Below are 72,089 nucleotides of genomic sequence, written 5' to 3' on the forward strand. Positions count from 1 at the left end.
TTTAGGGCATTCATAAGTGAGGAGAGTGGAAAAGTGGCACATTCTGCCACTCAGGGACATTGGTACATGCAGCCCAAGGAGAATCTAATGCTCCTCTATGTGTATACATATTTTATTCCTTGGTTCCTCTAAAGTAACCACAACTTCATAAAATTTTCAGTGCGAACAACCCGTAAACACCTGTATCAAATTAACTCTGGCAAAGCCGGGTATATCAGCTAATATATGTATATCTCTATATAACGCATAGACGAACATATATAAAACACATATCCTTCATGTAAACCTTAACTGACTACTGATTGCTAAAACAACGCCAATTACAAGTTGGAAATTTTATATATATATATATATATATATATATATATATATATATATATATATACACACACACACACACACACACAACTAATTAATGTTTTCAATGCCTTTGTCTAAAATCTAGACATATTACTATCTTTTCATAAATAGAGGAGAAAGTTGTGTTTGACCAGGCAATGATCCTGCGAGCAGCTCAGATTTTTACCCCTATTTTGAAACACAAGAATATGTAGCACTACACTACAGTAACAACATTAAAGGGATCTAATTGTTGAAAGGGATCAGTCAGGAGAAGGGGATCAAAAAATGTCCAAGTCATTACATTTACCATGGAAAACACTGAGGACAGTCAGAAGTAAATTAAATTTGGCACAGCAGTGACATTACCAAGAAATGGAAGTCACTCAAAAAATGATGAGAAGATCAGAGGTAAATTAGCCCGAAAGGCTGTCAAGAGGCCTATAGCAACATTAAAAGAGCTGCAGGAGTTTGTGGCAAGTACTGGTTATGTAGTGCATGTGACAACCATCTTCTGTGTTCTTCATATGTCTGGGCTGTGGGGTAAGACAAAAGCTCTTTTAACAAAGAAAAACATCCAAGGCCAGCTATGTTTTGCCAAAACCCACGCCAAGTCCACTAAAAGTATGTGGAAGAACGTGTTGTTGTCTGATGAGACTAAGGTTGAACATTTTGTTCATAACTTCATAAGGTATGTTTAGCACAAGGCCAACACTGCGCATCACCTAAAGAACACCATACCCATAGTAAAGATGGTGGAGGCAGCATTATACTTTGGGGCGATTTTTCTGCTGCTGGAATTGGGTCTTTAATCAAGGTGGAGGGAATTATGAACAGTTCCAAATATCAGTCCATTTTGGCACAAAACCTTCAGGTAAATGCTAAAATGCTGAATATGAAGAGGAATTTCACCTTTCAACATACCAAAGCATACCATTATTCCCAAAAAGTAAGACCCTGTCTTATATTAATTGTTGCCCCAAAAGAGGCACAAGGTGTTATGTCTTATACCTACCTAGCAGGCGCCATACATGTCCGTCCCACTGCTGTCTGGCGTTCTGGCAGGCCTGCTTGCATTTCTCAGCACTGAAAACCGCTTGCTGGTAACAGGGTTTGTAAACCCCACCTCCAGCAAGCGATTGCCCTGATTGGTTCTTGAGCACCGCGGCCCAGCCAATCACTGTGACACTCTTTAAACCAATTACAGCCATTCACTGAATGGCTGTGATTGGCTCATCGAGCGCTGGCTCTGATTGGCTGAAACACCGTACCTCTAAATCAACAAAAGAATGGCTTCTCCAGAAGAAGATCAAAGTTTTGGAATGTTCCAGCCAGAGCTCATACCTGATTCCCATTGAAGACCTCTGTGTTAACCTGAAGAGGGCAGTACACATAAGAAACACTCCCAGTCTGACAGATTTGGAACGCTTTTGCAAGGAAGAGTGGGCAAGGACTGCCAAGTCAAGATGTGCCATGGTGATACTCCTACCCAAAGAGACTGAATGCTGTCATAAAATCAAAGGTATATCAAAAAATATTCATTTTCGGGTGTGTATATTTGTGCAACCACATTATTATTATTTTTTTTTTTCTACCCTAAAGGGTTTCAGTTTGATTTTCAATGTAATTGTACAGATTATGGGACACATTGAAGGTGGAAATAAATCTGAAATCATTTGTCCTGGTCAAATTTGTTTAACATGACAAACATGGCATTTTAACAGGGGTGTGTAGACTTTTTATATCCACCGTACTTGCAGCTGCCTGTGAGTGTCTTTGTCACAGACGGGAGAGGGGGGCCATGGCCGATCCCACCTCAATCACCGATTTGTCACAGAACGACTATTCCAGAGCTCTCGCTGCTATGACTGCTTGTCACGGCAGAGCCTCGATCGATCACTCTAGCAGGATTGCAAGAGTGGAGTCGTTACAACATAGGTAAATCTGTACCCAGCTTTCCCAGGCTTCTGCACACAGGCAGACTGAAAACTCAGATCACCCCCTGCTCCATTCTAACAGCCCAGCGCCCTGCAATACCCTCACACGCACACACTGCCACCACCAGCTGTTAAAGGAAGCTGGGGCCCAATCTATGAATTATGGACACAATCTTCGGAGTTATAGTTAATTTTAAAACTGTCAAGGCTTGACTAATAAATTGCAGATTTATTCTAAAAAGGCTAGCAGTGCAATTATAGATAGAAATACAAAGGATATACAAAATGGTTGTTACACGGGAGTATAAGGGTATACACAAGACAAGGAGAAAAATAAACAAAAGATACCAGATTTGGCATATACAGCCCAAGGTTCTGATTGGTAGAGTTCTTGGAAACAAAACGGGTCTGTCCATATGCTGCAGCGTACCTTCGTGGTCTAGCAACTAGGGTCTGTTGAGCCCTGAATTATAAAGGATCCCACAGAATACTCCTTTCCCTGCCCCTCTGATCTCATTCAGGAGGTTGGGGTGGGGCCATGCATCCCTTGTAGAAAAATCATAATTCCCCATATCTTGGCGGGAGGCCCTCCAATCAGGAATGCAGGCCCGGCATATTTCTGGTCATGAGTCTATCTATTCAGCGACATCGAGCATGATATGTAAATTATAACCAGGTATGTGGATACGCTGTTCGGGGTGTTCAGGGTTTTGGACCTCAATGTATGCGTTTCATTCAGCTGGCCCACCCGATTCCAAAAGTATAACTCATATCCCGATAAGACCTTCACATGACTAATAACCCTTATTAAAAGATTCTCCATTAATCTGGCTTCCAGTGACATGGAGTCTGCAGGAACTATCCGATGTGTTAAGCCTCACTGGCAGGGGGGTCAATTAACATCTACCTGTCACTGCCTTAACTTTATTGCCATAACGATTAAAAGACTTCAGGAGGAAGAATGCATATCAGAGATATGAGGGAGGAAGGGGAGATTAAAACATTGAATTCATGTTTCCCAGTATCCTGAGCGGCAAGCTGCCATGGGTAGTTGGGGGACACTTTATCAATACCTCTATATCACAGTCTTTCCTTCCCCTCCTCTCTGCATGCAGTTCAGTGAACACTAGTGACTCATTTCCTGCTAGAGTGTCCCCTTGTCAGTCAAGAGCTAGCTAGCAGGACATAAGGCCCGATAATTGATTCGCCTATAATCCATTGTTCATTTTATTCAGGCTTAAAAATCATCATTTGTAAGTTGTTAGGTGAATGCAGCGAATGCTCAGTCGTTCACATTCGCTGGTACATTGTCCTCAACGACAGAACGATTGGGTGAACTAAAAATGTAAACGATTTATCTGCCTGTATAAAATGGCTGTAAGAGCAAACAAGCGAACTCTGTCACTGTTTGCTCATGCTCTTGTTCTATATTAAAGGATCCTTGGGGTTGTATTCATATGGGCGAGATTTAAATATGAGTTCAGCCCTTGTCCAAGACGGACAGAACTCACATGGAGCAGCAGCACATGTGAAAAAGACTTGGGTATACTAATAGATCATAGACTGAACATGAGTCAATAATGTGATGCAGCAGCCAAAAAGGCAAACACAATTCTGGGATGTATTAAGAGAAGTATAGAGTCTAGATCACGTGAGGTCATTATTCAACTCTACTCTTCCTTAGTCAGACCTCATCTGGAATACTGTGTCCAGTTCTGGGTACCCCACTTTAAAGAAGACATTGACAAACTGGAGCAAGTTCAGAGAAGAGTTACCAGTATGGTGAGCGGTCTGCAAACCTTGTTCTATGAGGAACAGTTAAAGGATCTGGGAGTGTTTAGCTTACAAAAAAGGCGGCTGAGAGGAGACTTAATAGCTGTCTACAAATATCTAAAGGGCTGTCACAGTGCAAAGGGATCAGCCCTATTCTCATTTGCACAAGAAAAGACTAGAAGCAATGGGATGAAACTGAAAAGGAGGAGACACAAATAAGATATTAGAAAAAAACTTTCTGACTGTGAGGGTGATCAATGAGTGGAGCAGGTTACCACGGGAGGTGGTGAGTTCTCCTTCAATGGAAGTCTTCAAACAAAGGCTGGACAAATATCTGTATGGGATGATTTAGTGAATCCTGCACTGAGCAGGGGATTGGACCCGATGACCCTGGAGGTCCCTTCCAACTCTACCAGTCTATGATTTGAAAGAATTCTTTCACTCGGATCGATTGATGAGTTCAAAAAATCGCATGTCCTAATTTTGGATCATTCTTGTTCAAGAATCGTCTATTAATTGCTATGGTGGCGGGGAAAAAAACAACACATCGTACTTGTAGGATATGCAGTTTGTGCACTTTTTACCATTTTAAGTATTGGAACCTTATATGATTTTTTTCACGTGTGAAAAAACGTAAGTATATGAATGCGAATCAGATGTTTTAATGCCAAAATGCATCGTACATACCTGAAAAACATAGAAAAGAAGCTGGTGAACAAGTGTGATGTAGGCCGAATGCAGACGGCCGGGTCGGATTCCGACTGCGAGAGTCTCACAGTGCGATGTGACCCTGTAGTGACCCTGCGGCTTACCTATCCGGCGTCTTCACTCTGTGCTGTGGATGTGCTGGCTGCCGCACGTGTGCAGAGCAGGCGCGTCAGCAAGGCTCGCACTGAAACAGGACAGGCCGCAATTTCCACCCCGTGAGCGGAATATCGCAGTTGATTTCCGCTTGTGGGCACAGAACCGCATTTTCAATGCATGTAATATGGGCTGTATTTGCTGCGGGATCCGGAGTGCCAATACACCCATGTGCACCTCTGTATGTCCACCAGATTCTCACTGACGTACATTGCAGTCAGCCAGAGGGGGCGATCACACGTCGCTGATCTGCAGCAGATTTAACCCTTCCAGTCGTATTCAAATTGCAGGGGTGAAATCTGCTGTAGATCTGCCCCAAATCAGCGACACATGAACATACCCTGATTTCACATGGGCGAGCGCGATCCCACGATTTTTTGTGTGCAATGTGTAAAAACATTGCTCATGTACACGACCCTATTAAAAAGAATGGGGTTCATAGTTGTGTGACACTTGTACGTCTCACACCACACAAACCTCCCGCACTTTTCTCATCCGTATAAAAGCGGCCTAAGGCCACATTCACACGTGCAAGCGGGATATCGGGCCGAGAAACCCGTTTTACCAGCGGGTAAACACCTGTTTCATGCAAAAACGCCTCGCATCACTTCCGTAAAATTCCGATCTTCTGGCGCTTGTTTTGCGCACGTTGGAGGATCACTAAGTATTTCCCATTGATTTCAATTGGGAAACATCAGATCGCACTTGCGAGCGCACCACATGGTGTACGGTATGTTTGACTGCCATATTGAAATCAATGGGTGATGTGTTCTGAGAGACGCGGGGAAAAGGGACGTGCGGCAAATTTTTTTTTTTTTTTTTGCCGCGTCACTAAGAGGGAACACATTGCCTATGTGTACAACCCCATACAAAGGAACGGAATTCGTATTTGGGCACGTATTGTGCATCTCGGAACGCACAAAACTGGTGCAAGATTTCCGCTCGAGTGCAAGTAGCCTTAGGCCTCATGTCCACGGGCAAAAGAAGAATTAAAATCCGCAGCGGATTTTAACTCTTCTCCTGCCCGCGGACCCGCACCCCATAGGGATGCATTGACCACCCGCGGGGTAGATAAATACCCGCTGATGGTCAATAAAAGGGATTTTTTTAAAAATGGAGCATGAAAAAATCTGGACCATGCTCCATTTTCGCGAATTTACTCACCTGCTCCGGGTCTTCCCTTCGCCGCGGCGTCATCTTCTCTCCGTCGCGGCCGGATCTTTTTTCTCCGGGCCGGCGCATGTGCGGGGCATGCAACCGACGTGCCCTGCGCATCCGCCGAGCCGAAGAAAGAAGATCCGGCCGCGACGGAGAGAAGATGAAGCCGCGGCGAAGGGAAGATCCGGAGCGTGCGAGAGGTAAGTTTATTCTTATCTTTATGCCTCATGTCCGCAGAGCAGGAGGGACCCGCTACGGATTCTGCAACGGTGATTCTTTTGTTGGATTCTACATGGAGAATCCGTAGCAGCCCTGATTTTCCCCGTGGACATGAGGCCTTAGAGGGAGTTTTCATTTGAAGGAAATAAAGTCCACAGCAGCTGTGATGATCCCCCCTCTGCTCTCATACATCTGCTCTGCTATGAACACGCAGCGGAGGTTGGTTTCTGGTAAGAACCCCCAGACGCTCCAGGCCGCCCTGTCTTTGTTTACTAGTAACTGGCCATCCTGTGATTTTCCATCCGCCGCCTGTGAGTAAATCATTCCGCCTCTCCTCGGCCAATAGCATCACTAGTCTGCTGGCCATCCGCTATTGGCAGCATCAGGCCAACACACGTGCGTCATCCCTCCAACCAATCACAGCACGAGCCAGAGAACATGCCACAGACAGCATCGCCGCGGAGCCTGTCACCATGCAGTATCCGAGCACTAGAGCGAGCCTCAGCCGTCGAGCTGTCCTCCGTACAGTCCGCACTGTGCGTCTAGGTGGAGACATTTTCCCGGAGCTTAAAACCCATTAGAAATGATAGGACGCCTCCAGGAAAATGATTCCCATGAGCGACGACAGTCAGTAAAGGAACATTCCGGCCTCTCTCTCGTAGCTTCTCCGCCCACATCCTCCAATCAGAGCAGCTGACCAGGGGCGCGCCAGCTGCGTCACTCGTTGCCGTGCGGCTCCAGCTGCCTGATGTGCGAGGTCGTTGGCGCCATAACTATCTGTCTACGGACCAGGCCGCGTTACGATGAAGAGTAGCTGACTTTGTACGGTGTTGCTGTCCGCGGCTCTGGCCGGAGGTGGGTACCTTGTGGGGGTGACTGCCGCCGGGTTGCGCTAGTGGCACTATAGGTATGGCGGCGGCTGCTGTGGGTCACTTGTCAGGCAGCTCACAGCCGGACTGCTGCCATCTTCCTCGTCGTGTTAACCCTTCCTTCCCCAGTACTTTCAGCTTAATTTTTAACTTCTTACTTAAGAAAAAACAAACCTCTGAATTGATCATTTTTTTTCTCTCTCTGCCCTTAAAAAATGTATTACAGTTATAGGTGGCATTCTACGTCCCCTCATGGGGCCAAGAAAAACAAAACCTGCTGTAACCATAGTGACAGAAAACTTATGACCCCCCCCCCCCAAATTGGTTGCATCCTCGGGACCAAAATAGGCAGTGTCATACAAGGGGTTAAACACACACAAAAAAACAAAACAAAACATGAGAAATTGAAAAAAAAAAAAAAGCAATTTAGCCATTTTGGGAATGGGAGTGTTTTGAGGGTGTTCATTGGTTGGCAAAAATGGCGTTCCGTCTGCATCGGTCGGTGCGATCGTGGAGGAGCCACATTGTTTGTAATGCTGGAGTACTAAAATTAGGGGGGGGGGGGGGAATGTAAAGTTTTGTCATGATCATGTGACCCACCACTGTTTGTCATTCAGGGGGCTGTGTGTGCAATAAACATATATTATATAGCGAGGTGAATGTTCTCTATTTGTAACCTTTTTGGTTGCAGACAACTTGTTGATGAATGTGTTCAGTTTGTTCTTGGCGTTGAGGTGACCGGTAAACTTTGGGACTGATGGTGGTCCTGTTCAGGATAATGTGGTGGTTTAATTGGTCCTTGTAAAGCCGGCTGGACTGTGGTGTGTGTGTGTGTGTGTGTGTGTGTGTGTGTGTGTGTGTGTGTGTGTGATGTGGTTTTGTTTTTTTGTTGTACAAAAAATGTTTAAAAAACTTACTATTTCCCCCCCCCCCCCCACCCCCCACCCCCCTTTCTTTCTCTAAAGTTTTTCAGCTGGTAATCATGTGAGCTCATGTCCAATACACTGCAATACTTCATTATTGCAGTCATCCTATTAAGTTCTGCTGCAGGCAGGGCTTTATGGGGAGACCTCTATCCCAAGCCTGGGGGGCCTTCAGGAAGCCCGAAGCCGTGGTAGCTAAACGGTATCCCGTTGTTCAGGTGACGCAGCGAGCCTCTGGTAGGCCACTTAAAGGGGTTGTCCCGCGGCAGCAAGTGGGTCTATACACTTCTGCATGGCCATAATAATGCACTTTGTAATGTACATTGTGCATTGATTATGAGCCATACAGAAGTTATAAAAAGTTTTATACTTACCTGCTCCGTTGCTGGCGTCCTCGTCTCCATGGTGCCGACTAATTTTCGCCCTCCGATGGCCAAATTAGCCGCGCTTGCGCAGTCCGGGTCTTCTCCTCTTCTCTATGGGGCTCCGTGTAGCTCCGCCCCGTCACGTGCCGATTCCAGCCAATCAGGAGGCTGGAATCGGCAATGGACCGCACAGAAGCCCTGCGGTCCATGGAGACAGAGGATCCCGGCGGCCATCTTCAGCAGGTGAGTATGAAGACGCCGGACCGCCGGGATTCAGGTAAGCGCTGTGGGGGTTGTTTTTTTAACCCCTGCATCGGGGTTGTCTCGCGCCGAACGGGGGGGGGGGGGGGGGGGTTTAAAAAAAAAAACCCCGTTTCGGAGCGGGACAACCCCTTTAACTACTGCCGATTAATTTTTTTTAACGCAACAGAGTTGCACACGCCAAACTCCTGCGTGTATACGAAAACATTGCATTCAATAGCTTCTGTTTTCTGCATATTTGTGCACACGCACTCTGACGGTGTCAGCGTGGCTGTAAGGTGCGTTCACACGGCTGAATTCACTGCAGAAGTTTCTGTGGCAGATTCTGTTTCACACTTTTTGGCGTGTACACGCCCGCAGGATTTGCCCTGTGACAATTCTTGATATGAAAAGGTGATTATTTTTTTTCCCCCATGTCAAAATTCCACAGTGGATTTTGCCCATTACCCGGTAAATTTTACGCGTGGCACCATGTTAAAAGGCCATGGATTGGGACACTGTTTTTGGGGTGGAATTTGTCGCTGAAAATTCCACCGTGTGACCCTCTCCCTAGAGGGCGCTGTTTGTACACAAACCCCTGTTAAGCTACACAGCTGGGTGAAGACGGGGCTGATAAATCAGTCTTCAGCTGACTGCTGTAACTGCATACCTGAAGAGAAGGCGCTTCAGCTGCGCCTGCCCGGTTCTCTATAGTGCAGCTGCAGGCACTGCTGTTTCTGCATACGGTTTCCCTGAAAATAAGACCTGCCCTGATTTTTGGCTATTTTCGAGGAGGCTTGAAAATTAAGCCCTACCCTGAAAGTAAGCCCTAGCTAGATTACATAATTAAAAAAACAAAACATTATCTAGTAGGCGCAGTCCGGGTCCCTCCCGCTGGTCTGCGACGTTCTATAGCTCTGCCGCGCTTCCTACACTTCTCAGCCACTGACAGAACATCACTGCCTAGTTGTTGCGTTCTTAAATCTTGACTCCAGGAAGCGATGGCTCTGGTTGGCCAGCGGGCGCTGAACCAACATGACGGCTGAGAGCAGCGCTCGTTGGCCGATCAGAGCCATCGCTTCCTGGAGATGGGATTTATGAACGCTGCAACCTGGAAGTGATGTTCTGTCGGTGGTAGAGGAGTGCAGGAAGCCGGTGGAGCTATGGAAATGTGTACACCAGCGAGAGGGACCTGGACCATGGCTGCTAGGTAAGTATTAATAACACCCCCCCCCCCTGCCTGAAGAGAAGACCCTGTACCTATTTTGGGGCAAAAATTAATTTACGGCATCGTCCTATTTTTGGGGAAACATGGTAACGGTTTGTGTTTAGATTTTAATTCTAACCCTACTTTGTGAGTCTCGGCGGCTCTGTCCTCAGCGCTGTGACGGATAAGGCGTTCTGTGCTGCAGACAGCTTCTCCACTTCATAGCACCGGCTTCCTGCGGGACCTGATACATTGTTAGGCTCAGTGCATCAGGTCCACTGAAGCGGAGAAGCTGTCTGCAGCACAGGACGGCTTATCCTTCACAGCGCTGGGGAGAAACGCCGACTACTGTATGAGCAGAAGCTGTCTGAAAAGTTAGGTACAACTTTGACAACGCACACAGCTTCATGTAAGGTTCTGTGGCTGAGGACTCGGCATCATGCTTCTCAAGGCGGCACCTGGAAAGTTGAATACAGAGCATATATTGTGTATAAGGAGTCTTGTAGGCGGCTCCCTGACATCTCGCAGCGGATGACGCCATTATCACAACACCTGGAAAGAAATACAGGCCAAAGCTGGTCAGCCGCCTCCACTGCCTATGATTCATACAGTGGAAGTCTGACACTTGAGTTGAGGCTGGTTATCGACATGGCAGGGCCTCCTTCACTTGCATGATTACTGTATTGGGATTTACCTCAGTGCCATACTGCGCTTTAACCCTTTCCAATCCATTGTCAGACCTCGTCTGACATTGAGATTTTCCTGCATAGGTCTGATGTTGGGCGAGAGCTGACATGTTTCTAACACCATGCAGGGCAGCTCTCCAATGTTGGAGCTAAGCTAATCTGCATATGTATGTTACAGTATGTAGGACAGCACTCCGACATTGGAGAGCTGTTCTGCATAGTGTTGGAAACATATTCTATATACCTTGTATGGCACCATATTCGTTATCTGTCATTTCAGAAATGAAGTCGTCTTATATAAATGTATGTTCTATCCATATGCATGTACAGGATTATGACAAGTGATCTTCCTGATGTGAAACACTCATAACTCACATCATAACTTTCAACAATTTGCTAATAAAACCATCATGACGGCTCATATTTATGTGGTTTTGCTGATTAATGCCAATGAATCTGCAACGTGCTTTTCCACCCAAAACAAGTAAGAGCTTGAGTGTGCGGGCGGCGGGCAGACGGGCCTGGGAAGGGGGAATAAGCCTTTCACAGTTGATGTTAGAGGCCAGATTTTCCTTTGGTGTTGGGAGGTGTTGTTCCTCCTCTGTGCCATGTGTCTTGGGCGTTCCTCCCCTCTGTCATGTAAACCTGTACTATGACTCCTGCAGAGTTCTCAAGGTCATAAGCAGCCAAGATCTGATTGTTTAGCGGGACTACTTTGACTGCCCTCAGAGATATTATCTTGAGGTGTCACCGCTAGTTTGCTGTCGGCCATATTCATAGCTGGAAGTCTGCTTGGAACAAGGTTCAGCCGGAGCCGGCCGCATCCTCTGTGCTCACAATATGTCACCTCTCTTGTATTGTGATATTCTAGCAAACCGGCTGATGTCAGTTCTGCTTCTTGTGCGGGTGAAATAGGATCTTCCCAGGTTTCCTGTGGCTGATGTCATGTCCAGAAGACTAATGTTATCCTGGCTGAAAATCCTAATTTTGGAACTGCTGCTACCAGCACTATTAAAAGGGTTTTCCAGGGAAATACTATTGATAACCTTATTTGATGATAGGTTATCGATAGTTGATCCGGTGGGGTCTGTCACTTGGGACCCGACATCAGCTGAGTGGGCGCATGCTGTCAGCGCAGCAATAACACAAATATTGGAGCAGAAGCCTCTGTGCCGACCTCTGTGTAGTGGCCGGTGCTTGTAACTGCAGGCAAGGCTCTTAATGAAATCAATTGGAGGCGTGCCTGCAGTTACAAGTGCTGTCCACTACATGGCAGGTCAGCGCAGAGGCTTCCGCTCGAAATACGTAAAGGCTGTAGCAGAAGCCTCCGCGCCGACTTCCATATAGTGGCCGGCACTTGTAGCTGCAGGCACAGCTCCCATTGACGTCAGTGAGAGCCGTGCTTGCAGTAACAAGCGCCGGCCACTACTTGGAGGCCCGTGCGGAGGCTTCCCCTCCGACCTCTGTGCATTTGCCCTGCTGACATCATGCTCCCGTTCAGCTGATCGGTTGGATCCTGGCTGATCAACTATTGATGACCTATCCTGATGATGGCTCATCGATAGTATGTCCACAGAAAAGCCCTTTACCTTTACTATTATAACAGGACTGTATTGAGCTGCGATGTATGATGAGCGTGGCAAGTGTCCAACTTCTCCTGGAGAGATTAGTATTCCCATCTTCACAGGAAGGTTAAAGGGACACTTACACGAAGCCAGGCTCACACGGGCATATTTGACTTGCATAACACGTGTCCGATGTATGTCCATTTAATAAATACATTGATTTTCACTGTTGCGTTGACACGTGTGTTTTCATTGCGTGTATATAAAAAACAAACCAAAAACCCAGCATGTTCTATTTTACCGTGTACTATGTGCAATAGAGCCCTGTTTTTTATGGGTTCAGATAAAACGCTGTAGATATGCAATTACATTGCTTATGTGCAGAGTTTATAAGCAATGTTGCTAAGTGACGGGGGGGGGGGGGGGGGGGAATGATACCAAGAAGCCGTGCATGACTGTGTGCGCTGTGCCGTCAGAAAACCCTTCCAAACATGGCGATACACCAGCTCATACTGCGGTTATACACGCAGCGTTTTACCACACACTTGTGTAAATGAACCCTAAAGCATACCTAACCTAACTTTTAGACAAGTAAGGCCCCCTGTCCACGGGCCTGATTTAGCCGGCGGTAAATTGCCAGCAAATCGCGCCGTCTGAAGCTTTCCATAGTATTTCTATAGAAAGAGCCGACCCCCCCCCCCCCCCCCCCTGTCCTCGAACGGAGAATCATTGCGATTCTCCGTGGCCGGCAATTCGCAGCATGCTGAAAATTGCCGTGGTTGTTCACGGTCAGCCTATCTGTCAGATAGGCTGACAGTGGACATCTGTCTGCCGGCTCCTGCTCCCGCAGAACAGTGCAACGCCTGTGGAAAGGGGGCCTTATGCTCATCCAATAGCCTGCTGTGCCTCATCAAACTTGTAATATACACTCATTGCCCAAAAAATCACCCCCTTACCTAGAAGCAGTTGTCAGCATTTTTACGATTGTAACATTGATATAAGGCTGAATTTACACAGGTGGTAATTTCGCACATAATTTTCGCCGTTGCCCGCTGCCATAGGATTGCGTTAGTTTATTCAATTCTATGCAAACAGCCGCGATTTGACCGCGTCAAAACTCGCACAGTAACAGTTGCAGCATGTCTTATTTCAGTGCCAGGCTCGCACTGCCGTGCTGGCTCTGCGCTGTGTGCCAGACGGCGCGTCGCAAGGAGAGAAGACTCTGGACAGGTAAGTGAGAGAGAGCAAAGCAGGGGCATGGTTCGCATCCCGCTGCGAGAATCTCGCAATCAGAATCTGACCTGGCCCTCTGCATTCACCCTAAGGGCTCCTTCCCACGGACGGATTTCCGGCGCGTTGCCCTCAGCTACTAGGTTCTGTTGACCCTAATAGCTCAATGTTCACAGTGTGGAATTCCATCGCGGAATTCCGCACCGTGTAATCACCCGTCTTCACCCGCGGCATGCTCTATTTGCCGCGGGTGTACGCGCGGATGGCTTCCATTGCAGTCAATGGAAGCCCGTCCGTCTTGCTATCTTCCGCTGTAGCACAGCAGAAGATAGCGTGAAACCGCTCTCCGCTCACCGCCAGCCGCGCCGAAGCGTCATGCGGGACGGAAGACGCTGGATCCGCAAGTAAGTATGGGGTCTCTAGGGGGCGCCGTGACGGGCTCCGCCACGGAATTCCGCGGCGGAGCCCGTCATGGCCGTGTGCAGCCGGCCTAAGTGATTACAAAATCAGAGCAAATGATTATTTATTTTGGAAAACTGAAGGGATGCTCTAGTACCCTGTTGTACCGCTTCTAGCTTGGATACTAGATGTGATACAGGCAGGCATGGAGGCTCTAGTATCCTGTTGTACTGCCACTAGCTTGGATACAAGATATGACACGGGTGGGCATGGAGGCTCCAGTACCTTGTTGTACCACCTCTAGCTTGGATACAAGATGTGATACAGGCAGGCATGGAGGCTCTAGTATCCTGTTGTACTGCCACTAGCTTGGATACAAGATATGACACGGGTGGGCATGGAGGCTCCAGTACCTTGTTGTACCGCCTCTGGCTTGGATACAAGATGTGATACAGGCAGGCATGGAGGCATACAGGTTGTGTGTGGTATCCTGGAGCATATAGGTCCATATTTGCGGTAACTGACATGTATACTTGTAGGCTGTCGGAGTTGGCGTTCCATACATGTTCTGCCGGTGATTAATCTGGTGACCGGGCAGCTGTGGTAACATTGTGGAGACATTCCTGTGACCCCCTTGTGTGTGCGGCCGAGCATTATCCTGCTGGAAGCTGCCATGAGAGGAACACGTGGTTGTAGTATGTCCTGAACATATTGCTGAGCTGTCATTATCCTCATACCACTACTGGGGATGGGGGACGGATTGTGGGGACTGACTGCATGCTGAAAGATCAGTGATCAACGACGGCTTAACGAAAACTGCACAGTGTCAGTGCAGCTAGACACAGCGATTATCCCTCAAGACTGCTTGGAGCAATTTTCGCTTAGTTTTTTTTTTTTTTTTTTAAATAAGGGTTTTTAGTGACCTCACTAATGGGCTTTACACTTGCACATACATCTTTTTTAGAGGTGGCTTGGTTGACTACTGACAGCCAGGCTCCTGCTGTGTCAGCAAGGAATGGAGAATCCTCAGATCCTGGCAGTTTAACCCCTTACATGCCACAATGAATACAAATAGCTGCATTTAAATTGGAGACTGGTGTTACAGGGCTCTTTCTGTTCCCCTTCAAGCTGGGAGCTTAAAGGGGTTGTCCCGCGGCAGCAAGTAGGGTTATACACTTCTGTATGGCCATATTAATGCACTTTGTAATGTACATCGTGCATTAAATATGAGCCATACAGAAGTTATACACTTACCTCTTCCGTTGCTGGCGTCCCCGTCTCCATGGCGCCGACTAATGCTGTCTACTCCTTCCATTAGACGCGCTTGTGCTGTGCGGTCTTCTGCTCAGTTCAATGGGCCTCTCCGGCGTGCTCGCTGGTCTGTGCATGCGCAGAAGACCTCAGCGGCGCGAGCACGCCGGAGCGGCCCCATTGAAAAGAACAGAAGACCGCACAGCGCAAGCGTGTCTAATGGAAGGAGAAGACGGCGTTAGTCGGTGCCATGGAGACGAGGACGCCAGCAACGGAGGAAGTAAGTGTATAACTTCTGTATGGCTCATATTTAATGCACGATGTATATTACAAAGTGCATTAATATGGCCATACAGAAGTGTATAACCCCACTTGCTGCCGCGGGACAACCCCTTTAACAATACCGTATAGCAGAGCCAAACAGGCTGTTGTCATAGATTTAGTAGAATGTACTACATAAGTAATGCAGCGTACTATCCTAGTAATAGAATGCTCACATCTTCAAGTTCCCTCCAGGGACTAAAAATGGTGTCCAAAAAGATCAATGAAGTTTAATTGGAATAGAAATAATCAAGTTTAAAAAGAGTTATTTTGGATTTTTGTGGGGCCAAAAAAAAAAAACTTAAATGGATCAAAGGTATTAGTGCATCTTGACACCACCAGGAAGTCCTGGTGGAGTCGAGATTGACAGAGGCCATGCCCCTTGTAGCTAATTGGAAGGCCACAAAGCTTATTTTCGTAAGGCATAAAGTGTTTGCCACTTGCGCCCCACAAGGGAGGAACCCGAGTCATTCAAGAAGCGCTGGCCGGCCTCTGCACCAGGGACAGCAAAGCGGGCTGAAGCGGGTTTCGACGTGCGACATACAAGCCCTGCCCTTCTCCCTGAATGTCTGCAGCTTTCAGGGCTCTGAGCGCGGGAACGCCGCCGGCAGCAATGTGACAGCACATAGACAGTGGCCAGGACGGAGCCTCCACATGCAGCGGGGGAGCGCCGGTCATGCAGCAGCGACGCGGCTGCCGGCATTAAGCAGAAAGCACAAAGGCAGTGTCCGGGACAAAGCCTACACATGGAACGGTAGCGGGGGATGGTTGGCCACCCCTGCAGGCTTCCGGTGAGGGTAACTTGCTGGCCCGTGCAGCCTTTGGTTCAGGCTAAGTTTGCTTGTTAGCCTTACATTCTTCAATGTAAATGCTGCCATGTTACACGCCAAACATGGCAGCATTTACTGCTACTCATGTTAGCTCCTAGCACCTTCCAGCCGTGACCCATTCGGGAGCTGGGGGTGTGAGAGGGGCGTTTCTCCTGTCAAACCCCTTGCTTTCGGTGGCATCAAGATACACTAATACCTGGAACAAATACCCCCAGAAGTTTTAAAAAGCAACACATTGTAGTAGTACTGCGTTCGTGACAACTCTGACAATGACTATCTTGCATTATGAATGCTGTAAAAATAAAGTAATTCCAGAATTGCTTTTCTTCTCTTTTGTTTGTTTTCCAAAAACCATAACAAAAAGCTATCCAAAAGTGATCTGCTCCTCAAAATGGTACCAAAAAAACCACAACTCCATAACGCCGGAAAAATAAAATGTTATGAGTCAGAACGTGGCGCCGCAGTTTCAATAGTTTTATTTTAAAAATGTGTTCTTATTGTGCAAAAGTTGTAAAAATAAATTAAATATGTCACAGTAAGGCCTCATGTCCACGGGGAAAATCAGGCCCGCTCCGGATTCTCCATGTAGAATCTGCAGCGGGTCCCTCCTGCCCCGCGGACATGAGGGCTGAAAATAGGAATAAATCAGAATTAACTCACCTCTCACACGCTCCGGATACTTCCTTCGCTGCGGCGTCATCTTCTCTCGTCGCGGCCGGATCTTCTTTCTTCGGCTCGGCGGATGTGCATGATGACGTCGGTGACGTGCCCCGCGCATGCGCCGGACCGAAGCAAAATGATCCGGCCGCGACTGAGAGAAGATGGCGCCGCGGCGAAGAGAAGAACCGGAGCGTGTGAGTAAAATCTGATTTTTGTGTCCCGCGGATCCGGACGGCTTCCATAGGCTTCAATAGAAGCCCGCGGGAGACCCGCACGAAAATGGAGCATGGTCCAGATTTTTTCATGCTCCATTTTTTTTAAAATCACTTTTATTGATGATCTGCGGGTATTTATCTACCCCGCGGGTGGTCAATGCATCCTTATGGGGTGCGGATCCGCGGGCAGGAGAAGAGTTAAAATCCGCTGCGGATTTCAATTCTTATTTTGCCCGTGGACATGAGCCCTAATTGTGCTGATCCAGATAGTTATTTGTACAGAATGCTGAACATTTTACAAACAATCCAAAAACATTATTTGTACCCCAAAGTGGTAACATTAAAATGTACTGCTCCCCCCCCCCCCAAAAAAGAAGAAAATAAGTCCCCATTAACTTAACTATGTTAAGTTATGGCTCTTGTAATGTGACAATGAAAATTACTTAAGAGGACATTCACATGTAGCGGATAATTCTGCGGCAAAATCCACAGCTTTTCTGCAAAAAAACAGCCAGAATCTGCACCATTCATGTGGACTTTGATTTGAAATCAGCTGCAGATCCCTGGCTGATTGCTGCCTGCCGCTCCTGTCACCTCTCAGTCGATGAGACATGTTTTGCATGTGGAGTCATGGGAGGAGGACTCTTCTCCAGCTGTATCATGTAGGTTATGGATAGAGGAATGCCTCTGTTAAAGGGCTGGTACCATCTGGACAACCTCTGTCCAAAGACCCCGCTCCACCCTGCTATCACTAGGGTTTTCCGAAGCTGTTGACTTGTTCTAGAAAGGTGCCGATGGTGAAACCTCTCCTCCTTAAATGAGGAATTCCTGGCTGCATATTTGTAAAGATTTTTTTTTCCTTAATCGTTCTACTTCTGTACTAGTGAACCCTTCACTGGAGCGTGGCTTTGTAACTGGTGGCACTGTTAAAATACCTTCAACTTTTGGCCCTTATTTTGTTGCCCACCTCTGAAGGGCATTCTGTCCCGGGTGGAGCATCATGCCGCCGCCGAGGGAATATTATAGTGACGCTGCCAGTCAGCCATGTTGCAGAACCGGTTGCCTGTGTAATCCTGTAATTATGGTGTCTGAAAATAACAACCCATTTTAATCTATATTAACCCGTTAAGGACATGTCCTATTTTGGGCTTAAGGACGCAACGATTTTTGGCCCTTTTTTTTTTTTTTTTTTAATCTCCATTTCTCAAAATTCATAACTTTTTACTTTTCTGTCGACGCGGCTGTACAAGGGCTTGTTTTTTGCGTGGCGAACTGTAGTTTTTATCGGTGCTATTTTTTGTGTGCATAGACTATATTATAAAACTTTAATTTTTTATGATCGCAGGGAGAGAAAACGCATCAATTCTGCCCTAGATTATTATTATTTTTATACTTTTTTAAATTCTAAATCACTGCATTCAAAGTCCTGTGACTTTTTTATTCTGTGTACGGAGCTCTATGAGGGCTTATGTTTAGCGAGACGAGCTGTAGGTTTTTTTGGTACCATTTTGGAGTGTACACAGCTTTTTTGATCACTTTTATTGCGGTTTTAGGAAGGCAAAACGCCAAAAATTAGCATTTAGCCTCAGTTTTTTTTGCGGTTTTTATTTTTTAACACTTTTTTGATTAAGCGAAAAGCAGTGAAAAGCATATGCAACTTATTGTATGCGTTGTTATGGATGTGACAATAACAAATATGTGGGGTTTTAAATTTTTTTTATACTAATATAAGAAAAAGCACAAAGGTTTTTTTTTTGTTTTTTTTTTTTTACATTTTTCTTTTTTGTTCATTTTACTATCTTATTTTTTTTTCTTTACACAATGTGTGCCCCTGGGGGACTTGCAACACTGCACTGATGATTGCTTATACAGCGATCACAGGCTATGGCAATACAGGACACCGGTATCTGGCGTCTTGTTGCCATGGCAACCAGCTAGGCTGTCTGTGATTGTATCGCGAGAGCCCGGCAACTTCACAGAGGGAGCGCGCTCCCTCTGTGAACCCTTCCCATGTCGCGATCTATGAAGATCATGGGAAGGGGTTAACAGCAGGGGGCGCATCTCTGATGCTCTTCCGCTGTTGCAGCGGGAGGCTGGCTATGACTGACAGCCGGCTGCCGCTGCCGGAATAGCGCAAGATCACTTATGATCTCGCGCTTTCCCCAGGATGTAAGTTTACGCCCTGTTGCGGGAAGTACCCCGCTCCCAGGATGTAAAATGGCGCCCTAGAGCGGGCAGGGTTTAAAGGGGTGTTCCTGTCTCGGTATTAGAACCCCCGGCTGTTTCCCAGTTTACTTTAACTTTTAAATCATAAGTTTTGAATTCCCTCTCTCCCTCCCCTCCTAGGGCACTTGACTTTGCAATTGTTTGGTCAGATCTACAATACGAGTGAAGGTCCATTTTAGACGCAACGATCATCACTCAAAATTTGTTTAGTGTCGAAAGGGAGCGACGGTTTTGCTTTTAAAGACAAGCATTTAAATGTAACAATCGTTGGAAAATGGACAATAAACCGTAATTGAAGGATAGATTGTTTGAATGGCATGTGCATCAGTGAAGGTAAAAGAGGTAAAGATCATTAAACGATTTTAATTTAAACCAAATTGTAAAATCCATCGTTTGATAGTTCACTTAAGCGGACTGAATGACAATGATGAACGAATGACTAATAAAAAGTGCACGATGGGGGCCCATTTACACGTAACGATTATCGCTCAATTGCGACACTTAACGAATTTTGAGCGATGATTGTTGCGTCTAAATGGGCCTTTAATACTGCATCTTTTTCAGAGCTCACATAATAAACTCTACTAAAGGCAGGCTTTAATATAGTTACATTTATGGCAGCCCTTCCTTGGCGCCTTCACTAGACCCAGGGCTGCCATGGCAATCTTATCATGAGGAGCCAATGGTGAGTCAGAGGGAGGCCCCCACCCCAGGACTGACATGATCGGTGATGGCTCCACTCATGCCTGCAGTGAGTGACAGCTCTTACGAACAGCCAGCACCTGCTACTCCCGAGTCCGCTTCACAGCCACCCCTGCACGTCTGCCCATGGACATCACAGAAGGGGATTGGGTTTATAAAGTTTCTGTGTTTAACAAGTCCAGTGATGTAAGTTTTTTTTCTTCTCCCAGGTTTGAACTATTCAATGACACTTAGGACATTTGGAACTGGATAACCTCAAGGGGATCGCTCTAATTTGATGTGTCCCAGTTAATTTAGTTTGTCAAGTAATTTCCAGCTGTATAGTAAAGGTATGTTTTATTTATTTTTTGTAACTTTCCTACAATGTTTTGTAGCTTTTTATAGATTAAGATAAACTCAGTGAAACTCCTCACCCCCTTATCCAGACTAGATTTCCTGTGGTAGATTTGCAGTTCCACCATGTAGTGAGAGAAGACGACCCGCCTGGAAGACCCCTTTTCAAGAAATTTTGAGTTGTCTTATCAAAGAGGTTTCACTATATTTAGACTTGTAAGACAAGACTTCTTGTCCCGTTAGTTCCTTTGCCACTCTGGTCTGCCTGAGGACTGTTTCTTACAGGCACTAATTGGTAGTCTTCCATGCATGCTCGTATAAAGGAGAATGAGTGACCTCTCCTCCAGATTCCTAATATTGCAGCTGTAGCTCTAAAAGGCAATATGTCATATTGTTCAAATAGTTTTTAAGGGGGTTGACCAGTTATGATATATGAATGACCATAATGGCAGATCAGACCCAACCCAGCAACTCCACTTTGGCATTGAGTTGATTCTTGCAGGAACCAAACAGCACCGTTCTTACTGCGGTGGTTCTGCTTGGTATTGCAGGCTAAGTTCTCTTTGAAATCCGTAATCAATGCTCACATATGTCTCCCATCTGTCCCCCAAAGTAGACTGGTGCCCTGTGTTCTCCAGAATTCTGCAGATTCAGCAATGCATGCAGCATGAGCCACTTCAAAGGCCTTTCAAGATCAGGGCTTATTTTCGACCTATTTTTTTCTTTCTTTTTTTTCTATTTAACCAGTGACTGCGCTTTAATTTTTACACTTGTTGCATTTCTTTTATGTTCAAACTAACCAAAAGGTAAACCTATTTTGCAGCCCCATATGGAAAGAAAAATGGTCCCAAACGGTTATCTCAGTTTTGAGGATGAACAATTTATAGAATCATCCGTAGCCAAATTAAATGCCTTACGTAAGAGCGGCCAGTTCTGCGATGTGAAGCTCCAGGTATTCTTCTATATACAATATTACAAGGATCAGTAGTAATATATTGTGGCTCTAATAAAATGTGCAGGTCAGCCATATATTTAAAGTGAACCTGTCATCACCTTTTAAGCCTCATAAAGAAGGGCCTGGAAATATATGAAAAGAGCCTTTTATGTTGAAGTGCACACCCACCTGTGCCCTTCTGTAGTGCTTTTCCAGCCTTTATATTATCTAATTCTTAGTCACTGATTTCCTGTACTTGCTAGTTTGGCTCTCCTAATGTGCACTGCTTCTGATAATGATTTGTTGTAATTTTCCACCATTTCCAGGTTTGTGGGCATGAAATGCTGGCGCACAGGGCGGTTCTTGCCTGCTGCAGTCCCTTCTTATTTGAAATCTTTAATAATGACAATGAGACTCTTGGAATGTCTCATGTTAAATTTGATGATTTGAACCCGGATGCAGTGGAGGTCTTATTAAATTATGCTTATACTTCACAGTAAGTATGATGGTAAATATGCAACTAGAGTTTAATGATGAAGGCAGCGCTCAGCTATTGAATGACAGCTGAACACTGCCTCTGATTAGTCACAGCGCTCAGCCAATCAGAGAGTTTTCTACTGGCGGGGATTTTTAAATTCCCTGCCAGAAGAAAATGCTTTAGTACAGTGCTGACTTCACAGAGATGAGATGCAGCGGACAGCGCCGCTAGGTGTTGTATTATTTTTTTTTTATTATTTTTTTTTTTCACCTTGGGCTTATTTTCAGGGAAAGTCTTGTATTTCAAGCCCTTCCCTGACAATCACTGCGGGGGTTGCCAGCATCTCGCTGCTCTCAGTGGAGTCGGCTGTAGTGCCGGCACCATTGAATTCAATGGGATAGCATTGCGGCAGGGGATTCTTTAAACCCCCGTGGGGAGTCACCCCATCACTGAACACTGACAGTGCTGTCAGTGCTCAGTGCTGAGGGGACCTTCCTTGATCAGCTCCGCTTCTACAAGCACAGCTGCTCCAGGAAAGGGAGCATATGCTCGTTCCTTCGGTCACGTGCATTTAGCTCATCCGTGGAGCGCCTTTTTTTTTTTTTCTGTATGTGCGTCTAACTGTGCCTGTAAAGTGGAAAAATAAATAGCTGCCATCATATTTTTCTTGTAAATGAATAGACCGGTCTCTTGACAGTTGGCCGTAGTGAAAAAATGTCTATGTACTTTAACAGAATGGTTAATATTTAAAATCTTAATTTTTATGATTAACTTCTGTATCTTTTTTTTTTTTTTTTTTCAGACTTAAAGCTGAAACCGAACTGGTAAAAGATGTTTACTCTGCTGCCAAAAAACTTAAGATTGACCGTGTGAAACAGGTAATGTCACACAGACCAGACGGTTCAGTTTCTGAAGTAGCAAAATATCATCTGTATCCTCTTCTTTCTCCTGCCTTCACATTTTGAATGTGTGAATTTTATGACTAAATCGACAATTTGGTGTTAACAGTTAAGGGTGTGTCTCTACAATCTGAGATTATCCAAAAACTGTGGGGTCAAAATATGCAGTACACCCCTAGATAAATTTATGGGGGTCTAGTTTTCAAAATGGGGTCATTTGCGGGGCTTCTATATTGTGTTGGCTGCTCAAGGGCTCTACAAGTGTGCTATGGGGACTAAAACACCTTCAAGTAAAATCTTTGTTCTGAAAGACACCAGCTGTTCCTTTCGGTTTGGGCCCCGTAGTGCATACGGACAGAAGATTAGGGCCTCAATGGGTATGTTTCTGAACACAGGACAAATGGGTATCCATTTTGGGGTGCAAATTCTCATTTCATTGTGCACTACAGAAGAAAACCCTGCCTTTTGCAAAAGCGTAAAAAATTTTTTTCCCTCTAAATTGCATAAACTCCTGAAAAAAAATGTGGGTTGAAAATACTCCTGATCCCCCCTCAGTGAATATATTAAAGGGTATCGTTTTTAAAATGGGGTCATTTGTGGGGGTACCATTCGGACACCTATGAGCCTTTGCAATCTTGGCTTTGGGTTGGAAAACACAGTGCTCCTCAAAATGTTGATAATCAATGTTAAATTTGTACGTCTCCTAAATGGTTAAAAAAAATAAATGAAAAACCTTTTCAAATGTGCGTCCAAAATAAAGTAACAAATGGAAATGCATATCTTATCAAAAATTTGTGCAGTATATTTGCTATATTACAATCGAAAATATGAAAAAATGACTAATTTTTTCTTCAATTTTGGCGCTTTTAATAAACATACATTAATTCTATCGGACTATTTTCACCACCTAAATGAAGTACAATATGTGGCGAAAAAATGTCAGTCACTGGGATATGCAAAACTTCTATGGAGTTATTCTATGTTGAAGTGACATGTCAGATTTCTAAAATTTGGCCTGGTCATTAAGGCACAAACGGACTTGCTCACTAAGGGGTTAAAATAGGATTTATAAAGAAAAAAAGCAGTATGGATACTGTAGGAAGGGCGAATTACTAAGAGATGCTGGTTTTAATACGAGACGGATGTGAAACATATTTTACCAGCTGAACTGAAAAAGGGGTTACCCCAGAAACCTGTTTGGAGTGTTGCGTCATTACCGCCAGTCCCATTCTTCTGCTCATCCACGCCCACCTAGGTGGTGCGTCATCCGGCACCTCTACCACTTCTACCTTCATTCTATTCTTGATATCACGTATGTAAATTCTTACTAAGACCGTATAGGTTTTGCTCCACCCGCCCATCTACAATTCACGAGCATGGCAACCCAGAGTCTAGTGAAGAGTGCCACGCATGGATGCCTATTAAGTCAAGGCAGGCCTTCATATGCATAATTGGAAATGATTAGATACTGCACTACTGATGTATTGCAGCATATTATACTATATATTATATTATCGCAAGCCATCTCACTTATGGGCACTAAACAAAAATGTAGGAAAGCGGTTTACTTCTCATAAACTCAAAATCCCATGTTCCAATTAAAAAAAAAAAAAACAAATCTAGGTAATGAGCAGACCAAACATTATTGATATTGTGTTCAGAAAAGTCTAAACTTCTAAAATATTGTACTATTTCATATTACATTGTAAACACAAATGCAGAGTGACTCATTCTCTTGCAATTTCTGGTACAGTGTTTTTTTTGTTTGTTTTTTTTTGACAAAACCTGGAAGTGGATTCAAGAAATATGGGACCCTTAAGAACTTCTAATTCTCCATCTTGCTTGGAGCCATTTCTGTATTTGGCTCAAACTGTATGAAAAATTACCATACTGAATTCTTCACCTTTTCTAGGAATTCTTAAACTATATTCATTTGTGGTTGGCAAAGTTAAGCCTAATGATAGATTTATATTTATTTTTCCTAAAGGTTTGTGGAGATTACTTATTGTCTAAAATGGATGTCCAGAGCTGTATCTCTTACCGTAATTTTGTGAATGCCATGGGGGACTGGCGATTGCTGAGTAAAATTGACGGTTATATTCAGGAGCATCTTCTTGAAATATCTGAACAAGATGATTTCCTTAAACTTCCTCGTCTTAAGGTAAGCTTGCAGGTTTGTGAATTGCTGAGCTTATGCTCCTTAGCATTCCCAGTTATTTTTCTGGGACTTTACCAGTGATGATCTGTCCTAAAGAGAAGTTATCAATAGTTGATCGGCCCCTGCTCAGAATCCCCACTGATCACTGAGCCCACTGTCGGTGCGGACAGCACTGGAAGCAGATAGGGCTTATGATCCGGATTGTTGCATTGAATTAAACAGGAGCTGTTCCTGAGCTACCAATCCCAGACACTTCATTATTGTGTTGGCTCACTTCTGTAATCCAGTTTGTATATCTAGAGGCCATAGCACTATCAAAAGTACGCTTCTGTGCAGACACCTGCAGTATGGCCACATTCAAATAAATGGACCATACCCCCACCCATCATCCATCCTAGTGATATGCCATCACTCTACAAGATGGGAAAACCTCTCTAATGTGTAGCATACTATTGACCATGCAAGGCAAAAGTGGATTTGATTTCAATGGAACATTAAAGGGAATCTTTTATGATAGACTCCTTTCTTAAATGTTGTTGTCGGCGAAGCAAGTGAATGGTGAAGTCCTAAACCAATGGCAAACTCTTATTTTATACACAATATAATTTTTGTTTTTCTTAGCTGGAAATAATGATTGAGGAAAACGTTTCCCTTCCGAGCAATGGCAAGTTGTACACAAAGGTAATCAACTGGGTCCAGCGCAGCATATGGGAACACGGAGAAAGTTTGGAATCCTTGATGGACGAGGTTAGTCTTGCACAAGTGCTTTGAGTTGCCTAGCCTGGTAGCAGAAATTTTTAAAACTAATTGAAATTGTCCTTTTATGATGATCAGAGCCCAAAATAAAGAGACTTTCTGTTTTCAGTAGAGAACTGGTAGGTTTAAAGGTGAGAAGAATTATTTTTCACAATTTTTATTTTCTTTTACAGTTTGTGTAAGTGCTGAGAATTTTGTTTGTCTTAAATCACTGTAGTCTTCTAATGTTTTCTTACAGGTTTACTTGAACTTGACCTCCTTATGATGAAACCTACTAACAGATTTTCCTCCCCATTGATTATCTTTCCATAGGTTATTTAACAAAAGTAGGATACCCAAGACTGAAGAACAATGAAGATACATCAAGGTTAATAGAATCGTAATGAAGCACCAGTCTGCCCTAGCCCTTCTAAGAAAATCCACTGTGGGCAGAGAACCATGATGATGATGATTTAACAGTGTTTACTCCTTTTACAGGATCAGTGTGCATTGTACCACAATCAACAGATTTAAATATCTAAACTGTATAGTCGGAAGTTTCTAATCATACCGAAGCATTGAAGGAACGTTGCGTTGCGTTGCAATACTTGTATGTTTAGTAGCATTATGCAAGAGCGCAGTTTAGAAACAGTCCTCCACTAGTGTTTCTGATTCAGCTTCCTCAGAATAGATTTAACATTGCATCATACTGTTTAAAGGCAATGCTACACAAAAGTGATCTCACAGGTTAGGGACGGTTAAAAGTGAGCTTGTCGCTTGGCTGATTTTTCTTTAGTACTCCGGTTTCTGGAAGCCTACATGAATGGCCTCAATTATTTTGCATAGAATGTTGTCAAATGTTTCAAAACAGAAGTAGGAGTGATGCTTTATGGCTCTCAGAAGTGATTGCGGCACTTCTAGGTTTTGGAGAATTAAGGGAAATCTGGGCAAATGTCCAGTATTTCACATTCCTGGAAGGAAAGGCAGTCCGTACAGATTGTTGGCTTTATTTTTTACTCTAAATGCGGAAACAACAAATGTGAGAATCATCCTGGTAGACCCTACCAAAAAATATTTATTAAAAAGCTGCACTGGGCCCTATGGTAGAAGAGTATCTATAGTGGACAACTTTCTGGAAAGCAAGCCATCCCATCAATGAACAGGTGGAAAGGGCGGCTGTGTCTTAGAAGTCTTAAAGGGGTTTTCTAGTTGCGTTTTTTTTTTTTTTTTTTTCCTTTAACGGACTGCTAACAAGATACATTATTTGCACTTTAATTTTCGGAGTGGTGTTCTGCCTTACTGTCCGTTTTTGGCTCAGTTCGACAGCTGAAGACTGAACCATATAGCGGTATATGGACCGGTCTTCAGCTGCTAGGAGCCAAACACTTCTGACAGAGCAGAAGTGCTCCAAAGGTGAAAGTGCAGGTACTCTTTAAAAGAGCCTGTGCTCCTCTATTGTACTCGTATAAATGCCGAATCGGGTTTTCCAGGACTTAAAGGGGTTGTCTCGCGGCAAACCTCAAAATTTTACCTTACCCCATTCCCCCTGTCACCCCCCCCCCCCCCCCCCCCCGGCATAAAATAGCAAATTAAAGCGTTTTTTAAACCGCTTGCTACTCACCGATCCAATGAAATAAGGACTTTAAAAAAATCTTCTCCCAAAGATGGACGCCAGTCCTTTCCCAGGGATGCACTGCGGTTTTCTCCCATGGTGCACCGCGGATCTTCTCCCATGGTGCACCATGGGCTCTGTGCGTTCCATTGCCGATTCCAGCCTCCTGATTGGCTGGAATCGGCACACGTGACGGGGTGGAGCTACGATGACGACGCGGTGACCAGCTCTCCGGCACGAGCGGCCCCATTCACCAGGCAGAAGACCGTACAGCGCAAGCGCGTCTAAAAAAGCCAGAAGACATCAGAATTAGACAGATCCATGGCGACGGGGACGCTAGCAACGGAGCAGGTAAGTGAATAACTTCTGTATGGCTCATATTTAATGCACGATGTATATTACAAAGTGCATTAATATGGCCATACAGAAGTGTATGACCCCACTTGCTGCCGCGAGACAACCCCTTTAAAGTTAAACAGGCTTAAAATGAAAAAAAAATTGAATACGCTCTTCTGCCAGCAGCTCCCCATGCAGTGCTATAGTGCCGTTGCCTGCTGCACGGAATCCAGAAGAGGCGGCTGGCAGTCACATGACCGTTTAGCCACTCAGACATCAACGGTTTTAGGATCGCTACTTAAGCCTGTGAGGGACTGAGCAGTCACGTGTACAATGAATGGTGCATGACTGTCTGCTGCCTCTTCCAAGTTCTATGCAGTAGGTTTTTTAATTTTTAATTTTAACTGCATTATCTTTTTTTTTTTTTTTTTTTTTTTTATTTGTGTGTCTCGGGAAAACCTCTTAAAAATTGAGCACTAACTCCTGATTAAAGGGGTTGTCTCGCGGCAAACATCAAAATTTTACATTAGCCCATTCCCCCTGGCATAAAATAGCAATTTAAAGCGGTTTTTAAACCGCTTGCTACTCACCGATCCGACGAAATAGGAAGTTTTAAAAATCTTCTCCCTAAGATGGCCGCCGGTCCTTTCCCAGGGATGCGCTGCAGTTTTCTCCCATGGTGCACCGCGGGTCTTCTCCCATGGTGCGCCATGGGCTCTGTGCGGTCTGGCTGGAATCGGCACACGTGATGGGGCGGAGCTACAATAACGACGCGGTGACCAGCTCTCCGGCACGAGCGGCCCCATTCACCAGGCAGAAGCATGGACTGCGCAAGCGCGTCTAAAAACGCCAGAAGACATCAGAATTTAGACGGAGCCATGGAGACAGGGACGCCAGCAATGGAGCAGGTAAGTGAATAACTTCTGTATGGCTCATAATTAATGCACGATGTATATTACAAAGTGCATTAATATGGCCGTACAGAAGTGTATACCCCCACTTGCTGCTGCGAGACAAACCCTTTAACCGTGAGTGGTTCAGATGTTGTAGCTTTAGTACAAGCATAAAAAGAACTGTACTATGCCCAGCTAAAAGTGGGCAAATACTGATATTTTTTTTTTTCCCTTTTTTTCTTTTTCCAACTAGTTGAAAGCTATTGTTTATGGCAATAGTCAGTGGATGAAAATTGTCTATTCTGATTGACAAAAATCTCTATACTGTCGGGATATTCCCCTTTAGTGATGATCAATATCACTGTTACTGTAGCATGTAACTGGCATTTCTAGAAAAGCTCTCGGCATATTTGCCGCTGAAGATTAGGAATGGACAGAGATGGGGGTGGGGGAGAGAGAGTATAAAAAGTATACCTTTTATACCGGAAGATGTGTAGATTAACCCCTTGAGTGGCGGGTTTCCTACCACCCTGTCGTGCCCACCAGGGCAGGTTTTTTAAAATGGTCTAATCATTGAATTTCAACTAATTTTGCAGTTGCGTCTCAAGAGCCATAACTTTTTCATTTTTCCATTGACATGACCATGTGAGGGCTTGTTTTTTGCGGGACAAGTTGTGATTTTTTTTTTTTTTAAACAGGGGGGAGGAAAAAAAGAAATGGGGAAAAAAGAAAAAAAGGGGCTGTGTCATTAAGGGGTTAAATAATGTATTAACTTCCTTCTCTGGGTCATTACGACGCACGGATACCACATGTGTGATTTGTATTTTTGATTTTTTTACAAAGTAAAGGGAGACAAGTGTTTTTTATAATTTTTGTAAACAATTTTTTAACTTTTTAAAAAAATTTTTTTTTTTTGTTGTCCCTTTAGGGGACTTCCACAGGGACCCATCAGGACCCCCTGATCACATTCCGGGGGTCCGATGGTGACAGCCCTTTACATGCTGCAGTGACAGCCCTTTACATGCTGCAGTCACATAGACTGCCGCATGTAAAGGGTTAACACAGCAGAGATCGGAGGTTTTCTCTGATCTCTGCTGTAAGAGCTGGTACCTAGCTGTCCTCTCACAGCCAAGCACCAAGCGCTCCCTGCCACAGAGACAGTCGGCTTGCTTCTGACAAGCCGATGGTCTCTATATGGCAACCTGTAAACAAAGCAGGAGATTGCCGGCATATCGGCAATATCTTCTGGTTTTTCAAAGCCCTTGCTTTGTTCTCTGTGGGTCTGTGCAGGCAGAGCACACTGTCACAGCTTGTGGCATTGTGCACTGCAGCTCCCATAGTGATACATAGCCCGGAAATCATCCGGGCTATGTCGCTATGAGCAGTGGAGCTCGTCCTGGAAAATTTCCGGGCGTGCCACTCAAGGGGTTAAATGAACAGCTTCATTGAAGGAAGAAAAGTTACAGAGCAGGTAGGCCCTCTGACAAGGAGACAAGTGATAACATTAATGGAAGTCCATGTGGACCCACTCTATCGGTATACAAGAAAAAGGAGGAGCTTGGCTTCCCCCAGCTTGTGAGCACACCCCTTGCAGTTTTCTGAAGGGAGGGGAGACCTATCTTGCGCAGATTTTTTTAGGCTTATAAAGAAGGCCAAGATTATTGCTCTAGTGCAAAGCCTGAGATAGAGCCATTAGTAACAAGGGTATGTGTCATAGAAAAAAGTGTGAGCCAGCCTTTGTGTGTTTGGCCAGGTCTCTTTCCACCGCCTGAAGTGATTGTATTAATCCCGTCCTGCCGCTATGTTCCTGCATGCTAAAACTGTCACTAAGTAGAACTTCCATTCTGTTAAAGTTGTTGTAAAATTGTACCACAACATGTAAAGATTGTATCCACTCCTGATCACGAGATGTAATTCATGCATCAGTGCTCTTTCATACAAGTTTGTATTTTCACTCTAGTAAGATTTTTTTTTTTTTTTTCCTTTTTCCCTTCAGAAAACTGAATTGTTTAGTTGCTATGTTGATGCTTTTTATGTTATTTTTTTTTTAACTTTTTATACCCATCATATTATTTTGTACTAGAATATCCTTTTCTATCAATGTTCCTTCCATATTCCTTTCATTGGGTTTTGGACAATGAAGAGATAGAAGTGAAGCTGACCTGAGGCTTTGGGAGAACTTGTGCCGCCAAAGTTTTCTCCTCCCTCCCCCTCCCAAATTGGAAGCTAAAGACAGTGAAGATGGCAGGAAGTGGAATTTCTGCAGTATACAAATATTATAGGAATGGTATCCATATGGGTATATCTCTTATTGTTTTACAGGTGCAAACATTGTATTACTCAGCTGATCACAAGCTGCTTGATGGGAATGTTCTTGGTGGCCATAATGACATATTTGCAGATGAAGATGGTATACAGTTGGTTCAGGTACAGTTCTCTCACCCCTACATTTTTAACATCCCTCCTAGTTATAGAGCATCTATCACTAAATTGCTGTTTTGCTTCCATGTAAAAAAAAAAAAAAATTATGAGTGCGATTTAGCTTTTCCTGTAATCTGAATAGCCTCACATATATATTCATCTCTGTCCAGTCCTGTTTTTGGAGCACAGAGGTCAGTCAGCATGTAGATGGTACTAATGTGACCGCACAGCCACTGCTAAAAAGATGATTTATCAAAAACTTAACCTTGAACTTCTTGGGCTAATTTCACACGGGTGAGCGAGATATCTGGCTGCGAAACGCAACCCAATATTGCGCTCGGGAACTTGTAATGTACCCACAGATGCAAGGCTATTTCATGTGAAAGAGGGGGAGGGGGGTATTGCACCCACTATCCGAAGGTAAGAGGGGATAAAGGCCCTTATAAGGAGCGACCCCCACCACCAGTCCATCAGGGCTGGTGATATGTTTATTTGCATTTGTTTACCTTTTTATTCCTGCTGCTCACAATTTTTCTGTGACACGGTGTACAACGACAAATCCATGTCAGGATATGCTCAATGTGCTCCTTTTTGTTTCAAATCGTCAAAACTATCCTTCTCATCTTCATGATGCTCTATTTGCAACACTTCAGTAGAAATGTTTGCACAGGCATCCAAGACCCATTGTTGCGTGTGCCGCACTCCGGATTTTCACTGCTTAAACCATAGACTTGGCATCACCCCACAGGTAGAAGTCCCAAGGGGGTGAGATTTAGCGAACACGGAGGTCACTTCATCAGGCCAAGATGCCAAGTCCCTTTCCCTGGAAACTGCTTATCCAAAAAAACACATGGACCTCACATCCATATTGTGTGGAGGGAGGGAGAGTCCACCAGCTTACTGGAAGAACGCTGAGCATTTGCCATCTTCGTTGCACAGTGATGCTAAATTATAAAGGCCTAGCTCTTATGCCACTAGGACACTTGTGTCCTATTATGTCCAAATATGAGCATAGTATTACACTCCAAAGTAAGTTACTAAGACTGAACTATTCAAAGATCTCAAATGGACACTATGGGCCTGTTCTGATGGCACAATTCCGGCCACTGTTCTGCCTTTGGATTTAGCCCTGTCGATGGGCAAAATCTGCGTAGAAGTCTGACATGGAAAATTGCATTTCTGCATCAAGAAGTGACACAGATAATGCCTGCAAGCAAGTAGTCACTTTTTTACTGTGTTTTTAGCTACAGAAATCACTTCTCCACTGCTCACTCTTGCTGTATACTATGCTTCAACATGATTTTGTCTGTTAGACATTTACAGTGAGTTTAGAGAGTAGAATCTTCAGTTCTCTATAGTCTCTAGAAAACAGCCCAACAAGCTCCTCCACTTGGCCTTAGAGGACTGAAAATCAGAGGGGGAAAGTGTAGAAAAATACAGAATACAAGTTGTATAATGGTCAGAAATGGCGATATAGTCTACAAGTATGCATGCAGAAGCTTATTCTGAAAAGTTGGGCGCACTTTGTAAACCCCTCCTCCCCCAGCAATTTTGGCCAAATTATGTTCTTTCTGCAAGAAAAGGACATTACAGTTTAGGACTAACAATGGCTGTACTAACTGGGCTACCAACATGTTTTTGGTGTCACTTTAAAGCTAAGCATGTTCATAGCTATTACAGAACTGGAGTTACAGCTGTTTAAAGTGGAGTCAGGGAAACTGACTCTACAGTTGTCCTTTTTTAGTGAGTTTGTAGAGGAGAGAGATCTATATATTTTTTTTTTTTTGTCTTGCCACTCCTGCCCCCCCCCCCCCCAGTCAGTCAGAGAGCATATTTGTTCTCACAAGGCTTTAAGTATTCAAAGAAAAAACCCTGCTCCCATTAGGTATCGCCACATCTATAACTACCCCTACTGTAGAATATAACATTGTTTATCAAGCATAGGAAATTCCATCATAAAAGAAAATCCAATACAAAATAGCCTGATCAGCTCACTTCCCCATAAAAAATTTTAAAAAATCGTATGTACCTCAGAATGGTATCAATGAAAACTAAAAGTTGTCCCACAAAAGACAGGCCAGAGGCAGCTCTGTCAACTAAAGAATAAAAATGCTCTGGTCCTGGAATGTGAAGGGGAAAAAAAGAAATTAAATTCTTGAAATATGGTGGTTTCATAATCGTAATGATTCATAGAATAAAGGTAACAATATTTATACCACACTACGAACGCCATAAAAATCACAAGTGTGAAGTTAACTTTATTTTTATTTTTCGGTGCCCCCAGCAAAAATAGAATAAGTTATTCAATACATTATATGTGCCCGAAATTGGTCTTTTAAAAACTAGAACTCGTCCTGCAAAATGCAGGGTCTCGCACAGCTACATTAACGGAAAATAAAATTATGACCACTGGAACACACAAGAACCATTTACGAATTAAGGCTGAAATTAGTTATGCCACTTGGGGGTTAAAAATGTACTTGAGGCCCCCTGTCCACGGGCGTTGCGGTATCCCGGGAGCAGGAACCGGCAGATGGATCTCCGCTGTCAGCCTATCTGACAGGCTGACCGCGGAGAATCGCTATGATTCTCCGCTTGTGGACAGGGGACCGGCGCTTTCCATAGCAACGCTATGGAAAGCTTCAGACGGCGTAATTCGACAGCGATTTACCGCCGGTGAGATCACGCCCGTGGACAGGGGGCCTAAGGAGCCTGAGTTCTATGTAATAGTTACATGAGACAAATTCAAAATCTACTATAAAAGTGACATTTTTGGCAGGGTTTTTCCAATTTTAATGTGGCTGTTGTGGGTCTTAAGGAATTAAATTAAATCCAGGTTTGTGTTGCGATATTGTTTATACTGACTTCCAATTGTTCTTTTTATTGAGATTTGTAGATTAAAGGAATTGTGTAGTTACTGGCCAACATGCCCTGTTCCCCCAATGCCAAAATCCATCACTGCAGCCCTACTGTGGTCCTGGCGTTGTAATGGATGTCACTGAAAGTGAAGTAACTGTTGCAGCCAAGCAGAGGCTGCAGCGTCGCGTTCCTGAATTCCTGGCATGGTGCTCGGGATGTGAGTGCTGATGCCTGGAAAATGAGCAGTGACACTGCAGCAGTCACCTGACATCCGGTCACATCTTATCTCTAAACCGCTGGGACCACAGCGGGGCTGCACTACTACAGTGGGTGCTAAATGGGGTGTATTTGGTAATCGGGCAAGCTCTCAATAGCTGCACCTTATGCTATGGTGAAAGTCAATACAATGCATATATAATGTAGTCTCTTTCTATATTATAAAATATTTATTTTTTAGAAGAAATCCCCACGTGAGAGTGATACCAGGCACATGAGTAGCAGTAGTTCGGGGACCCTTTCGCCATCGGGTTTTCCAGCGCAAAATCCGAAATACGAATGGAAAATAATTGCCTCAGAAAAGAAGACAAGTAAGCTCATAGTGTGTGTGTGTGTGTGTGTGTGTGTGTGTGTATCCATCCAGTGGTTATCTCCCACCTCACCACTATATTCAACCTCTCTGACTTCTGGCATCTTTCTTTTCTTTCAAACACGCCATAATATCCCCACTGCTTAAGAAGCCAACTCTTGACGCGACTGATGCTGCCAACTACTGACCCATCTCTAACCTCCCCTTCATCTCCAAACTACTAGAACGCCTAGTTCACTCCCACCTTGTAAGCTATCTATCAGAGAACTCTCTCCTCGACCCCCTACAGCACATGTGTCAAACACAAGGCCCGCGGGCCGAATCCGGCCCGCTGCCTCATGTTATGTGGCCCGCGGCATGCCGACGGCCGCTCACCACTGTAGTGATTACCAGCTGGGGTGCCGCAGCTCCCCACTTGTAATCACACTGACAGCACTGATCCCAGCGCACACTCTGACATCAGAATCCTTCTCCCCTGAGTCCCCTGCTCTTCAGTTCCGCAGGAGAGGACTCGGGGAGGAAGCGTGCCGTGCTGCACACTGTGCACCCGGGCACATAGGAACTTTTTCCACAAGGCTTTTGCACTATTGAGCAATTCCAGCAACCTGATTGGTTGCTTGGTGAATCAGCGAACCCAAACAACCAATCACTGTGAATCAGCCAACCCAGACAACCAATCAGGTTGCTGGAATTGCTTAATAGTGCAGAAGTCTTGTGGAAAAAGATAATATGCCACCTGGGCTCACCACGATCCGAGGAGGAGCAGCGCTGACAGCAAGGAGGAGGTAAGCATATGGCTGGGGAAGGGGGAAGTTAATATTGCTGCTGGGGGGTGGGGAGTTAATATTGTTGTTGCTGGGATGAGGTTAATATTGCTGATTGCTGCCGGGGTTGAGGGGGTTAATATTGCTGGTGTGTTGGGGGGGTGAGGGGGTAAATATAGCTGATGTGTTGGGGGGGGGGGGGTTAATATTGCTGCTGGCAGGGGGTTAATACTGTTGCTGGGAGGGGGTTAATATTTCTGCGGGGGGGAGGGGTTAATATTGCTGGGAGGGTTAATATTGTTGCTGGGTGTGGGGGAATAATATTGCTGCTGGCGGGGGGTTAATATTGCTGCCGGATTGGGAAGGGGATGGGGGGGTTAATATTGCTGCTGGGAGAGGGTTAATATTGCTGCGGGGGTGGGGTGGTAATATTGCTGGTGGGGGTTAATATTGCTGGGAGGGGGTTAATATTGCGGGTGGGTGGGTGTTAATACTGTTGCTGGGAGGGGGTTAATGCTGGTGGGGGTTAATATTGCTGCTGGGTGGGGGGGTTATATTGCTGCTGGGAGGAGGTTAATATTACTGTGGGGTACCCTGTTACTACTGGGGCCACTGTGGGGATCGCTATTACTAATTGGACCACTGTGGGGGGCAATATTTTTACTGGGGCCACTATGAGAGTCACTATGACTACTGGGGCCACTATGAGAGTCACTATGACTACTGCGACCACTATAGGGGTCACTATGACTACTGCGACCACTATAGGGGTCACTATGACTACTGCGACCACTATAGGGGTCACTATGACTACTGCGACCACTATAGGGGTCACTATGACTACTGCGACCACTATAGGGGTCACTATGACTACTGCGACCACTATAGGGGTCACTATGACTACTGCGACCACTATAGGGGTCACTATGACTACTGCGACCACTATAGGGGTCACTATGACTACTGCGACCACTATAGGGGTCACTATGACTACTGCGACCACTATAGGGGTCACTATGACTACTGCGACCACTATAGGGGTCACTATGACTACTGCGACCACTATAGGGGTCACTATGACTACTGCGACCACTATAGGGGTCACTATGACTACTGCGACCACTATAGGGGTCACTATTAGGGCTCGTTCACATGGGTGTAATTGCATTTTGGTCGCACAAATACGCTATGTATTTGTGCAATCAAAAGCCGCTTATGCTTACGTATTTGGGCATGCAAAAAAGAACGCAGATGGGCCCCTGAGATGGTGCGCAAATATGCAGTGAATACATCGGTTTCCTGTGCATTCGCCACGTATTCACTTCAATGGCCTATTGGGGTGCGTAGTAGGTCCTGCTGTGTGAAAATATGCATCATATGAATGAAATTACTGATATCAATGGTTTCTATTCACTGCATATTATGTACGCAAATACGCTGGTGTGAACGGACCCTTACTGTACTGTCTTACAATCGGCCCTTTGAAGGTCCCCATAAGCCTGATGTGGCCCTCGGTGAAAATGAGTTTGACACCCCTGCCCTACAGTCTGGTATCCGACCCCAACACTCGACAGAAACTGCCCTTACAAGGGTATCCAATGACCTACTTACAGCCAAATCGAGGGGCGATTACTCTCTACTGATCCTCCTCAACCTTTACGCAGCATTTGACACTGTTGACCACAAACTCCTCCTCAGTATGCTTCGCTCCATAGGCCAAAATGACACTGCTCTCTCCTGGTTCTCCTCCTACCTATCTGACCGTTCCTTCAGCGTCTCCGATGCTGGCTCTACCTCTCCTTCTCTTCCCCTTGCTGTTGGGGTCCCCCAAGGCTCGGTCCTCGGCCCCCTTCTCTTCTCTAGCTACACAGCCCCTATTGGACAAACCATCAGGAGCTTTGGCCTCCAATACCACCTGTATGCTGATGACACCCAGCTATACACCTCTTCCCGTGACATCTCTGCACCTTTTCTTCAAAACATCACTGACTGTCTGTCTGCTGTCTCTAACACCATGTCCTCTCTCTACCTAAAACTAAACCTCTCTAAAACTGACTTATTGGTATTTTCCCCCTCCACTAACCGACCTCATCCTGACATCTCCATCTCAGTGTGTGGCACCACCATAACTCCCAGACAGCATGTCCGCCGCCTTGTGGTCATATTCGACTCCGATCTCTCATTTACCCCCTACATCCAATCTCTTGCCTGAACATGTTGGCTGCACCTCAAGAACATCGCAAGAATCCGCTCTTTTCTCACCATAGACATGCTAAAAATGCTTATTGTCGCCCTCATCCACTCACGGCTCGATTTATTGCAACTCATTGCTGATCGGCCTCCCCTGCAGCAGACTCTACCCTCGCCAATCCATCCTGAATGCGGCAGCCAGGCTCCTCTTCCTGTCCAACCGCTTCTCAGACGCCTCTGCCCTGTGCCGGTCACTGCACTGGCTGCCCGTTAAATACAGAATTCAATTTAAACTCGCTACCTTCATCCACAAAGCGCTACACAGCACAGCACCACTCTATATTGCCTCCCTCATCTCAATCCATCAACCAGCCCGGGCTCTCTGCTAACGAAACTAGACTGCGCACCCCTCTAACTTCTCACTCCCGCCTCTAAGACTTCTCCAGAGCAGCACCGGTCCTCTGGAACGCACTACCAAAGGCTTACCGGGCAATCCGGGACTCGAAAAACTTCAGGCATGCTCTAAAAACGCACCTCTTCAGGGAGGCATACCGCATTCCCTAAACAAACCCCTGACCTGCTGACTGCAATCCCTGCTAGCCGTCATAAACCGCTCCTGCAGTAATAACGATTCTGCCATCACACGGCTAAATGTCTGACCATTGTCTCTGTATAGCATCCCTCACTCTCCATCTCACCATACTGTGCACATCATCTCCAGCCCCTTTACCTTCTGTATCACCCCATTACTTGTAGTATGTAAGCTCGTTGGAGCAGGACCCTCACCCCTATTGTTTCCTTCAACTGATTACTATGTAACCGTGGTTCTGTAATTTTTGTACTTTTTTCTTTCTGTATTCTCCCTCTCTTTGTAAGAGCTGCGGAATATGTTGGTGCTATACAAATAAGTGTGTGTGTGTGTGTGTGTGTGTGTGTGTGTGTGTGTGTGTGTTATAATCTTCCTGTGCCAATCCGTCTCATTAAATGGTTTGTATGTGTTCACAAACCTTTTCCTTATGCCCTGTTGGAAAGATGGATGTCAGAGGGTTTCTCAGAGTGGTGAGCTGTGAAACCCTTAAACCTCCCTCACGCAGGCATATATATATTTTTTTTTTTACGGTGTTTAGCCCTGCTTTTTCAGCGCTGCGCTGAGCGCTGTACAGCATTCCCATTCATTTCAATGAGGCTGTTCACACAAGCATCAAAACGCAGAGTCTTCAATGCTGCGCTTTGACAGCAATGCATGTTCTAACGTTGGCCGTTTTCAGCCATGCGTCACCCATTAAATTGAATGGGCAGCTTTGGCAGCACTACTGAAAGCACGGCACAGCACTAAACTCAGCGCTAGCTGCACTACCAAAAAAAAAGTTATACTTGCCGGTGCTGTCCGGGTCCCTGGCGCTGCGTTACAGGGCTCCGGGCACTTGTCAGAGGATCTTTTGCCAGTGACCTGAGTTTGAAGACCCTGCTTCCAGCAAGAGACTGGTCTAATTGGCTAGTCCAGTGCCAATCACAGCCAGTGCTGGATGCACCAATCACAGCTATATAATGAATGGCTCGTGGCTCAGCTAATCAGAGCAATGTCTTGCTAGAGGCGTGGTCTTGAAACCCCATCACCAGCAAGAGATGCTCTGCGGCATAGACAAGTGCCTGGAAGCCTGCAAGGACGGCGCCTACTAAATGAAAATTAGATTTTTTTTTTTCCAGCTTCCTTGGCTGTGTCATCAGCCAAAACGCTGGCATAACACATGCCAGCGCTGCTGAAATCGCAGTAAACGCCGCGTTGAAAGAACACGTTTACTGCAAACGCCTGTGTGAGGGGGACCTTACAGATGTGTCCTTTCCATGTTTTACAAGGTCACCCATTAGAAACTAGAGCCTTCATGTGCAGACACCTCGACATATAATGTGTATGTCCGCTTCCGGGTCTATCCGAGGGCTGCACAGCATAGTATTTCCATGCTGCTTGCGCTGACGTCTGTGGCAAGGGGCGACACTGGACGGACTCTGTGATATGCCAGTGAACACTATGGGGCCAGTTTAAAAAGCATATTGCTAGTGACAGAACTTAACTTTGTTCTAAGAGCCAGTAGGAATTCGTAAACTCTCAAACAGGAGTCAAGCTGGCCATGCCCTAATCCTGCCCGATCTGGATTGATTGATTTCCCTGAGGACTTCAAACCATGCATGTGCCAAGGGGAGTACCCTAGCCTTCGCCCCGGTCTGTTCCTTCATGGTTAGAAAGTCCTGCAAATGGAGGCTAACCTCACAATTTTTTAAGGGCTATTCCTAAGGTTAACTCTTGTCATCTATCCACTGAATAGAGAAGTCTGATAGGTGGGTGTCTCACCACTTAGGATGGGAGTCCCTCGTCTCTTTTGTATAGCTGTCTCCGGAAGTTACATTGAAAATAGATAGAGCGTCAGCGCATGTGCGAACATTACTCCATTCAGTCTCCTCCTTAGTGTGCAGTGAGGAGGAGAGGTGGAACGTGACTCCTGTTCTTGAGATCGGTGGAGGCCTCAGGGGTGGGACCCCCACCAATCAGACTTGTATTACCTAGGGGATAACTTTCTGTCTTGTCATAAACACTTTAAAGGCTGACATGTAAGGCTCATGGGTACCCATCAAACTACTACCTTCTGTTCCAAGGCTCTCTTGTTCCTCAGCAAGAGCTGTAAAGGATCCCCAATTACCACATGATATAAGTAGTTCTGGTGTCCTCTTATTGGGAAGGGTCCCCTTAGGCTCCAAGGCCTGGATGTGATTAATACTTCTGCACCACTTATGTTTACACCTGATGCTTAAGGCCGACATGATATGGTCAGTGGTAGTGATCTTTTGGGAAAAATCCCCTGAAGGGAGGGGTCTGTGAGACAATATAATACTACTACTAGTAATTATTAGGAAATTATAGTACCAGTGTTTCTGGTGGTGCAATGCGCCACACAGCTGTGCTACATGGTACATCCATTATGATCCCCACACAACACACACACAGCTTTACTACATGGTACATTCATGCTGATTTCCAGACTTCACCAGCTCCGCAGACTCCTGGATACAGTGATCAGTCCCTGGTCATGAGATCACCTGTGTGGGTGGAGTCAGGGATTACATGATGGTCATGTCATCACAGGCCCTGGTGGCTGCTGTCGGCTTATCCAGTATACAGTACTTTCTACCAAACTGCACAATGGCTCCTCCCAGAGCAGTGACATCACTGCAGGTCCTTCAGCCCACTGGATCCTTGTGGTGGCGGTAGTTCGGTGTCTTCTGTCAAGACCGCTGAGTTGTGTCTGAGATAACGGCTAAGTTGTATTCTCATTTTGTTTTCGTCCTCCCCTTCCAAGAACCCTAACTTTATTCTTCTGTTTGGTCAGGCTCTGTGTTTTATATATGTTGTAGGATCTACGATGATGTCACTGGGGGGCGATGCATGAAAAGCACCCACACACAAACCTACATATTCACGGTCAAGTGGTCGTTGGTAGTTTGACGAATGTGAGTCGGACTGCAGTACCAACCCAGGCCACTACAAAGTGTGTGGAGCTGTCTGATTTTGGCAGCAAAAGGGCTCTGTACACTAAGACACTGACCCAGGGGATTAGCTAATTGCTGCAGTCGGACCCCTGTCGATCTTCTGATGAAGGTCCTCAATGGCTATAAGTGGAACAGCCACTAACTGTTAACTGTCTGCAGTAATTTTCCCCTAGTTCTATAGTTCAATTTCAATGCAAGATCTGAACGTTTACTTTCTAATGTGTCAAAGTGTTGCAAGTACTCTGATACCCTGCTTCTGTAATAACTGCAAAAATGCCATCTAAGAAACATACTGTCTCTTTCAGAAAAAACCTACTTGTGCTTGGCTGTCCTCAACAGCACGCTTTGTGTCATCTTCTTGCACGGTCGTAATACTCCCTTGAGCTCACCTTCAAGTACTCCTCGATTAATGAAGAGTTTAAGCCTTGAAATACCACCCGATGACTCAAATGACAAACCAATGACACCTATGCATTATGCCCGCTCAGGACTGGGAACAGCGGAATTAAATGGAAAACTCATAGCAGCAGGTAGGTAATTTTTTTGTTTTTGTTTTTTTTCTTCCTATCTCTGATCAGCTGATTGTGCACCTGCTGACAGCGCCACAAATACACAGGGGTTGGAATGGAAGCGGCGAAAGACTCTACTCCGACCTCTGTGCAGTGGCCGGTGTTTGTAACTGCAGACTCGGCTCGCGTTGTTTTCAATGAAAGCTGCACTTGCAGCTATAAGCGCCGGCCACTACACAGGTCGGAGCAGAGACTTGCGTTGTATCCACTCCGCCCCCTGTGTATTTGTGCGCCTACCGCAATCAGCTGATTGGTCGGGGTTCCCAGTAACTGACCCCAGTCGATCAACTATTGATGACCCATCCTGAAGAAAGGTCATTAATAGTATGCTCTCTGGAAAACCCCTCTAATTTGGATTAATAGAAATACAATTTTTATTAAAATCCGTTTACCTCCCTCCCAAATAGGTGGCTACAATAGAGAAGAATGCCTTCGTACAGTGGAATGCTATGATCCTGAAAATGACACTTGGACATTTTTGTCTCCCATGAAAACACCTAGAGCTAGATTTCAGATGGCCGTTCTAATGGTATGTGCAAATTAATACTATTAGGCTACTCTTTGTATTTTATTTGAAATTCTTTCTAATCCACTACTAAGTGCCCAAGAGCGGACATGCTGTGCATTTTTTTTTTTTTAATTTGCAGACAAATACCTTGTGTGAACGGGGAACCGTTTTCGAAAAGTTGTTGTAAACCACTTTAGACATTTCAGTAGGGCAGACAGCTGTTTCTTTTGGTAGAGCATTAAGATTGATTCCAGTAAAAGACGTGAACTGATGTAATTGTCAACTCTGCAGGGTGACTTATATGTTGTTGGAGGATCAAATGGTCATTCTGATGATCTAAGCTGTGGAGAAAAGTATGACCCTACAGCCAACACATGGACGCCTGTTCCTGAGCTTAGAACAAATCGTTGCAATGCAGGTAGTCTGATGTCATTGGTTTCAAAGGCTCTTACTTAACAGCCTTATGTTTGCCCTCTAACACAGTGGAAACAAAACTTTATAAACTTTTTTTTTTTTTTCTCTTTTCCTTTTCTATTTGCATGTACCGGTTTTCTTATATATATTTTTTTTATTATTTTTTTTTGTTTAGGAGTCTGTGCCTTGATTGGAAAATTGTTCATTGTTGGAGGCTCTGATCCTTATGGTCAGAAGGGTCTCAAAAACTGCGACGTGTTTGATCCTTTAACGAAGGCATGGACCAGTTGTGCATCCCTCAATATTCGTAAGTGTTTTGCTCACATGTCCTTGGTTTTGTATTTTGAAGTACACTTGGTCGTGTCAAACATTACACAACTGCTGTGCAGTTAAACTTATAGAAGACAGTGTTTTCCCGAAAGACACTCATATATCCCCTCTCCCTTGTTTTCTCCAGGTTATACAACTTGGAAGTTATTTAAGGCCAGCTGCACACAGGCATACTTGCATTGCGGAATCCGGAACGGGCATCCGCCTCCGAATTCTGCAGCAAATACCACCCATAGCATGCTATGGAAAAGCGCTGTTTCCTGCACACGAGCAGACATCGGTTGCGATGATTTATTTTTTTTCTCTTTCGCGACGACCCCCCCCCCCGCGCTTGGAAAGGAAAATTTGCAGCATGCTCTATTTTACTGTGGTGTCTGCACAGATAGCTTCAATTGAAGTCAGTGGAAGCCGTCCGATCCGTGGCCTGTCTGCAATTAACATTGCGGTCAGGACATGTATTCCGCGGCATCGCCTAGCGACGGCGCAGGAAAATCTGTACTATGCATGTCCAATGGCTCGCCAGCCGAAACATCCGTAGTACAGAACAAGTCAAAAAATTGACAGGTACTTGGGGTCACTGGCTGGACACAGGGCCGGATTCCGCTGCGGGATCCCGCATCCGGAATCTGACCTGGTCATGTGCAGCCGGCGTAAGACTTTCCTGATAAGTTTTGTTCTTGAGACCTTCTATTCTACACATCAGAAGTGAAGTGTTCCTCTGCCCCCCCCCCCCCCTCCACCGAACAAGGGTCTGAGCACCATTTGTGCTAACTTAGAAAATGGTGACTTGCACACCCTATATTTCTGCGCACAGGTCCTGTTTAAGCATCTGTTTGTGTAAAGCCTCTATTCTCCTAACTTTGCAGGAAGACATCAGTCTGCTGTTTGTGAGCTGGACAATCACATGTACATCATTGGAGGAGCAGAATCATGGAACTGTTTAAGTTCAGTGGAGCGCTATAATCCTGAAAATGACACATGGACATTGGTGGCTCCTATGAATGTCGCTCGCCGTGCTGCCGGAGTCGCCGTTTTTAATGGTAACCTTCCCATTTTAAACTTTGAAAAATTCTATCGTGTTTTTTTTTTGTTTTTCTTTCAAATCAAACCTTTTCTGAGTAGGTCTGGTCATCTGGCAGCTTTACTTTCCAGCTGAGTGCAGGAGAATCTAGGTAATGTGGCTATGTCTGAAATTTGGGTATATCTATTCAAATTACAAGACTTGCCCTAGGCCAGTAAATGAAATCTTGTCAGATTGTTCAATTTTTTTTTGGCAAATAACGCTCATAATTTGCTCAACTATGCTCTGCAATACAGAAAAAACTAAAAGCACATTGATCCATTGCTGCACCCCTCACGTGATTGACTCTCACACTCTGGAGGTTTTGTATGTATAGTGCAGTCACTTTCATGCAGTGGAGCCTCATGTCTGATGTTTATCAAGCACCCCCCCCCCCCCCCCAATGCTGATATTTCCCTCCGCTCACTTTGTGCTGTGCTAACACTCCAATGATGCATCGGCACATCATCACAAGACCAGCTACAGCCTGTACCAGCTCTGCCTGCTGGGAAGGCACTGCCATTACCATCTGTATTCATCTAAATAAACTAGAGACCAGAATTATAAAGTCAGGAGAATGAGCAGTGACTTCCTCAGTTCCTCTCACACAGTGTGATCAGTCAGTCGTTGAAGTGTCTGTGTCCCCCCTCTAAAGAGTTTGTTTCGTAGGATCCATCATAAGTTATACTGACTGTAAAATGCTAATTTGAGAGTACATAGACCCTAGTAGATCTGAGCTGGTCAGAATTGACATTACATGACTATCGGAGGAAAGCCGCCTGCACACAGGGCAAATTGAGCAGATCGCCCATGCCAGTGACAAGCGCGGGATCTGCAATTCAATTTGCTCATAGATTTGCATGAACATTCCTCTGCTCCACGCACACATGTGGATTTTATTTTCGGACACAATGTGCCGAAAATAAAATTGCAGCAAGCTCTATTTTAGCCTGGATTCCAGGTAGATGGCCTCCATTTAAGTCAATTATGGGCCTTCCATAATTGACATTACAGAAGGGTCACGGGAGCCGTGCCATCACTTAGTGATGGTGTAACAAAACATAAAGATAAAGAAATCTGTGCATGCCCGCCGGATATCTGCAGTACAGAGAGAAAAGAGAGGTACGTGTGGTCACTGGCCGGGGGCAAAGCTGGATTCTGGCCCCGGACTCCGCTCTGCCATGTGCAGGCGGCTGAGGAGGGCAGGAGTTTGATACAAAGGAATAAAAAAAGTAATAGCTAACTTGTTACATAATAAATGAGCAAATCTCTTTGGAGTGGTTCTTTGAGAGATGTTGACATGTATTTGCCAGTTGTATGTCAAGAGTGCCCTTTTTGTATAAATCTGGTCTGTTATGCCCTATGGATATGTTTGGCATATGTGCTGGGACTGTTTCTTTGCATATACATAGTATTAAAATGGGGTTGCTAGCATCTTAAAATTCATGTACATTTTAATTTTCTTCCCTCCACAGGAAAACTTTACGTAGGAGGTGGTTTTGATGGTTCTCATGCCCTGAGCTGTGTGGAATCCTACGACCCTGCCAAAAACGAATGGAAAATGGTGGCAAGCATGTCGTCCCCAAGAAGCAACGCTGGTGTAGTAGCTGTTGGAAACTATATATTTTCTGCTGGTGGATTTGATGGAAATGAATTTCTGAACGATCTTGAAGTTTATAACGCCAGTCTAGATGAGTGGAGCCCGTATACCAAAATGTGCAGATCATAGATGATGTAGATCTAGATTCTTACACCAGCAGTTTGCTAGGATACATTTTGGATTGTAAGTACTTTATTTAGCTTGGAGATTTTGTTTGCTCATGATGTGATTACACCAGTGAAGGATTTAGATAACTTCTGCCGTCTCCTAGGTAGTTTTTGTGTGTGCGTGTTTTTTTTTTTTTTTCGTTCTTTGTATACATTTCCTCCTTCTATTTTGCACTAAAATGGAGTGAATTTTCTGAACAAAATTTCTAAATTTTTGATGTTTTTTTAACTGTATGCAAATTGTTTCCCTCAATACAGAATGTGCTTAAAGAGCCTTATTGAATCTCTTGCAAGACTGCTACTTTTAAAGTGCGGGAATGCCAAACAAGATTTTCAGATTGCCTTTTTACTTTTTTTAAACTTGAAATGAAAGGCAAAACTAATCCACCGCTCGAGTGTTTTCCTTTCCCCTTCCTTTCCCGTCTGTACTCCAGATACTCTGTGTTGAATGAGACGTGTTATTTTGTTCTGTAGACTTTGTGGAGTGGTTCATCAAGAATTTCCACTGTTTTAGAAAATTGGCTATTTATTCTTTGGCAGCTTTTTCACGTTTAACTATTTTCTGGAATACAGCAAGTGTCTTGATTTATGTAAAATCAAGCAGGTTTCTCTGCTGATTATTAATTTTAGTGTCTTAAAAGCCAAAACGTTTTCTGTAATATGATTAACTTTTCTATCGCTGCTAATGTACATGTTTCTTAAATAAAATTTGACAATATTTTTGATTTGGAATCTTATGTACAAGATGACTGCAAAATGTTCTTAAGCCTTAGATTTCTACAGTACTTAGATTTACATGGATGCTGTGAAAAAAAAATAAGGTCCCTTCTGGGATATAGGCCAAATGCACACAGGCGGAAAATCCGCGGTGGGATTTCCCGCAGAATTTCTGCCCGCTGCCATAGGATTGCATTAGATAATGCAATTCTAGGCAGATAGCCGCGTGAAAACTCATGCGGTAAACAAATCGAGGCTCGCACATGAACGTCACTGGTGATGCATCGGCTCTCGTCTGCGCATGTGTGGCTCTGTGACAGCCGGCACAAAGCGAGACGCCGGGAGGTGAGTGCTGGGTCACAGCTCTCATCCCGCTGCGAGAATTCTCACAGCGGGATTCGTCCCGGCTGTCTGCAGGAGGCCATACATAGGAAAAAATATCAAAGTGCACACCTAGAAGATTATATACAAGTATATATTTTTGTTTATAGACCTACAGGGAAACTTGACAAGCAACTAAACACTTTGAGCACTTTTTTTTAATCCAGACCAGTAGTGATTGTAGAACTGCAGGTGCACCACAAAAGTAGGGCTGAAAAAAATGTGTAGTGGGTAACTGGATGGATAGGGTGACTACCCACTACAGTTTTTTGTTTTTTTTTTCCCACTGTGAAATTCATAGCGTTTTTTCCTGCAGGGGTCTATGGGACTTGTAATGTTAAGATCGTGCAAAATCGCAATTTACCGCGAAATTGCGATTTGTTTTTTTTTTTTTCGCGATCGCAATTTTAAAATTACAAGTCCCATAGACCCCTGCGGGAAAAAAAAAGCTGTGAATTTCGCAGTAAAAAAAAACGTAGTGGGTAGTCACCCTAAAAGTACAAGCACATAAACACAAGATAAATCATAAGACCAGATAGGAATGGTGGATTCTGTGAGTGCTATTCCGCAATAATACATGGATCAATGAAATGCATTGGATTGCGCAATTCCGCTCACACTAGCGGGTCGAAATTGTGTAATCCGCTTGCGGAAAATAGAACGCAGCATATGCTATTTTACTGCGGAATCTGCGACATGGAGACCATCATTCTCCATGGTTGCAATTACATTGCGTATAAGCGGTGGGTACCCGTGTAATTTCTAAGCAACGGCACTGGAAATATACGCAAACAAAAGGTGTGCAGTACATTACGCAGCTGTATGTAGGGTCACGGCTGGAATCTGCTGTGAGCCTCTGCAAGTGGATTCCGTGTGTGACTGTGTGAGCCTGGCTTTCAAAAAAAAAAAAAGTCCAAATGTATCTCAAGCATAAAGCCATGCACAAAAAAAGCTTGACAGAAAATGTATAAGAATTCATGCTATAATAGTCTCCCTCCCTGAGTGCTGCTGATTGTTTGGTATGCCTGCATCCTGGTCCCTGCCGCTCAGGGTGTCTCCAGATGTTGGGAAGTGCATCAAGATGCCAGAGGCATTAAGGGTAATACAAGAGGGAGGCAGCCAGACACAGATTACCACCAGCAGCTCTCCCATTGGTAGCACACAACGCTTCTAAGCAAAGACACAACCTTCCAATAGCTTGATATTCTCCAGGTTTGCAACAGGATTTGACTGCTCAGCTCTCCTGAAGGCCCACTTATTAGGATGGATATGGGGGATGGAGCTAGTAATAATGCACCTGAAACTAAGGATGGTCAGTTAGCACCACAGAGGTTAAGTGTAAGCCTAACATTTTAGACCAGTGGTGGTTTTTATGGTTGTTGTTGAAGAGCTACACTCCAAAAAATCCAAGAACAAGAATTGTGAATGTAGCACAATCATATGTTGAAGGTTGTCCTCTGGTGCCCTGTGGGGACAGGAAGCAAAAGCACATAAAAGAACCTCCCCCTCCAATAAACACCAGTGTCTTCCTGTCCGTACAGAACAGCAGCGGAAGACTCCCTATGCTGCCTGACCTCCCCAGGGGGTAGTTACCCTCCCGGGCCTTGTCAGTCAGTGCGGGCAGGAACCTGAGGAAGGGCCCCCCTGTCTGCCGGGGCCGCTTAGCTGGAGGCGGTCCCTCCACTACAGCCCGGTTTTCCCAGTGGGTAGTGCTTCACCGGTGTCTGCGGGCCAGAGCTGCAGCGGCCATCATCTTGGCAGCAGTCACAGCACGGAGTCTCACCAGTGGTAACCGTCTACTTCCAGGTTTGACTCCAGCTGACATCAGACCCTCCACAAAAGGAGCGGAGCCACGGCTGCAACCTGGTCTCTGTCGGCCTTTCACATAAAAGGATCAGAGAACATGACTGCGGACTCTCTCAGCAGAAAGGAAGTGGACCGGGAGAATGGGAATTACATCCCCAGGTGTTCAGATCACTTGGCACAAAGTTGAGAACACCACAGATGGATCTGTAGCCTCCAGGAGAAATGCCAAGTGCCAGCTATTCTCTCTGGGGGCAGAGGCTCAGGCAGTAGACACAGACGTCCTCTCTCATGCCTGGGACTGGGATCTAGAATATGCTACCCCTCTGTGCCTGATACCACTCGTGTTAAGGAAGGTACAGAGATCAAGGACTGCTGTAATAATGGTAGCTCCCTTTTGGCCCAAGGGGCCCTGGTTTCTGTTAAAATCCATCTCTGTTATAGATCCCATTCGCCTGCCACTGAGACCAGACCTTCTACGTCAAGGCCCACTACAACACCCAGAGGTTAAAACTCACCGCCTGGATGCTGAAAGGGTACAGTTCTTAGGCCTAGGTTTATCCAACAGGGTGGTGTCGACCATCTGTGAAAGCCTCAAGCCTTCAACTTGAAAGATCTACGCAAAGATCTGTTGAATATTTTTAGAGTGGATAGGGCAGGACATTCAGGAACTAGTTCAGCTTGACATAAGCCCCCTAAGATGGGCACTCCCATCTCAAGTTTCCCAGATTTCCCCACTACAGTTTTCAGACCTTGTGATTTGAAAAGATCCACTATGCAAAAATGCAGACTGCCAAAATGTCAGGTCAAGATTATAGTGATTTTGGTCTCAGCCTTTAACCCTTAAGGATAACTGGTTGCTGGTACTGGTCCCCTTTCACGAGCAAGGTACAGGATTTTACTTATCTCTTCCTTGCTTTAAAAAAACAAAACACCCCTCCGGTTCTTTCAGAACCATTATAAATCTAACGCTCTTAAACCGATTCCAAAAATACTAGAGATAATCTACAGTCAATCCTACTCTTCCAAAATTGTTACTTTGTGTTAATAGTTGCCTATTCCGTCCTAATTAATGTGGAATTGAAAAGTTTTCTAAAGGGGGGCTTACACGGGACGAATGTCGGGCAAACTATGCCCAACCAAAGTCCCTGTGTGTCCTCGCTCCCGTGCTCCTGCACATGAGCTAGTAGTGCTAGTTCCCTCACAGAGCGGCCAGCAGGGGGGGCCAGGAGGCTGCAGGACACTTCTCTCCTGTTGCTCACCCACCCCTCTCCATTGATCTAACACAGTAACCATTTAGTACTGAACGATGAGCAATCAGCTCATCGTCCATCGGTTTCTGCAGCATGGACGATTGATACCAAATTTGTATAGTTTTACAAATTTCTCATGTTCAGAGCCATAACTTTTTTTCCCCCTCGTCATCCTGACAGCATACACATGGAGGTTGTCTGCTGAACACCTGTTGGGACAGGAAGCGGAAAATACAAAAGGCAACTCCCACCAGCGGCTCACCAGTGTCTTCCTGTCCCTACAGGACAGTCCAAGCGGAGCCTCCAGGTGTATGCTGGAGGTGAATGAAGAAAGAAGACTCCCATGCAGCCTGTCCGCCCGTGGGGGGACGACTCTCTGTTTGGGCTGGCAGGGCTTGCGCGGGCGAGACCCTACGAGGGGACCCTCACCCGCAGGATCTACCCAGCACTGTTCCCCCAGTGGGAAAATCCTCCCCCAGTATGCTGCCCAGTGGGGTTGTCGTACCAGTAAGAAGCAGCCCCGGTACCTGCAGGCTCGGACGCCGGTGTCTCCAGGGATCCACGTCTAGAGAGGTATGCCAGCAGCGCTCGGGGCGGTCCGTTCAGCGCTAGCGCGGCGCCATGTGTGTCTCCTAGGCGGCGGGTCCGGTCGGCGTCCCCACGTGTGTGCTGGTCGGCGCGGGTGTGCTGGTTGGCGGCATCCCAGTGTATGCGGTGTATCCCCTGGGTCCGGCGCGGCGGCGTGACGTCAGCGCGGCCGCGTCACGGGGGGCGGGGCCTCACTTAAAGGGGGTGTGTCGGCGCCAAATTTGAAAATTTAAAAGGACTAGATTCCTCTGCATCTCTCCTGTCTGCACCTTACTGAAGATGTCAGCCAGAGAGGACACTAAAAGCAGCCTGCTGGTGAGTAGACTGCTTTGGGAGTACCGGGGAGGGAGGATTGAGACATCAGGATCTGGTGCTGGAAGTCCTTTTTGCTGTCTCTGTCTCTTAGGACAGAGATGCACAAAAGGTTAGAGAGGCCAAAAAGCGAGTGCGCAAATGTCCAGTTTGCTTGCGGCGGCTAGAAGAGGGCCACACCAAGCCACTATGCGCGGACTGTACGGAGAAGGTGATCCGCGAAGAGGGCTCCTCGGGCATGTCGGACATCCGATCCATGATCCGCGAGGAGATTGAAGCCTCGCTCTCCTCTCTTTCTCTGCCGCCCCCCACGGAAAGGGTAAGGCGGGCACGAATGGAAGAGTCAGACTCTGAGGAGGTCCTAGAAGATTCTTCAGAATCCATACCGCCCATGAAGGATGCAAGGAAGTATTTCTTTTCATCGGCGGACTTGGGTCAGCTGTTAACTGCAGTCCGGCGCACCATGCAGGTGGAGGAAGAGGCGCCGCAGCAGCCATCCTTTCAGGATTGCCTGTTCCGGGGACTCCTACCACAGCCAAAACCGTCATTTCCAGTTAATGACATTTTAAAACAGCTGATCCTGACAGAGTGGAAACAGGCAGATCAGAAATTCTTCCTGTCCAAGGAATTCAAGGATCGGATGGTCTTCACACCAGAAGATATCGAGTTCCTAGAAACCGTCCCTAAGGTGGATCTAGCGGTCGCCAGGGTCTCAAAAAAAGCAGCCCTCCCCTTTGAGGACATTTCCCAACTGCGGGATCCACTAGATACCAGAGTGGATTTTGCGATGAAAAAGGCCTGGGAGACCGCGGCCAGGACCGTCAAAGCCAACATCACGGCCACATCTGTGGCGAGATCTATGTCGGTCTGGTTAGATCAACTCCAGACGCTGATTTCTCAGAGGGGCTCTAGGGAGGACATCTCCAGCTGCCTTCCCCTCCTCCAGAGGCAACCGGCTTCCTGGCAGACGCCTTTATGGAGTCAGTGAGGTTCGGGGCCCGTTCAGCAGCCCTCTCAAACACAGCAGGAGGGCTGCCTGGGTTAAGGCCTGGACAGGAGATAACGCCTCCAAGAATAGACTCTGTTCCCTGCCCTTCCAAGGACACAGAATCTTCGGGCCTTCCTTGGATACTCTCCTAGAGAAGGCATCGGATAAGAGCCAGGGACTACCATCGGAGAAATCGTTTAAGCGGCCTTCCTCCTCCTACCCTCCTCCTTTTGTTCCCTCTAGAGCATACAAGGGGAAAGGAAAAACCGGACGCTGGTCCTATCCCAAAGGCGGAAAGGGTGAGAATCCGCCTTCCCGGATCCTGCAAGTAGGGGGTAGACTGAAGGGGTTCGCCCTTAGATGGAACGAGGTGACCTCCAATCCCTGGGCCTTACGCCTAGTCTCGGATGGCTACAAAATTAAATTTTCCTCCCCTCCTCCCCGGAGGTTCGTGGTCACCCCCTGCCAGTCACCTGCGTCTGCTCAGGCCCTCCAGTTGGGGGTGCAAGAGCTGTTGTCCCTAGGGGCCATTACTCGGGTTCCCGCAGAAGGACTATTCAAGGGGTGCTACTCCCCCTTGTTCCTAATCAAAAAACCCAACGGATCCTATAGAACTATAATTAATCTGAAATTCCTGAATAAATCTATCGCGTATCAAAGATTTAAAATGGAATCGGTGCGGTCAGCAATCCCCTTAATTGCGCCGGATAGTGTCATGGCCACCGTGGACTTAAAGGACGCATATTACCATGTCCGTATACACATAGATTCCCAGCAGTTTCTGCGGTTTGCCCTGGTGATAGATGGCTCTCTCACTTTCAATTTACGTGCCTGCCGTTCGGGATTTCCTCCGCACCCCGGGTGTTCTCCAAACTGGTGTTAGAGATGGTGGCGGCACTGACAAGGTGTTGATTGTCCCATACCTCGACGATTTCCTGATCATAGCAGGATCAGCTTCAGAACTCCAGTTCCAGGTCAACCTCACACTCCGTCTGTTCGAGTCATTAGGCTGGATCATCAACTCCTCTAAATCCAGTCTTCTGCCCGAGCAGAAAGAAAGAAAAAAAAAAAAGAAAAAAAAAAAAATTTCTGGGAGTGATTCTGGACTCACACCATCAGTGCTCATCCCTTCCCCTAGAAAGGCAAAAAACGATCCAGGATGAGTGTCGGGCAGGCACTTTCTCTAACTACTGAAGTCTCCCTTAGGAGAGGCATGAGGGTCCTCGGCCTCATGACATCTTGCATCGGGGTAGTCCCTTAGGCCCAGTTACATGGTAGAACCCTCCAAGACTTTATCCTAAACAACTGGGATAAATCCCCCGCCTCCCTGGATCGGAAAGTCGTCCTTACCTACAAGATAAAATCCTCCTTGGAATGGTGGAGGTCTATCTCCAACCTTGCCAGAGCCACGGCTTGGTACCCCGCATCCCCAGTATCCATCTTTACTGACGCAAGTGCAACTGGTTGGGGGGCCCACTTAGGCCGTCATTACGTCCAAGGGGGCTGGAACCGGGAGGAAGCTGCTCAATCCTCCAACTACAAAGAACTTTGCGCTGTCTGGAAGGCCATTCGGGGCCTCGAGACAGAGATCAGGGGTAGACAAATTAAGATCTTTTCGGATAACATAACAACTGTGTCCCTCATCCGCCACCAGGGATCCACGCGGAACCCCCGCCTCCAAGACCTGGCGGCGAAAGTTCTCGGGTGAATAGAGCAGCGAACGCCTTCCGTCACAGCGTACCACGTAAGGGGCCCAGAGAACTCCATGGAGGACCATCTCAGCCACAGGAAGCTAGACCCCGGGGAGTGGACTCTACATCCACACGCGTTCCAGCTAATTTTAGAGAGATGGGGGACACCCAAGGTGGACTTGTTCGCCTCTCGGGAGAACACCAAGTGTCCCCGGTTTTTCTCCAGGGGAGCAGACGGGGGCTCCCTGGGAATAGATGCACTATCCCAGGCCTGGGATTGGGACCTTGCATACGCCTTCCCGCCTATCCCCCTGATTCCTTGGGTCCTAAGGAAAATTCAGGAGTCCCCAGGCTCCGTTATCCTGGTGGCCCCATTCTGGCCCAAGAGACCCTGGTTCCCGCTCCTGGCCGCTCTCTCGACACAGGAGCCTCTACATCTGCCGCAGAGAGACGACCTCCTTCAGCAGGGTCCCCTGATATGCCCAAAGGTCCGACAGTTCAGACTGGCGGCCTGGAAGTTGAGCGGGTAAAATACCTGAGCCAGGGCCTATCAGGGAGGGTGACCACTACGTTATGTGAGAGCCTCAAAAAATCCACCAGAAAAATATACTCCAGGGTGTGGGATACCTTCTCTAGGTGGTTGGGGCATAGTATACATGACCTCCAACAGCCCGACATTAACAAATATTGGAGTTCCTACAGGATGGTTTGGACATGGGGCTAAGACCTGGTACCCTTAAGGTCCAGGTGGCCGCCCTTGGGGCCTTCTTCGACTTCCCCTTAGGCGACCATAGGCTAATTAAGAAATATCTGAAAGGGGCAGTCAGACTCCATCCCTTTATAAAAGAAACCATGCCCCCATGGGACCTGAACCTTGTTTTGCAGGCCCTCTGCGCACACCCCTTTGAGCCCTGGAAGATCTATCAGTAAAGATCCTCTCCTACAAAGTTGCCTTTTTAGTGGCCATCACATCCGCCAGACGGATCGGGGAGATCCAATCCCTCTCGATTAGGTCCCCATACATGACCACCTTCCCAGATAAAATCGAGTTCAGGCCTGACCCCTTCTTTCAACCAAAAGTTCTCACAGACTTTCACAGAGAACAGCGTATAGTACGTCCCTCCTTCTGCCAGGAACCCCCGTAATACCACGGGACAGAGGTTCCATAATTTAGATGTTAGACGAGCAGTCCTGAAGTATTTGGAGGTAACACATCCCTTCAGGAAGTCTAACAACCTCTTCATTCAATTTCAGGGTCCACGCAAAGGAGGGGCCGCTACTAAGGACTCCTTAGCGCGTTGGGTCAGGAGGGCCATAGAAGAGGAGTACAGATCCCTGGGGATCCCACTCCCGGGCGACGTTAGAGCCCATTCCACTAGGGCGGTCGCCTGTTCCTGGGCGGAGAGAGCCCAGGCGACAACCGACCAGATCGGCAGAGCCGCCACGTGGTCGAGCACACATACTTTCGTAAAACACTATCGCCTGGATTTGGGGGCCAACCGTGATATGGCCTTTGGGCGGAAGGTGCTACAGGCAGTGGTCCCTCCCTAAAGCCCTTGGTCGTTGGCATTCCTCCATGTGTATGCTGTCAGGGTGACGAGGGGAAGACAGGAATTAGGTCCTACCTGTTAATTCCTTTTCTTGAAGTCATCCTGACAGCATAGGGGCTTTTCCCTCCCCTTCGGTTATTTTTTACGTGAAGTAACGTATTGTACTATGATTTCTATATTAAAAATGATTGGTTAAGCAAAGCCGGGTCACTCTAGTTATTTGGTACACACTGGTGAGCCGGTGGTGGGAGTTACCTTTTGTATTTTCCGCTTCCTGTCCCAACAGGTGTTCAGCAGACAACCTCCATGTGTATGCTGTCAGGATGACTTCAAGAAAAGGAATTAACAGGTAGGACCTAATTCCTGTCATTCCCATCTACGATGTCATGTGAGGACGTGTTTTTGCAGGATAAGCTGATATTTTTACTGCTACAATTTTGGGATCATGTGCCTTTTTGATCTTTTATGCTGTTTTTGTGAGATATATATATATATATATATATATATATATATATATATGATTTAAAAGCTAATTTGCAGTTTTTGATTTCACAACTTTTAATGTACACTATAAATGTCATTAATTTTATTATGTGGTTTGATACAATTCTAGTAATAGACAATTCTATATACCGTACTTTTTTTTTACTACCTTTGCTTAAAAAAAATAACTGTTTTTTCCCGTATATTTTGTCACCACATTCTGGGAGTCATAACTATTTTTCTGTCTACAGAGCTGTGTGAGAGCTTGTTTTTTGCAGGACAAGCTTTTTGCATGTAAAAACACTACATTATGTAGTTGTCTCACAAGGGAGCATGAAGATGCTATCATTTGATAGCGGAGATAATACACCGAACTAATATATTGCATTACATTATCTCAAACTATCACTTTCATCACAGGCAGTGAAGCCTATTAATGTCTGACATGAAACTGACCACAGTAGGCCACCGTACATGGCAAACCTGGGACCATGACTGGGCCTCCGGCTGCCATGGAATATATCAGCACCCTGACCAACGGTCAATATTTACCTGCAGAGGCTGGTGCCAATGATTATATTTTACCAGCCATATTATTGGGGGGTAAAAAAATAACTTGCACTGGGCCACATGGCTCATCCAACCACTGACTTGTTGGGACCAGCTCCCAACACACTCACCACTGTCAGGCATTCCAGCCCCAACCACATTAGGGATATCTTAACTCCTTCACCTTCCACTGCTTGTAGTGTGCAATAGAGGGGAAGGGGCGAGGGTATCATCAGCGTAGTCTCAAGGCATTAATTTGATGAGACGCTACTTGTCAGATTATCAGAAAGTTGCTGCCCAGCCTTTCAGAAGGGGTTGAGGAATGGACCACAGATGGGTAATTATTACAAATGAATGCCATGGGAGGTGTGGGCAATTATTACTAAAGAGGAGTATAGATGGGGGTCACTATTACTAAAGAGGACCACTGATGAGGGTTACTATTACTGGGGGGATATTCAGAGGGTAGAAGTATCAGCAAGATGGGGAGATTCTACAGAGATGAGTCAAGGCTGGAAGATCTTGGCCCAGATAGAGATGAAAATGGATGACTTCAAAGACGTCACCTGTGATCACTGCAATTAACTGTGCTGTAATCTCTCACTGTATAGAGCTGGTATCCAATTATGTAGTGATTGTAGTATTTTGAGGCATACTAGAGCTGAGCCGCTGTTTTATATCTGAACCTGCTTTATATAAGCTGCTATGTTATAGAGGTTGTTTTCTAAAATGTATAAATCTCTTTCTGGGGGGAAATTCTGAGTTTCGCTCCGAGGCACCTGCGTTCTATGCATGCCCCTGTTCATAGTAAGTTATGAGTAACCCCTGAACTGCACATTTTTATAAAGCAGACAGTACCTCAATATGGGTAAGTGTCTGGTTGCTGCCAGACACCCACCCATTGCCAGCTGGCCATACAACACAGGAGGCATTCGTGGCTGGCACCTTTACAAGGGGCCATAGAGCATAGCACGTTAATATAAGAATAAGTCAGTTTATTTATACATTTCTAGGTGGAACAGCGAAAGCGGTAACATCATACGTAGTGATAAGCCATGCCCCAAACTATGCCCCATTTACCTTGGATGGTATTTTTCGGTGGCAGCTCTAACCTTGATCAGATTGCAGTGGTGCCGACTGGGTGAAGGAAGGAGCTCGCTCCCTCTCCAAAACCCATAAGTGCCAGAGTCTGTTTTCATAGCACCACTGATGGGGCTATAGTTAATTTTACATCCCCTCCCCCCCCCCCCCCCCCCCCCCACACACACACACACACACACAGAAAAAGCACTTACCTATTGTAAAATAAGGCAAAAAGATTGCTATGAACGCAGTAAAAAAAAAACTACTGTGGTTGGTCTTTAACTAGACAGCGCTTGGTCCTGGAATTGTATGTTTAGTATTTAACAGTAGTTACTCAGCTGTCAAAGGGTTAAGGCTCAAAATAGGATGGTTCTGAAGGAATTGAAGGCTGTTCCACTTTGGACAATACCATTTTGTTACAAGGATTATCTGTGTGAGTCTTTCTGACAGAAAGTACATTACTGCAGTGAAAATAAAGCATTGTACGGTGCTTGTCGAATCTCTGGTTCTTCCAGAGCAAGGGACATTTATAATGAAAACTTACTTGGAACTGAAGATTGGTCGTAAAACAATTTCATGAGCTTGAGGTTGCACATGTGATGGACCATGAAACAATGTCGGCCAGGCTCAACTCGCCTCACTCAGCCTCTGTTGATCATGAGAAGATATTCTGACAAATCAAGGTTGCAATATACTGGTGAATGCCGTGGTACTTTATTACAAACTGGGAAAATGAAAACCATAAAAATCCCATCAATTCCAGAATGTACTCTTCTACTTGGATCTTGTTTGGAGCCATATTGCAATTAAAATTGGAAACTCTATAAAGAAATTTAATGTGATTTCCAGCAGATTAGCTATTTCCTTCCTCACAATCCTGAGGCCGCTTTCAGAAGGCTGGGAAAATCGCATGGGGTCATATATATGAGCAATGTGGGAAAAAATCGTGCCATGTTCTTTCTTTGGGTGTATCCTCAGAACGCCTGGTCCATTGTTTTCAATGTGCCGTAAAAAAACATCACCCAGTGTGCGAGGTGCTCGTGAGTGCGATGCGAGGTTTTGAAAACAATGGGAAACACTTGCTGATTTTGACACAAAAACGCCTTACATCCTGTCCCGATTGTGATATTAGGCCGAGTTTCATGGCTCGATATCGCACTTGCCTGTGTGAAATTAGCTTGAGGCTAGCCTGTAAGACAACTGGTTGTAGCCAATGTGATAGAGTGCAAGGCAGCACTACTCCATTAAACCCACAGGGTGGGACTGTCCAAGTGCAAGCCACAGAAGGGATCCGGATCGCTTGACCCCAAACAGCACAGCAAATGAAGAAGAACCGTGGCAGCAAGCAATGATGCAGATTAAATACAAGGCTTCTTTATTCCTCCAGACACCATACGTATGGTGTCTGGAGGAATAAAGAAGCCTTGTATTTAATCTGCATCATTGCTTGCTGCCACGGTTCTTCTTCATTAACTGGTTGTAGCCAGACAGACATATTCTAAAGTCCAGCCCAATGGTCTTGGTCATCAACTGAAAAAAGATTGCATCAGCAGGTTAAAGAGGTTGTCCAGTTGTAAACTAGTGATAACCTGTCTTCGGGATAGGTCATAAATACTAGATTGGCGGGGTCTGGCTGCAGGCTCCCCATCCCCGTTTCCCCAGCTACCTGATCTTCTCTTGGCTGGTGTGATCCTGTACTAAGTGGATTAGAAAGGAATGAGAATGTTGCCTGCGATACCAAGCCTGACCACTGCAGTAAGAACGGAGCTGTCATGCTTGTGCATTAAGATGATATCTGCAAGAAGCAAACAGCCTGCTAAACAGCTGATCGTCAGGGTCAAGATTAACAAAGACCCTTCACAACTTGGGTCGAAACGTTGCTGCAGTTTGCGGTGAGGAATAAAGCACACATCTGACACAGATGTATTTTAATTGCACCAAACTATGCTGCCGTTGACAATACTTTATCATACTGTGTTATTTTAGATCTGGAGTCAGTATCCCACACTGGGCATGCATCTGCAACCTCCCTGCATTTGCGGTGTAAGGCGTGCTGCTGGAGTTGCTATTTATTTGATTAGGATACTAGTCCTCAACACACAACAGAATCATAGAATGGAAGATTTGGAAGGGACCTCCAGGGTCATCGGGTCCAACCCCCTTCTCAGTGCAGGATTCACTAAATCATCCCAGATATTTGTACAGCCTTTGTTTGAACACTTCCATTGAAGGAGAACTTACCACCTCCTATGGTAACCTGTTCCACTCATTGATCACCCTCACTGTCAGAATTTTTTTTTAACATCTCATTTGTGTCTCCTTCCTTTCAGTTTCATTCCATTGCTTCCAGTCTTTCCTTGTGCTAATGAGAATAGGGCTGATCCCTCTGCACTGTGACAGCCCTTCAGATATTTGTAGACTGCTATTAAGTCTCCTCTCAGCCTTCTTTTTTGCAGGCTAAACACTTCCAGATCCTTTAAATGTTCCTCATAGGACATGATTTGCAGACCACTCAGCATCTTGGTAACTCTTCCCTGAACTTCCTCCAGTTTGTCTATGTCCTTTTTAAAGTGGGGTGCCCAGAACTGGACACAGTATTCCAGATGAGGTCTGACTAAGGAAGAGTAGAGGGGGGTAATTACCTCATGTGACCTAGACTATGCTTCTTTTAATACATCCCAGAATTGTGTTTATCTTTTTGGCTGCTTTATCACATTGTTGACTCATGTTAAGTCTATGATTTATTAGTATGCCTAAGTCTTTTTCACATGTGCTGCTTAGCCCAATTCCTCACATTCTCTATGTGCTTTTTCATTTTTCTTGCCCAGATGTAGGACTTTGCATTTCTCCTTGTTAAATACTATTCTATTAGTCGCCGCCCACTGTTCAAGCTTTTCTAGATCTATTTGAATACTCTATCTCTCTTCCTTAGCGTTAGCTATCCCTCCTAGCTTTGTGTCGTCGGCAAATTTGATAAGTTTACTATCAATTTCATCCTCCAGATCATTTCTAAAAATGTTGAACATTGGGCTTAGGACAGAGCCTTGTGGTACCCCACTTGATACATTCTTCCACTTGGATGTGCAGCCATTTTTCACCACTCTTTGAGTACGATCACTCAGACAGTTGTGAATCCACCTAACAGTTGCCTTGTCAATCCCCTATTTTTTCAATAAGTAGGGTATGACATACTTTGTCAAATGCTTTACTAAAGTCAAGATATACTATATCCACCGCATTTCCCTTATTAGCCCAGTCGATGATTCTGACATTAGGAAATTAGATTCATCTAGCATGACTTGTTTGTTACAAACCTATGCTGGCTCTGGTTAATTACTCCATTTTTATCCAAGCACTTGCATATATGCTGTTTAATAGTTTGTTCAAAGATCTTTCCCGGTATAGATGTCAGGCTCACAGGCCTGTAGTTTCCTTGATCCAACTTCTTACCTTTTTTGAAGATAGGGACAACATTTGCCCTTTTCCAGTCTTCTGGGACTTCTCCTGCTTCCTAGGAATTTTCAAAGATTATGACGAATGGTTCAGCATTTACCTCTGCTGCTTCCTTTAGTATCCTAGATGTAATTCATCTGGATCTTGAGACTTGAATTAATTTAAGTTAGCTATGTGTTCCCTCACCATCTCTCTGCTTATAGATAGTTTGCATTCTTTTATTCCCCTCATAGCACAAGGAAGATCAGTTGATGTTCCATTTACTTTCTGAGATAAAACAGATAGAAAATAAGAATTTAAGAATTTGGCCTTCTCAACGTCATTCTTAACCAATTCACCATTTTCATCTTGACTTTTCTTTTGCTTTTGACATTCCCCCTAATATACTTATTTTATTGCTTTGGCCTCTGTTGTAAGTCTCAATTCATTATTAGCTTTTCTGACACTTGCCCTACGGTTTCTGCAGACCGCATTATATTCTTCTTTAGATATTCCCCACCTCTTTCCATTTGATAAACAGATTTTTCTTTGGTTTTAACATGTGTGCAAGTTCTGTGTTTATTCATCCTGGTCCCATTTCCCAACCGTCTTCAGAACATCCAGCCATTGAATTCTTCCTACCCTCTGAGTTCATTAAAATCTGCCTTACTGAAACTCAACCTTGAGGTCTGAGTTTTCTCAGATCTTCCTCCCCTTTTTATCCAAAATTCAAGGATAGCATGATCACTGCCTCCTTAGGTCCCAGCCACTCTTACTTCCTCCACCATTCCCTCCCTGTTGGTAAGAATTAGGTCCAAGGCAGCAGATCCCCTTGTTTTCTCTTTTACCTTTTGGAAGATAAAGTTGTCAGCAAGAGCGGATAAGAATTTGTTAGATCCATCCTTTCTATTGTTCTCTCCTTGTATTCTTACCCAAACAGTTTCCACAGTACTCCCATGCTCTGAAGCTTGAATCTCTGTGGAGATGAATGTTTTCCTAACATACATCGCAACACCTCCTCCCCTTTTTTTAGGTCTGTTTCTTATAAATAAGTTGTATCTTTCAAGCCTTGTATTCCGATCATGTGTATCATTCTACCAAGTTTCTGTGATGCCTATGACATCATTGTTACGTTCGTGTGGGCAACCAAGCACCGGGCCCACGCGAACGTGCGCCGAAGTCATGATTTTATTCACAGGGCCAGTAGTCTAATAATTTAAAGTAAAGCCCTTCACAGTTTAGACTAAGTTGAAAAGATTCTTTATTGATATTCGTTAAAAAACACATACCCCTATAGGGCACACACAAACGTGAAAGTGCACAAAACAGACAGTGGGTAGCACACTGAATAAAATTGGCACCTTTAACCCTTACTAATCCAATTTGTATCCAGATTTTCTTAGCGGGCTTACTCTTTTTGTGCCGTTACACAATGGCGCTATATGCTGGCTAAAGCCAGTACTGCATGAGGTAACATGTTGGATAGCCTCCGACAGCAGAGAGGCTGGCAATATACAGTAAGAGAACCCCGACAGACGTCTACCAACATCGGAGCTGTACAGCCTTAAATCCTAATGTCTTTAGACGTCAGTGGATTGGAAAGGGTTAATTCAGGTTGCCAATAACGCATGAGTATCCTTCTAGTAGATGTTAGAAATATGGTAGATATGAGCTATTACTGAAGATATTCCGCTTTCTATGGCAAATACAATAAGTATTAGGGCAGCGTTGATATTAAATTTTATTCACGTCTGTAATTCAACATTTTGACAATTATTGTCCTCCTTAGATACTCATCCTTAAACAATCATCATGTACTTAGGCCAGATAATATATCAATTGCCTGTTGCTAATTATATCAGGTTTCTGTGTGACTATATCAATCATGGGAACATTAGTGCATAATACTTTATTATGGTTTCAAAGAAAATAGGACCCCATTGCTCATATTGATGATGAGGTCACTATAAGCATATGCATATTTTTGTTTCATGATATCAGATTTGTCAACCATGAGATTTAGAGTCTTCGACGCGTTTCCCCGTGGATCCCATGGATCATCAGGAAGTTATCATCTATTAGTATTCACAACAGCAATGTACTGCCCACAGGTGAAACAGACACAGTATGCTGCCCAGGATAGACAAGAGGCTTATAATAAATTAGTTTGATCAATAATCAAATTTCAGCCATAATTATTTCTAGGTGCATATAAGCGCCCAGAAATATACAGTAGTCTCCGGGAGGGGATTGTCAATTCTATTGCCTAGAGGTTATAAATCTTTATTGCTGGCAGAGAGTGCTTGTAAATGATACTGGCTTAGCAAACAATGAGGGTAATATTTGCTGATATTACACTTTTCTCAGTGATAGGGATAGTTTGTAGACCTTTATTGTTGGCAAAGAATACTTATAAATAGTACTGGCTTAGCATAGAAATGGGATGTTTGCCAATGATATGCTTTTTTCCCCTAGAGTAGTTTGCTTCTGCTCATTTAGCATATAGGAATCAGTTGTGGGTGAACAAATTCATGTCCACGTTAGATTAGCTTTGTTAATGAGCTTAAAAAAGAGCAAACGATAACCTCCATTCTATTGGTATCTTGTGCCAATATACCCTATTTTCCTAGCAGGCCCTACTCATGGTTTTAGCCATGGTTTTAGAGAATAAGCGCTCATAGAATATCCCTCACTGATAGGGAAGCTTCGTAGACCTTTATTGTTGGCAAATATTGCTTATAGGCCTTTATTATTGGCAAAGAATACTTATAAATAGTACTGGCTTGGCATACAAATGGGGTAATGTTTGCCAATGTCAGGCTTTTTTCAATAGAGTGGTTTGCTCCTGCTCCTTTAGCATATAAGAATCAGTTGTGGGTGAACAAATTTATGTCCACGTTAGGTTAGCTTTGTTAATGAGCTCAAAAGAGAGCAAACGATAACCTCTATTGTAGTATTAGTATCTTATGCCAATATACCCTATTTTGCTAGCAGGCCCTACTCATCGTTTTAGCCATGGTTTTAGAGAATAATCCCTCATAGAATATCCCTCACAGAGAAAATAAACAAAGTGCTCATAGCCCTGATGGTGCACTTTGAGCATCAACTGCCTCATGGTATTGACCTGGGTTAAATAGTGTTTTGTGCTCCACTCCTCTGGGTGGACTGCGTTATTGCTCCTCCTCTATAATTACTCAGGTAAATAAACCTATTGCAAAAGATCGCTACATTAAATGGCCCCCACATAGTTGTTATTGGATTAGTAGGCACATAATAGGAATACTTAGGTATAAAACTGTCAACAGGAGTTGGCCTTACAATCGGCCCTTTGAAGGTCACCATAAGCCTCATGTGGCCCTCGGTGAAAATGAGTTTGACACCACTGTGCTACATGGTTTCCGAAACTTCAATGAGAGCTATGCAAACTGCTGTTTTCGGAGTTACCGGCCAGATGACTGGTAACCACAACAGTGGAGTCCCATCTCCGCTATGAAAAGCTGAGATTGGAATACCCCATTAATGTTGGACAATATTGTTCACGTTACATTGTAAACGACTGCCATTATTTTTTGGATTTTGAAAAAAAATATTTTACAAGTATGTGCTTCGTTAAAAATAAAACAAAACTTGTGTAGTACATAGGGTGGAAAGGCGCAGTAAGTTCGGGCTCATTTGAGTGTGTGGTAGAACCCAGCGTAGATATAGCAGCGCTTGACCGCGGTGCGGACCCACATATGGAAGGGATATTTGCCTGCTCTCGCACGTTGTCATGCACAGGCTTCCTGCTTTCTTTCATTTTTTCTAATTTCCCACTCGGTGGCTTAGCAGCGCTGCGCACAAATGCCGCATGTCCGTAATGTAATTGCACATGTACAGTATTTTTTACACATCCATAAAAGAGCAATTGCCACGATATACGGCATATAATACACACATACATTACATGTGTAATGCACAATTTAAATACGCTGGTGTGAGCCTGGCCTTAGGCTGACGTCACACACAGTCTCCCGCAAAAAAAAAAGTCATGTTTTTGCGGCCTGCATTTTCTTTTGCAGTCCAGATATTAGCTGGAGGTCTATAGGGAATTAAATCCAGTACAAACGGCGTATTTTGTTGTAGTCTTTTTACTCCTAAGGCTACATTCACACGGGCGAGCGCAATATCTGGCTGAGAAACTCGACCCAATATCGTGCTTGTCAACATGCGTTTTACCCGCGGATACAAGGTGCTTTTGAAATGCCTTGCAACACTTCTGTGAATTTCCGATTTTTACACGCGATAGAGGATTACAAGTATTTCCCATGCATTTAAATGGGGAACATCGCAACACATGGCATGCGAAGGCCACGCACTGTCTGAGCTCCCATTGAAAACAATGGGCGAGGGGTTCTAAAGAACAGGAAAAAAACAGGCCGTGCAGCGATTCTTCACCTCGTAGCATCACTGTGAGGGAAAATATCACTCATGTGTATGACTCATTAAAAAGAATGGCGCTCATATTCCCGCTCATGTGCATGTAGGCTAATATTTGATGAATTCTTTGGCGCAGCGTGTTAGTTCACATCTCAGTGTCACCTGAGTGCGGCATTGTTTCATTGTTTCTAGCATCTTACTACAGGTTTCTTTATGGGGAAAAAATGGCATACAAAAAGCCTTTGTGCAGGAGGTGGAGTGACAGAAACATTAGCAGGAGGGGCAGTGAGGCGACAGGAGGCATGGGCAGGAGGGGCAGTGAGGCGACAGGGGCCATGGGCAGGAGGGGCAGTGAGGCGACAGGGGCCATGGGCAGGAGGGGCAGTGAGGCGACAGGGGCCATGGGCAGGAGGGGCAGTGAGGCGACAGGGGCCATGGGCAGGAGGGGCAGTGAGGCGACAGGGGCCATGGGCAGGAGGGGCAGTGAGGCGACAGGGGCCATGGGCAGGAGGGGCAGTGAGGCGACCGGGGCCATGGGCAGGAGGGGCAGTGAGGCGACCGGGGCCATGGGCAGGAGGGGCAGTGAGGTGACAGGGGCCATGGGCAGGAGGGGCAGTGAGGTGACAGGAGGCATGGGCAGGAGGGGCAGTGAGGTGAAAGGACGCATGGGCAGGAGGGGCAGTGAGGTGACAGGGGCCATGGGCAGGAGGGATAGTGAGGTGACAGGAAACATGGGCAGGAGGGGCAGTGAGGTGACAGGAAACATGGGCAGGAGGAGCAGTGAGGTGACAGGAAACATGGGCAGGAGGGGCAGTGAGGTGACAGGAGACATGGGCAGGAGGGGCAGTGAGGTGACAGGAGGCATGGGCAGGAGGGGCAGTGAGGTGACAGGAGGCATGGGCAGGAGGGGCAGTGAGGTGACAGGAGGCATGGGCAGGAGGGGCAGTGAGGTGACAGGAGACATGGGCAGGAGGGGCAGTGAGGTGACAGGAGACATGGGCAGGAGGGGCAGTGAGGTGACAGGAGACATGGGCAGGAGGGGCAGTGAGGTGACAGGAGACATGGGCAGGAGGGGCAGTGAGGTGACAGGAGACATGGGCAGGAGGGGCAGTGAGGTGACAGGAGGCATGGGCAGGAGGGGCAGTGAGGTGACAGGAGACATGGGCAGGAGGAGCAGTGAGGTGACAGGAGACATGGGCAGGAGGAGCAGTGAGGTGACAGGAGGCATGAGCAGGAGGGGCAGTGAGGTGACAGGAGGCATGAGCAGGAGGGGCAGTGAGGTGACAGGAGGCATGAGCAGGAGGGGCAGTGAGGTGACAGGAGACATGGGCAGGAGGGGCAGTGAGGTGACAGGAGACATGGGCAGGAGGGGCAGTGAGGTGACAGGAGGCATGGGCAGGAGGGGCAGTGAGGTGACAGGAGACATGGGCAGGAGGGGCAGTGAGGTGACAGGAGACATGAGCAGGAGGGGCAGTGAGGTGACAGGAGACATGGGCAGGAGGGGCAGTGAGGTGACAGGAGACATGGGCAGGAGGGGCAGTGAGGTGACAGGAGACATGGGCAGGAGGGGCAGTGAGGTGACAGGAGGCATGAGCAGGAGGGGCAGTGAGGCGACAGGAGACATGGGCAGGAGGGGCAGTGAGGTGACAGGAGGCATGGGTAGTGAGGTGACAGGAGACATGGGCAGGAGGGGCAGTGAGGTGACAGGAGACATGGGCAGGAGGGGCAGTGAGGTAACAGGAGGCATGAGCAGGAGGGGCAGTGAGGTGACAGGAGGCATGGGCAGGAGGGGCAGTGAGGTGACAGGAGACATGGGCAGGAGGGGCAGTGAGGTGACAGGAGACATGGGCAGGAGGGGCAGTGAGGTGACAGGAGACATGGGCAGGAGGGGCAGTGAGGTGACAGGAGACATGGGCAGGAGGGACAGTGAGGTGACAGGAGACATGGGCAGGAGGGACAGTGAGGTGACAGGAGACATGGGCAGGAGGGACAGTGAGGTGACAGGAGACATGGGCAGGAGGGGCAGTGAGGTGACAGGAGGCATGGGCAGGAGGGGCAGTGAGGTGACAGGAGACATGGGCAGGAGGGGCAGTGAGGTGACAGGAGACATGGGCAGGAGGGGCAGTGAGGTGACAGGAGACATGGGCAGGAGGGGCAGTGAGGTGACAGGAGACATGGGCAGGAGGGGCAGTGAGGTGACAGGAGGGGCAGTGAGGTGACAGGAGACATGGGCAGGAGGGGCAGTGAGGTGACAGGAGACATGGGCAGGAGGGGCAGTGAGGTGACAGGAGACATGGGCAGGAGGGGCAGTGAGGTGACAGGAGACATGGGCAGGAGGGGCAGTGAGGTGACAGGAGGCATGGGCAGGAGGGGCAGTGAGGTGACAAGAGACATGGGCAGGAGGGGCAGTGAGGTGACAGGAGACATGGGCAGGAGGAGCAGTGAGGTGACAGGAGACATGGGCAGGAGGGGCAGTGAGGTGACAGGAGGCATGGGCAGGAGGGGCAGTGAGGTGACAGGAGGCATGGGCAGGAGGGGCAGTGAGGTGACAGGAGGCATGGGCAGGAGGGGCAGTGAGGTGGCAGGAGACATGGGCAGGAGGGGCAGTGAGGTGACAGGAGACATGGGCAGGAGGGGCAGTGAGGTGACAGGAGACATGGGCAGGAGGGGCAGTGAGGTGGCAGGAGGGGCAGTGAGGTGACAGGAGACATGGGCAGGAGGGGCAGTGAGGTGACAGGAGACATGGGCAGGAGGGGCAGTGAGGTGACAGGAGACATGGGCAGGAGGGGCAGTGAGGTGACAGGAGACATGGGCAGGAGGGGCAGTGAGGTGACAGGAGACATGGGCAGGAGGGGCAGTGAGGTGACAGGAGACATGGGCAGGAGGGGCAGTGAGGTGACAGGAGACATGGGCAGGAGGGGCAGTGAGGTGACAGGAGACATGGGCAGGAGGGGCAGTGAGGTGACAGGAGACATGGGCAGGAGGGGCAGTGAGGTGACAGGAGACATGGGCAGGAGGGACAGTGAGGTGACAGGAGACAGCAGCAGGAAGGACAGTGAGGTGACAGAAGACCTTAGCACAGGGAACAGGAGACAGCAGGGAGGGCAGTGAGGTGACAGGTCATATGAGCAGGAGGAACAGTGAGGTGACAGGAGACATGGGCAGGAGGGGCAGTGAGGTGACAGCAGGAGGGGCAGTGAGGTGTCTCGGCGGTTAGACAGTTTCCCGCGCACTCAGCAGCCTCCTGAAGCCGCCTGTCCTCTCCTCACTGCTAACTGGGCAGAGCTGACCGCTCCCATAGCCCCTCCGTGCTCTCCACGAGCTGCAGTCTCCCGGTTAATGCCGAGTCTAGTAGGGAGGGCTTTGCACATCTAGGAGTGTCTGCTGTTTCAGCCATTTTGTCGTAGTTTCCTCCCATTGATGACTGGGTTTGGTAACAGGAAACATGGCGGCTGCCTTCTGTTCGGCGGAGACTATTTGGGCTGCAGTTTGTTCTCTTGTGCCCGGGGTGGCAGATAGTACTGTGGGCAGGATGAGATGCGGCAATTAGCAATACTGAGGTAAGTGAAGGAAGGCTGCAGCCCGGGCGGTAAGTAGGGGAACACCCCGTGGAGGCTCCCCACAATTCCTCATCCCATCTGGTCTGATTAGTTTAAGGGTGTGGAGCAGCGCCATGTATGTAAGGGTGAGGGGCTGGTGGCTATAATACCTACAATACCCCCCCATACAGTAATGCAGTGTACTGTGCCCTGTTATTGAGGAGCAAGGTGCAGTTACTGCTGTACAATTACTGACAGTTCAGTCATGTTGTTGGTTTTGCTGCAGCATCTCCTCCTGGGGGGCAGCCATGGCTTATGTGTAGGGAGACCCTGTATCTACGGCCGCCCACCGGCCCCGTACATGCTGCAGGCCAGCAGTGCCGCAGGACGCGGGGTGCGTGAGTTTATGAACTCTTCAGCATTTTTCATATTTCTACTTGTATTGGACCTAAAAGCAGATAAGAGAATCAAATTGTCAAAAATATTAGACTTGGGGTACCTTTATACCAGGCGTTTACCGTTCGCTCACAAGTTGTTCACTACTGTACTAACGAATGTGAGCGACTAACCGATCGCTGTTTACACGCAGCGATGTATGAATGATCGCTGTTTACACGCAGCGATGTATGAATGATCGCTGTTTACACGCAGCGATGTATGAATGATTACTTTATTTTTTTTTTGTTTATGCCTACAAAACATGATCGAGAAGTGATTGAATTCTCACTCGCCGTTCAGTCGCTGGCTGCGTTTACACTGAACCATTATCGGTCAAATTCGAACAATCCAATTTAACTTATTGAGGAAAATGATCCGTGTCTTTGAGTGGCAAAAGTATGTGAACCTTTTAGGATTAGCAGATAATTTTGAAGGTGAAACCAGAATGGGGAGTTTTCAATTAACGGGAGGACAATGGGGTGTGAGCGGGCGGACGGTTTATTTAAAGAACCGGGATCTATCAAAGTCTGATCTTCACAACACATCTGTGGAATGAAGAAAGGAGATTCCTGAGGACCGCCGGAGAAGAGTTGTTGCTGCTCGTCAGGCTGCAGAAGGTTAAAGGAAAACCACCTGTAGAGCTTAGACTACCAATCCAGCCAGATTGTGTACTAATGGAGGAAATTCAAGACCATTATTGCCCTCCCCGGGAGTAGTTGGCCAACACGGATCACGCCAAGAGCAAGGCGCACAATCGTCTGCGAGGCCACAAAGGAACCCAAAGTAACTTCTGGGCAACTAAAAGGTGTTTCTCACATTAGCTAATGTTAAAGGGATTCTGTCATTAAAAAAAAATTCTATACTTGCCTATTCCTCCCCCGTCAGTCTTCTTACCAGATCTTCACCTCACCGATCTTCTCCTGGCTCCTCCAGGCCTCCGGGTTAAGTCTACCGAATCCTCTTCTTCCTGTGACAATGCGTACATTGCCGGCATTCTGCTTGCTGCAGGTGTACTCGGTCACTAGTGATGTAGTGTTCAATGTCGAACCCTCAGCAGCCTGCTTTAGCGCGACTGTGCATGTGCGACGTCTCGTCGCTAGTGTTTCATATGCTATATGAAGCGCTAGCAGTGAGATATCATTCATGCGCGCTAAAGCAGGCTGCCGAGGATTCGTCATTCCCTTGTAGGCAGTGAACAATACGTGACTCCTAGCATTCACTGCCCTGCAGGAAGTGAACTGTAGCTAATGGACGCTCCAAAACAGGATGAAGAGGGGCGGCCTGCTGGAGGTGACATGACCTGGGGGACTGGAGGAGCCATGGGAAGATCGGCGAGGAGAAGATGCGGTAAGAAGATTGACGCGGGAGGAATAGGTAAGTATAGAATTTTTATTTTTTTTTCTAATGACAAAACCCCTTTTTTTGTTACTTACTGTGGGTTCCCTGACTCGGAGCTGCCCAAGGCCCAGTTTGGCGCATGCGCTGGGAAGACCCAGAAGCGGCGTCAGAACAGGGTGTATCATGGAGTGTGACAGGTTGGTCCCTGATTGGGGTGACTCTGCTGGGCCTCTGGAGAGGGGGCGGAGCTCTAAGCATTTGTCGGTTGCACAATGGCGCCCTGACATTTCCTAGCCTACCATCAGGGCTGAGCTGTGTTTAGTGTAGGGTTAGTTGCACACAGGCGATCATGATATTGCTGTGAGAAAATCGTGGCAAAATCGCATCTTTGTTCCTGCGACGCTCCCCCCTCCCCCCTCCCCCCCCCCCCCCGAGTATCAGCGATGCCTTTCTTTAGAGTAATCTAGCATTGCTGCCACCCGCATAAAAATAGCGTGCTTTTTTAACACGAAAGTCAATAGGACTTTCTAATGTTAAAATCGCAATGCAGGTTTGATGCAATAAAAAAGGAGGCTCCATTGGGATACATGGGAGATTAAAAAAAAACGCAGAAAGATAGGACATGCCGCCACTTTTAATTTTTTTCACATCACATGGGTGAAAACATCGCAGATGGGGAAAGAAACCATTGTAAACCATTGGTTTCATAATCTGCTTTCTTAACTGGCTAATGCATGACGTGAAAATCGCGTGATTTTTCTCGCTTGTGTGAAACCATCCCAAGGATTGTAAAGAGGAGATGAAGAATAAAGTAACCATGATTAGTTGGTCTCCTGATGACGGTCCGTATGTATTGGTCTGCTTGTAGCCAGGTATACTCTATATAGTGAGTGGGTCATTCAGTATATGTGGCTAGTGAGTTTATAGTGAAGGGTAGCTGAACTCTAACGGGTGTATTGGGCATATTTCAGTACCCCTGAGTGTCGGCCTTGTAAGCTATGCTAGCTTATCGTCAACGCTAGAGCGATTTATCAACTTCTACCTTTTGGTATCTTGAGTTATGAGAATACGGCGCCTTGTCTAGTTATCAGCTGGTGAGGTCATTGTACCTCATTTTTTGACTACGGCCAAGATACTTCTGGTTAGGTTAATCTGTAATATACTTATCATGCATAGAGTCTCCCGACACGGTAGTATTCCATGCGGTGGATTTGTGGGGAGTGGGAGGCGTTTCTATAATTGAGTGTTTGGTGGGAGGAATTTTATCTTCTCTCCCCCCCCCCCCCCCCCCCCCCCCACACACACACACACACACACACACTTTGAAGGCTGAGACTAGAACTCAATGTCATCCGTTCCTCCCCCTGATTTATGCCTTGGTGGTGATCTGCTGGCCATTTCACGGGTAATTTAGGTATCGCTTTGTATTTGCTCAGTCCGTTTCATTTTATTTGTTCTTAAGGGTTACGTTTTAGGACTCTTACAGACTGGGTTTAGACTTGGGGAGAATTCTTCTACTGCCGTACAGTGATGACGTCTGATATTTCTGACTCCTTTTGTTTGATTTGTTCTCTTCATCTACTTTTAGGACTTGTGTGGAAATCTAATGTAGTTATAGGCCAAATACAAATGAAAATATGGAAAATTATGAAGGGTTCACAAACTTTCAAGCCCCACTGTACCAGGGATAGTCTCCTACCCAATCTGACCATAGGCGTCGAGATTCAACTGCATGCTAGAGAATGCAGTCGAAGCAACTGTGCAACCCCCTACAAGTATCCGGCAGCGGTCCTATTCTGTGAGCCCTTTTACATCGGTGCATAATTCTTGCAAGGAACGGACGCCGATTGATATTTTTGCAAGTCGATCAGCACTTGTTCAGCATCAGCTTTTGCACGCGGCAACCGGCAGTACCGTATTTATCTGCATGTTTATTAAAGGAGTTGCCGAGGTGTGGGATGATTGTGCACAGAGGGCTGACACTGGCTGCATCATTATAGTTATGGCCAATTACTGACTCTGACCCACATTTTTCATATCACACGTTCAGAACAGAATGTTCCGGCAAGGCTATGAGCAATCTTATATAATTAGATGTATGGCTCATGTTCTTGGTTGCATCATGCACTTAGATGCAGGAGCTGTATGTATACTTGATGCCAA

General features: G+C 46.1%; 2 protein-coding genes across 3 annotated transcripts in view; both read left to right on the forward strand.

Moving 5' to 3' along the window:
• Positions 1-6,987: 6,987 nt before the first annotated feature.
• Positions 6,988-46,083, forward strand: IVNS1ABP (influenza virus NS1A binding protein). 2 transcript variants are annotated; one of them, XM_066597106.1, is made up of 15 exons: positions 6,988-7,142; positions 20,186-20,305; positions 21,133-21,261; positions 21,570-21,739; positions 22,524-22,599; positions 24,608-24,781; positions 25,400-25,525; positions 30,677-30,781; positions 34,092-34,221; positions 41,023-41,247; positions 41,694-41,815; positions 42,086-42,212; positions 42,384-42,515; positions 43,405-43,578; positions 45,074-46,083. In XM_066597106.1, the coding sequence occupies exons 3-15, from the start codon at positions 21,139-21,141 to the stop codon at positions 45,325-45,327; spliced, it is 1,938 nt and encodes a 645-aa protein (XP_066453203.1). In that variant the 5' UTR covers positions 6,988-7,142; positions 20,186-20,305; positions 21,133-21,138; the 3' UTR covers positions 45,328-46,083. The 2 variants fall into 2 exon arrangements, with proteins under 2 accessions (XP_066453203.1, XP_066453205.1); XM_066597108.1 differs by lacking the exon at positions 20,186-20,305 and having other exon boundaries at positions 7,006-7,142.
• Positions 46,084-68,026: 21,943 nt separating this feature from the next.
• Positions 68,027-72,089, forward strand: part of LOC136621565 (glutaredoxin-2, mitochondrial-like) — a 13,487-nt gene continuing 9,424 nt past the window's right edge. Inside the window, exon 1 of the mRNA XM_066597109.1 lies at positions 68,027-68,171. Within this exon, the coding sequence (XP_066453206.1) occupies positions 68,149-68,171 (23 nt within the window). The 5' untranslated portion in view covers positions 68,027-68,148. The remainder of the gene's footprint in view (positions 68,172-72,089) is intronic.

This window comes from Eleutherodactylus coqui, chromosome 3 (assembly GCF_035609145.1).
Source record: "Eleutherodactylus coqui strain aEleCoq1 chromosome 3, aEleCoq1.hap1, whole genome shotgun sequence".
NCBI lineage: Eukaryota > Metazoa > Chordata > Amphibia > Anura > Eleutherodactylidae > Eleutherodactylus > Eleutherodactylus coqui.

Bases quoted from the DNA above. Each gene is read 5' to 3' on its own strand.
- IVNS1ABP (XM_066597106.1), top strand. From the start codon at position 21,139: ATGGAAAGAAAAATGGTCCCAAACGGTTATCTCAGTTTTGAGGATGAA. The intron at 21,262-21,569 runs GTATTCTTCTAT...CACCATTTCCAG, and splicing joins TCTGCGATGTGAAGCTCCAG to GTTTGTGGGCATGAAATGCT. The intron at 22,600-24,607 runs GTAATGTCACAC...TTTTTCCTAAAG, and splicing joins AGATTGACCGTGTGAAACAG to GTTTGTGGAGATTACTTATT.